Source organism: Polyodon spathula, chromosome 12 (assembly GCF_017654505.1).
Source record: "Polyodon spathula isolate WHYD16114869_AA chromosome 12, ASM1765450v1, whole genome shotgun sequence".
NCBI lineage: Eukaryota > Metazoa > Chordata > Actinopteri > Acipenseriformes > Polyodontidae > Polyodon > Polyodon spathula.
The window spans coordinates 39183181-39254158 of NC_054545.1; the positions used below are offsets into that span (position 1 = coordinate 39183181).

General features: G+C 40.2%; 5 protein-coding genes across 10 annotated transcripts; 1 reads left to right on the top strand and 4 right to left on the bottom strand.

Annotated features, from left to right (window-relative positions):
• Positions 1 to 5654: 5654 nt before the first annotated feature.
• On the bottom strand, positions 5655 to 11854 carry LOC121324696 (dephospho-CoA kinase domain-containing protein-like). 2 transcript variants are annotated; one of them, XM_041266816.1, is made up of 5 exons: positions 11769 to 11854; positions 10086 to 10202; positions 9340 to 9543; positions 8809 to 8896; positions 5655 to 6966 (listed from the first exon to the last, which is right to left on the bottom strand). In XM_041266816.1, the coding sequence occupies exons 2-5, from the start codon at positions 10195 to 10197 to the stop codon at positions 6681 to 6683; spliced, it is 690 nt and encodes a 229-aa protein (XP_041122750.1). In that variant the 5' UTR covers positions 10198 to 10202; positions 11769 to 11854; the 3' UTR covers positions 5655 to 6680. The 2 variants fall into 2 exon arrangements, with proteins under 2 accessions (XP_041122750.1, XP_041122749.1); XM_041266815.1 differs by lacking the exon at positions 11769 to 11854 and adding an exon at positions 10447 to 10798.
• On the top strand, positions 11833 to 18366 carry LOC121324698 (coiled-coil domain-containing protein 43-like). The gene is made up of 5 exons (XM_041266817.1): positions 11833 to 12087; positions 14577 to 14670; positions 14905 to 15040; positions 15363 to 15421; positions 17050 to 18366. The coding sequence occupies exons 1-5, from the start codon at positions 11833 to 11835 to the stop codon at positions 17235 to 17237; spliced, it is 732 nt and encodes a 243-aa protein (XP_041122751.1). The 3' UTR covers positions 17238 to 18366.
• Positions 18367 to 20041: 1675 nt separating this feature from the next.
• pus3 (pseudouridylate synthase 3) lies at positions 20042 to 28789 on the bottom strand. 4 transcript variants are annotated; one of them, XM_041267340.1, is made up of 7 exons: positions 28627 to 28789; positions 27423 to 27999; positions 25815 to 26083; positions 25227 to 25410; positions 24990 to 25099; positions 23334 to 23509; positions 20042 to 20445 (listed from the first exon to the last, which is right to left on the bottom strand). In XM_041267340.1, exons 2-7 carry the CDS (start codon positions 27963 to 27965, stop codon positions 20243 to 20245), a joined length of 1485 nt encoding a protein of 494 aa, XP_041123274.1. In that variant the 5' UTR covers positions 27966 to 27999; positions 28627 to 28789; the 3' UTR covers positions 20042 to 20242. The 4 variants fall into 4 exon arrangements, with proteins under 4 accessions (XP_041123274.1, XP_041123271.1, XP_041123272.1 ...); XM_041267337.1 differs by having other exon boundaries at positions 27423 to 28028; XM_041267338.1 differs by having other exon boundaries at positions 27423 to 28028; positions 28560 to 28789.
• Positions 28790 to 37850: 9061 nt separating this feature from the next.
• On the bottom strand, positions 37851 to 46132 carry LOC121323969. Of its 2 annotated transcripts, none has more exons than XM_041265325.1 (5): positions 45977 to 46132; positions 43138 to 43479; positions 39646 to 39756; positions 39395 to 39438; positions 37851 to 38797 (listed from the first exon to the last, which is right to left on the bottom strand). In XM_041265325.1, exons 1-5 carry the CDS (start codon positions 46041 to 46043, stop codon positions 38678 to 38680), a joined length of 684 nt encoding a protein of 227 aa, XP_041121259.1. In that variant the 5' UTR covers positions 46044 to 46132; the 3' UTR covers positions 37851 to 38677. The 2 variants fall into 2 exon arrangements, with proteins under 2 accessions (XP_041121259.1, XP_041121258.1); XM_041265324.1 differs by having other exon boundaries at positions 39604 to 39756; positions 45977 to 46131.
• Positions 46133 to 50974: 4842 nt separating this feature from the next.
• Positions 50975 to 54281, bottom strand: LOC121324847 (frizzled-2). The gene has a single exon (XM_041267059.1). It carries the CDS (start codon positions 53666 to 53668, stop codon positions 51995 to 51997), a length of 1674 nt encoding a protein of 557 aa, XP_041122993.1. The 5' UTR covers positions 53669 to 54281; the 3' UTR covers positions 50975 to 51994.
• Between the last annotated feature and the right edge of the window lie 16697 nt (positions 54282 to 70978).

A 70978-nucleotide genomic window follows, 5' to 3' on the forward strand; every position in this document is an offset into this window, starting at 1 on the left:
ATTATTAAATAAACAAATACTAAACACATAAGATGCACCGCAATATCAACAGAAAATTTCAGCGGTTCTTTTGTATATTTTCCCGCAGATCTGCCATTTCCAAGGAATTCCGTCATCCAGATTGGACTCTAGTCTAGTCATGATCCACCTGCCAGCAGTGCTCCAGTGGTGGTTTCTAGCAGCAGTACTCTATATAGAGCCACCTGTATAAGCCACTGGCAAAGTAGTGTGTGTTCTCTTGATAATGAGAACACCTGTGTCAATGTTGTGGCATTATGTGGCAAAAGAGAGCCATGACCACACCACTTTATAACCTGTACCACTGTATAATGGAGAGGTTCTATAAAGAAAGCACACTCTCTATTTACAATGATTTATTTAAATATATTAATATAAATACATGTAATGCTTCTTCCAAGTTACACGGATACACTATTATAAAAACTTGAATAGCAGGCCTAAAAGATTCAGAAATAAGCACAGTACAAAGTGTACTTGAGAATTACTATAGGTTCAGAACTGTGTTTGGATACCCACATTAGCTCAGTTGCGTCGGCTCCAATTGGTTCACAACGCTGCAGCCAGACTGCTGACTTGCACACGTCATTCACAACACAGCACTCCGGTACTTTAAACACGACATTGGTTAAATTCAGGATAGGTATTAAAATCCTGCTCACTGCTTACAAGGTACACTTACAGGAAATGTTATTACCTTACACTCCTGGTCACACCCTGAGATCAGCGAAGGCTGGACTTTTCGTCATTTAAAATCAGGTGAAGGGGAGCTTTAGCTGCTCTGCTCCCTGCCTCTGGAACTCCATCCCATAATATCAGCTATACTTCTACAGCACAGCATATTTGTTTAAGTTAGCTTATTTTTGAGCTGGATTGATTATACTGTAGCTATATCTAGCCCATTCCCTATGCTCCTGGAATAAAAATAATATCATGTGCCAACCATTCAATCATTCTCTTGCTCACATATTTAAAAGATGCTTTACTAAGATGCTTCTTGTTCTGAAATGCCTGTGCTGTCAGGCATTTCTAATGAACACCAAAGCAAGAAATGTGTTAGTTGAGCTCCCAGCTTAACATACAGTGCCACCAGGTGGTGGAAATGTAAATATCAAAAGGCATCTTAAAGGTGTACCAGAGAAGGCTCTTGGGTTTATACATGTATCCTATATAATGTTAAAGTTTCATCACAGTTTAGTAAGTGGTATTCCAAATAAATGGAACAATGTAAAGTGTGGCCCATGTATGTATGAACGCCTCCACTATATCCCTGTCACATGTACAGTAAGTGGGGACAGGTCGGTTCAGGTAGGATCCTATTAGTCTTGTGCACTATATTCACTAGCACCCAATAAAGATACTAATGAATTGGTAAGTAAATAACAAGAGTATGAGTGTGAAGACCTGCCCTGTGTCCCAGCCTGTGCTTAGGAGGGGGCTGGCATTCGGAAGGCAGTTAGTGTGTGATCCCTGCTGATGGAAAGTAAACAGCAGTGGGGCAGCGAGGGGAATCGATCGTGGAGTTCAATCAGCACTGCAGGGGAAGGAGCCGCAGTTGAACAAATGAGAGGCCCGCCCGTCCACGAGCTGCGATTGAATTGTGTATTTCAGGAAAAACCACCAGGTCTGGAGAGTGCAAAACTGTGACCAGGATGGCTTCACTAATCACACTTGATTGTTTATTTAACTCTTGTCCTGTATTGTCGCTTTACTATCTCTTCATAGTTATCACACTGTCCTTTACCTCTAGGCTCTGGAGGCATTATCAGCACAGGCAATCATTAGTTGAAGATCCCGTCATTCGTTGCTTGTTTTCTATACTTTTGCTTTTTTACACACAGATTTAAAATTCAACATTGGAGACAGAGAAAAAAAAAGTTACTGCTGCTTCCTGGTATCTAGCTGCTTCCTGTCCTGCAGGTCAAACTCGTAGTCATGGTCCAGCTGCAGTCTGACCATGTGGACTACAGCACAGGAACCAGGAAGCGTTGTTTAATAAATCTGCAAAGGCTGCATTGAAGCTGAAAAGCTTTTTATCACAAGGAAAAGAGGAGCATTGGTGAGTGTGCTTACATTAATGATAAGCTGGAATATGGATTTCCATGCCTTGGTTATCACATCTCAGTATCAGCATCATGAATCAGAATTAACTCAATGAATTGTTCTTTTTTCAGTTCATATTGATTTGGGTACAGCTCTATTTGTGCTGTGTCTTTACCAAGGGGTTTGAATTTGAACAATTGCACCAATTTGATTGGTTTCCACACAGCTTTTTGTAATTGTGTTATCCCACTGAAGTGCATTGAAACTATTATATTGCTTAAGTAGTATCTTTAGTGCAGTTTAGCAGCTGTTAACCAGTTCCCTACTTAAGCCGAATGAATCTACTAGTGGTCAGTCTCGGTAACCAGAGTCAGAGGCAGATAGGTAAGTGATCCTGCTTTAAGTAATTAACATTAGCTGAATTTAAGTAACATTATAAAGGTGGTGTTGTTGTAATTAGGTGATTTACTGTTTGTGATTAGCACCAGGTGAGTGTGGTTAAATTGAATAGAGGTTGATTTGCAATTTGATTGGTTTCCAGACAGCTTTTATCGATCTAGTTAGTATAATAGACAGCTAGCCTATTTGTGCGCCAGCACGAAGCACCAGTCAACTGAACAGCCTCTCTACCAAAGAGCCAGGATTCCAGCAAGGAAAGGCTGTTGGAGAAACTCTGAACCTAGCAGCGCTTTGGAAGATACTAACTACTAGACAGGTCTGTACCTCCACCCCACCGCTCCTGCCCCCACTACTACTGTACCTATCTGTCTCATCTGTCCTGCTATGACTGACTCTCACATCCCATACTGTCCTCTCTCCACCGCTGCTCCCCTAACCACTCTAACCTCATCCTCACCTCACCCTCTGGAACAGTCACTCCTCTGCTAACATAGCTGATTTCACATCTGCCTTTACCTCCCACCTTTCTCGATTTCATTGCTCTCACTGAAACCTGGCTCTCTCTTGATAACACTAACTCCTGCTGCCCTGTTCTCTCTCTACGTCCTGTCCCATACTGTGTCTCACTGAATGGGAAGGTGGGACTGGTCTTCTCCTCTCTACCTCCTTACTCTTTTCTGTCCCCTCTCCTCACTCTGTTAACACCTGTGAATTTCGTACTGTGCAACTAACCTCTCCGTCTGCTAATTGTACTATACTGTCCCCCTTGACTGCTCGCTCACTTTCTTGATGAACTGGATTATCTCCTCTCCTCCCTCCCCTCTCTGTCTACCCCAATTGTCCTGTTAGGTGATTTCAATATCCATCTCTCCAACCTCACCCACTCTGCTGGATTCCTTCCTCTCCTTCAACTTCTCTCTCTCCATCCCCTCCTACCCACAAAGCTGGCCGTCAACTGGACCTCACCGTCTCCAGGGCCTGCTGCTCCTCCAGCCTCTCTATCACCCCTCTGATCACTACATCTATTTTTTTTGTCTCTCCCCTCTCCCGAATCCACCTACCTCCACTGTTACCTCCCGCCGTAACCTCTGCTCTCTTCCCCTCTGTCCACTCCACCACTCTCTCACCTTCCTACTATTGACTCCTTCTCCCAACTCTCTGTAAACTCTGCTACCTCCTCCCTCGACTCCCTTTGTCCCTTCCCCTCACCAACCATGGATCTCTTCTGTGCTCCGCTCAGCAAAAAAAACTGTGCTCTGCTGAAAAGAAATGGAAGTGAACCAAACACCCTGCTGCCCTAGACATCTACTGATCCCTCCTCTCCTCCACATCCTCTACTCTCTCATCTGCTAAACACTCCTATTTCCAATCTATTATCCAATCCTCCACTAACAACCCCCGGAAAATATTCTCTACCTTCTCCACCCTCCTCTATCTCCTCTGATGCCTTTCCCTCTTTCTTCTCCTCTAATATCTGATATTCACAAACTCTCCAATACCTCGTGCTCCAACATCAATACCCTCCTTCTCCTTCTCTCCCCTCCTCCAGGGTCACAAACTCATGTGCACATTGGACCCCCACCCCACTCACCTGTTTCAAGCTGCTGTTCCTGCTCTACTCCCCTTCATCTCCTCCCTTCTCAACACCTCTCTGCTCTCTGACAACACCTGTAAAACTCAACTCCTCCCTTCTGGACAATAGTGCCTTTAATGCACTTTAAATTGCACTTACCTGCTCCCTAGTTTTACTGTATTTAATCCTGACCCAATATCAAATCGTACTGTGTTTTGTATTTGCTCTTACTAGGACTAAAGTCATTGTATTTTCATGTCATTAACTGTACTGTAATTATTGATATGTATTTTGTGTATACAACTTTGTCGCCCTGGGTAAGGGCATTTACAAAAATGTTATCTCCCTGGGACCTGGCGGATCTCAAACTTGTATTCACAAGTGTAGATCAATAATTAAGTTTTCTTATATGCTCGCCCTAATAATCAAACATTATTTAAAAGTTAACTTAACTTTTCATTATACACAGATGTGGAGTTGACTGCCATCCTGTGGATAATAGGGGACAGTGCATCTAATATCAGTGTTGAAGAAGGAAAGTTTAAAAAAAAAAAAAAAAAAAAAAAAAAAAAAAAAAAAAAAAAAAATGTGTACATGGCTTGGGATCTTGAATATGGACCCTTACGGACTGAGGAAATGAAAAAATAACATGACAAGTCAAAACATTACTGTAAGAAGTGTGACGTTATGGTTGTAATTGTGTGGGCCACTGTGTGCTGGTGTTTCCTACTGTTTTAAATTGTTTCGTGTTTTCAAAAGCCAAAAACAAATACATGTTTGCTAAATTGTGTGTTTCTTTCAAAACTGCACATTAATAAGAACTCTTTAACATGCTGACACTCAATACACCCAGGATAAAGGAAACCTAAAAAAATCCATGTTCGTTATGCAGACATTGACATCGGATCAATGCCATATCAATAGTCCAGAGTTGATACTGAGAGCTAGGCACCATCACAGGGCATTCAAGGCAGCTGGCAACACAGAGAGGGTTTGAATGTAAGTGGCACACACTAAGTGCTGTGTGTCTCATTCAGTGCAGTCACTGGTGACACTGATCAGTGTCTGCACCAAGTAAGCAGGCTTAGTTTCCCTCAGTGCAGCATCTAGTGGACAATCCAAACTTACACAGTAATTTACAGTCAAACAAAATGACCTTAAAAATAATCCCAGTGGAAATACGAAACACGTCACAGTTTTTACCCTCTTGTAGCAATGCAACTCTACAACTACAGAATACTAACTATTACATCAGTAGCACCAGCACAGACTCATAGAAAACTATTACAGATGTGTTATGACACTGAGCAGCAAACCATAGCAGGCACTGGCTCCCCCTGTATTCCAAACTTTTTGGCTATGTGCTGTAACACGGCATAGGCTGGGCGTGACCCGACGACCCTGCACACTGCATGTGACGCTTGATTGCAGTTAGAGGGGGTCGCTGGTTCATGCCCAGCCTCCGCCCTGTTACAGTAACATGGGGTCCCGTTCATTACTAAAAGCTTTAAAGCCCGGCCTTTCTTGTACACTGGCAATATTATCACTGGGTCCACTTCTCTTGGGCTGGAGATAAAATGTTGAAGTTGGCCTAAGAAATGAAGGAGTAAGCGCAGTAGACTGGGGGTGACAAGCATATAATACCAAGACCTTGGTCTCCATTATCATTACATCTCACAAGACATGACAGGACACAGTTTCACCTAAAATGCACAAGTGATTCCCAAGATATAGCTTTGAATAGCCCAGTTGAGCAATGTGGCCTGGGTTCAATCACAGTACAAACTGTGGGCCTTGGCTTTACAAACGTCTGTACAGTTTCGCCATATCTGGGCAAGCGGCTCTGAAGATTAGCAGCTTTTACTTGTTCAGAGGTGAGTAGGAAACCAAAACCCAGATTGTGTTTCTGATATCCTCAATAAACCGCAATTCCTGAGGAAATTCAAGAAGCTCTTCTCAACTTATGTACAGTATAGAGATACAAATGTGGTTTACAAAACATGTATTTGCACATAGATGTACTTCCAAGGTATCCCTGCTGCAGGAGAGACTTTTCAGCCACTGGTGTGTAAAAAAAGTTTCTTGCTCTGCTAGAGTACCCTGAGATAAACCACTGCTTTGTTAGAGCATTTTACAGCACCGGGGAACCTCCCAGGATTCATCAATCACCTATCATCATGCAATCCAAGTGAATTCCCCCGGTGCTGAAAAAGAAACAATAGATTAACCCTAATACAAGCATGGTGTATTTGCATGGTAATTTTCCGGTTTTCCATGCATATAGTGGTCATTTTGGTTATGTATAACATCATAATGGAGCTTATTTTCAAAGCATTTATGGAAGTCATTAATTTTTATTAAATGCAGAACAGTTTGCCCAATTTAAATAATGTAAGGTCTCTTAAGCTCTTTCAGGTAGTTTGCATCTTATTTTGTAGTAATTTAGTCCTTTAAATTTGGCATTAACCAAAGGCGACCCAATGTATCACGTCATGGTCTCTCCCTGATTCTTTTTGTACAAGTCTGAGTGAGAATGTGGATAATGGATTTATCACAAACACTGCTGCAAACTGAGAACAGCATAGAGGAGTCTAATCCTGAAAGAACTAAAGGTGACAGTTTGCATTTCAAACCAACAGGGGGCGAGCTAAAATATCATGGGCTTCACCATCAAAAAGATGAGCCCGCCAATCCCTGTTGCCATGGCAATGACGAGGGCCCGAACCAACAGGAAGTCCAAGGAGTCCTCCAGCCGCCTGTGCAGTTTCAGGACCTGCTTGTAGGTTTCCTCCTGGCTGCCCGAGTTGTCGATCACATGGTTGGCTAGTGCCACCTTCTCTCCCAGCGGTAGCTGAGCTGCGATGCGCAGCATGGCCTGGTCCTGGGAGCGGCTGTCCCTTGCCATCAGCCTGGAGAGCTGGGTGTCAGGGTCACTGCCGACGGAGCAGGGGAGAGAGGTCAGGAAAGGAAACAGTGCAAGCAGAATAAGATAGATCCCTCCAGGGCTTCACAAACTCAATCACAGGTTCAGTAAGAGCGGTTCTTTTTAAAGTTTAAAGTTTTAAACTAACGCTTACCACAGTACATTTCCACAGTCATTTTGCAGTGAACTAAAATTATTATACTGTAAAATGTTATTTATTTATTTATTTATTAAACATTCCTGCTCGTATTCAATCTTTAAAAATACATGTACTTAGTGAAGGTGTTTGTGATTTTTCTTGGTTACTCCGTTCCCAACAAAACAAAATAAAAATAATAGCAGTATATGTTATTGCGTATTTTATTTGGGTCCTTCTTTTTTAATTCATGTTACACATTCAGTTGTTGACCATCTACGATGGCTGCATGTGCAATAAGCCCTCCTCATCCAGTAAAAAAAAAAAAAAAAAAAATACACACACACACATAGATCCATATATATTCCCATTCTGTGTTATTAGCACAGAGCTAGTTATCTATCTGGTGCTATCTGTAGCAGTTTGAACACAGCTCTGAGTTTATGAAGAATTTGAACTATCAAGTGTTTTTATATCTATGGTCACGTACATTGTAGACAAGAGAAAGAATGGGATTAGTTTTGTGTTTTGGATCATTGTACTAGCCTTTGTCATTTGAAAATGTTGCATCCGATTTTAATTGAAACAACGTATTTCAGCCACAGTATGTCTAATTATGATCAGCGACACAATGTTAAAATTTAAAAACAAAACGGGTATTGAAGAATCTGGCTGGAAAAGAGCCTGTTAATGGCATTTAAATTAAAAGCCACAGCGAAATGAGAGAAGCAGCTGCGTAGTATACTTTATAAAGCAATACAGAAAGTTTGTGCAAATTGGCATCCACATTTACAGTATTTAGCTTCCCAAAACACGTCTACAATGTATGTAATCCCATTCTTTCTCTTGTCTACAATACCATCAAGGGCAAACGCGAAACTTCGATATATAATGAGATTCATACATTTGCATACGAAAGCAGTTTGAAGTGAACAGTCGTAACTAAACTACCGCAGCAGGGATGAATCTAAGTTACTGCAGTGAAAATGAGTTTAACACATCACAGGTACAGAAAAACCTACGAAAAGTCAAACTATAAAAGAAAAATCAATGCTGCATAGAGCTCATTGTGCATCGTGTACCAATGCAGTACTTTTTAACAACCATCATTTGTATTCATGTATACAAGCCTGTTCCAGATAAAAGAAAGTGAAACCTCCCCAAGCTTGCTTTGAAGACAGGTGTTACAGGACTAATTGATATTCCAGGGTCAGAGGTAGGTGTACTGGGGCCGGAAAGTAGAGAACCCCCCTCCCGCCCCCACCGGGATTGCAGAGGAGAGCAGCGCATCATCTTTGGCACAAGTGTCATTCCCAACCACATGTGTCTTTATTCCAAAGTGCAATGATTTATTAAAGGAAAATAAAATTCTTCATTAACTAAACAACTCTAAACTACTTTTGTGTTTGTGAACTATTTTATAACATTAACAGTTTATGATGCATTTAACATAACACACCTGTATTTAGATACAACGGCACTAAACAAAGATGTAAGAATAAAATAATGTGTATTTATATATTTTGCTTTTAGTCATATTTGAAATAAATAGATTGGGAAACTAATGATGACAGGGATTAATAATAATTTCCACATTAATATTATTATTATTATTATTAGTAGTAGTAGTAGTATACTAACTTTGTGTTTGTGTAGTCCTGGCTGACTTGCCCAAGGTGTGATGCTAGGCCTGTAAGCATATGAAGGGAGACTCACCAGTACACCACCACAGTGTGCTTGAGGAAGCGAGTCAGTCTCCTAGTTTCAAACAGCAGCGGCACGTCCAGAATCACATAGCGGTGTCCTGCAGGGGAGGGGCACAGGGGACAGTCAGGGCTGTGCTTCTCCACAGTCCAGCTGTGTCATGAGTGCAATAAGCTGTTATTTACTGGAACATTTGTTCCTTGTTTCTCTTAGAAGGAGTTGCATGTTAAAATAATTATAGCTGCCAAAATAGTTCCATAAATTATCTCTGCCATGCACATCCTTTAACCTAAAGTAGTAGCAGATCTCATGTTTATGAAATAAAAACATGTGTGCTTTTACATGTCTTTCTTTAAAAACTGCACATTTGAGACCTATCTAGTTGACGGAAGGACAAAACAAGGCAAGATTTAAGACATGGTTTGGTTAGCTACAATTACATGAAGGGTAAGTAATTGAGCTGTGCTCCCTAGGCTTTAGGATACAAGATGGCTGATGGCCAGTAAAGTTCCCTTCTCGTCAGGCAGGGGGCGCTCTCCTCACCCAGCAGGAAGTGGTGCAGGACCTGCTTGATCATGGCTCTCTGGATCTCTGGGTGGGTGATGGTGTTGAGCAGCCGGTTCTTCTCTGGGTTTGTGAAGATGATGGCCCCCAGCTTCTCCCGATCGATCTCCCCGCTCTCCAGCAGGATGTCCCGGCCGAAGTGCTTCACAATGAGCCGGTACGCGGGGCAGTGAGGCTGCACAACTGGCAAAGGAAATGAGATCAGATACACAGTGTTAGAAATTAATGGCATAGCCTACTAGTTGAAGCAGTATGCAACCCATACTGATAACAGCTGCAGACACCCAACTTCAAGAATTCTATGATTTGTAAAACATTTACATCAGTCTATGTATTTTTTATTCAAATGGTCACTGCTTATTTTTTGATGTCTTTTAAAATGGTACAGATTATGCCCAGAATAAATCACTAATCCAAACAGAGTCTAATAGCAATTGATTAGGATTAGCGGTAAGTCTGCTGTGGCCTAGTAATTTACAGGCTGGAAGTCTACGCTTGATAGAGTAGGCATTAAACAGTCAAAGAGGCGGCTTACTCTCAGTCTATTCCAATAATTATTGAATTGGTCATCAGTACCTGCAACAGCCAGTGTGACCTACCCCCCTGGAATGACTGCAATCCTAGTGGTGACCCTTATACTGGCCTTATTTCAGAAACCCCACCTTGCTCATGCTCGCTCACAGACACTGGTGACTTTATTAAACATAACTGAGTGCAGAAGGTACCTTGTCTGGCGATGAGGTCCGCATCGATGATGGGGCAGCCCAGCTCTCTCAGCATGGCAGAGACGGTGCTCTTCCCCGAGGCTATTCCTCCCGTCAGCCCCACCAGATACATCTTTACTATGGACACAAACACACCAGAGACATCTTTACTGTGGACACAAACACACCAGAGACACCTTTACTGTGGACACAAACACAGCAGAGACACCTTTACTGTGGACACAAACACACCAGAGACACCTTTACTGTGGATACAAACACACCAACACACCAGAGACATCTTTACTGTGGACACCAACACACCAGAGACATCTTTACTGTGGACACAAACAAATCAGACAGGCAGCCCACCAAATCTCACCTCTTGTTGGTACTGGAGAGAGTAGCTTCAAATTCATTTCATCGATTCTTTTCCTGTAGTATTATTTTTGAACTGTCTCCTTGACTGTTTGTGGTGTTTTCAATCGTGCAGTGTGGTGCACATGGCAGCTACTCAGATAGCACACCCTCTAAACAGTTTGATAAGTGTGTGTTCAGGTGATCTGGCAATGAGTCCAGGAGTTCAGTTCTTGTTGCCTGCAACGCTGGCTAGATCGGCCAATGTCATTAGTTCACAGCACTGCATTGCCAGAAAAACTAAAGGATCACTTGATGGTGATTGCTTTTTACAGCGATAACTGTAGAGCAGCTCTTAATTAAAAATAAAAACATTATTTGAGCTATTGCAATAAGAATCACAGCAAACCTCATAAAAAACATTGCCCCTCCTTTATTGTGCTGAAACAGTTCCTTTTTTCTACATTAATTCTGGACATGACACTGTTTTAAATACAACACTAGACAGCTGCATCCTGGTAACTTTGATGCAGAACACACGGTGTTTGACTATAGTTAGACCACTGGGGTGTTGAACTTCAATACAAGGAAGTGATCACAAGCACAGCAAGTTTGAATCCATACACATTGTCGCTGATAATCTGACTAGGTCAACAAGAAGTCTAAAATACAACAAGAAAACCCAAAAACCCCACAAAAGAAAAGATAAAGAGCGCAATTTTGCTAGTCCTAACAAGAGAAGGTTATGAAAGGGTTGACTATCCAGTTGCATGCAATGTTGTTGACAGACTCGGTCACGTGTGTTTACATTCCCAACAAGTAGTTTTAGTTTGAGGATTGATACAGCCGCCCCCCGGTTGAAACATGTAAATTTCCTTCAGCAGTCGGGGGTTATTATAGATATAGACATATTGCAGTTGTATCTCAGTATTCAAAACGTTAAAAAAATTAGAAAGTGTTGTTTTTTTTTTCTTATAATGTATTGTACTCTGTTTTATCCTCTATCACTCAGCCACGTCATAAGACACACACAAAATAATTTCAAAACAATACTACAATTTGCAGGATGTTTTAAAAGAAACAGACAGGCATTAAAAATGAATTGCGTGTGCTTAGCTGCCTTGCTGAGGTTCTCATCACGTACACGTAGTACTGTCCAGTTATGTATGTTTGAGCAAATGATCGGTACATTACACATTTCTTCCAGATTTGAAATCAATTTGATTTTACAGTAGCGTACAGCAAACGTTGTAATATTATAAATAGAACAAAATATTATGCACTGGCATATAAAAAAAATAAATAAAAAAAAGAATGAGTAATAACTAGAAACTGTCTCCTACTTACTGTACTGTGGTCCTATCAGATGACAGTGGCCTGTCTCTAACTAAACAGCTAGCAGTCCCTCCCGATGCAAGCTCCGTGTCTGGAAATCCTTCAGGCGTTTAGTGCAGACAGCTGCGCATTGAAACAGAACCCCCCCCCCCCACCACCAAGAGGCAACATGGCTGCGGCCGGAGAGTTTGAGAGCTGGTTGAACAGTCGCCTCGATTCGCTTGAAGTAGACAGAGATGTGTACGGATCCTACATCCTAGGGGTGCTGCAGGAGGAGGACAGCGAAGAGGAGGAGATGGACGCCATCCAAAGCATTCTGTCGGCGTTTCTGGTGAGGTTTTTCCCCGGCTACACCGCCCCGCTGTGGTCCGGCATGCCGATGTTGATACACTTGCATGCTTATAGCTTTGCAGTCCTGGCGCCGGTGTTCATTAGTGCTGTATAATAATATAACAGGATTCTCATTACTCGAAAATTTACATGGCTAGTACAGCCAGAACAACACCAATAAGATCACGAATACTTTTACAAAGTGTATTTAGTGTTAATGCCTCGGGTATATTCTTGTTGCTGTAGACTGAAGCTAAATGTTATGGTGGGTGTGATTTATAGAGCATTAACTGTTCTCCATAACGCACTGAACCCACTGCTGCTGCACACCTCGATAGGAATACCACCCCTCAATGGCCAATGACTACGCTCTACTGCTGGTGTCCCCAGTTCTATAGTGTACATTAATGCATGCAGCGACACCGATGCTGGTAGTTTCAGTCAGGCTCATATGTTTGCCCAGCTGTCATTATCTCCCAACTGCGCTCATGTTTCCAAGTTTGATCCTCACCTATCAATCTGAGACCTGCTTCTCCAAAATCAGCGGTCATCAGGGACAACACGTTTTGACGTTACACTTTGGCCTTTGGACAACTTGTGTTTTATTTTGTTTTATTTGTTGTCCCATGTTCGTTCTGTTTCTACAAAAGCACTCTGGGTATATTTCTAGACAGCCACGCTAGTTTATAAAAACTGAATTGCAGAAGTCTAGCACATACACACATTTTAAAAAGTGTTTACCTCCCACTCCTATCAATTCTGATTGACTAGCTGTGGAAAAAGCTGTTGGTTACAACAAAACCAAGAACAGTCTGCCATGAGAGCCTTTGGCAAGGCACAGACTAATCTTTTAAATGTAAGGAATTATTTACATTTTTTGTAAATTAACAAATAAGGGATGCTGCTTTCTTAATACACAAACCTGACGTTTAAATGCAATAAACTAATGAAAGTTGTATTATTTATAAAATTATTTCTCAGTCTACTTTGTGGTCAAGCGTGTACTTGTGGGGTTTAAAAAATTTAAAGTTTAGAAGCATTTCAAGACAAACATTCTCTGGCAAAAAAAAAAAATTGGATTTTTGTGTTGGCAACTGAGCCCCTTTCGTGCTGGCGTGCTCTACCTGGGTCGGAACCGGGTGTCAAGCAGGTTGGCTACGCGATTTCACACTGCTTTTGATAACACACTACTCGGGATTGTGACCTGGGTAGCCAGAACGCGGGTCGGGACTAGGGTAGTGGTGCCAGTGTGAAAGGGGCTCTTGATAGCCTTTTACCATCCTTACATATTTTTTAGATTTTAAGTGCTATATTAAATTTATTTATTTATTTTTAAAACTAGATTTGAACAAAAGCAATATTAGTTATTTGCTGGACAATCCATCGATTTGTGAAACTAATAAAACATGAAGATTGGCAAATACGTTTATAATGATAGAAATAAAAAATATATTTTAAAACAAAATAGATTAAATCTTATGGCAGTGTGTTAATGTGAGTATTTGTTTTTCAGTGAGAGTAGTGCAGGGAAAGAATGCTGCCCTCCAATACAAAAACCCATCAGGGTATGAAACCAGGATCACCCTGCTGCAGCAGTGTTCCAGTTAGCCATTGTGGGACAGGATTTTGGATGAGGAAAAAAATCTGTGAAATGTTGTGCACTATTGTGCACATTCAAAAAGTGTATAATAGAAATAAACAAAAGAAAAACATCTTTGCAGAATTTGATGGAGCCTACTGTAAATGTTGACAGCATTTTGGTAGAAAAACTTTTTAAAGATGCAGAGAAACTTGACAGGTTATACACAAGTCCTGGGGTTCAGCAGTTACAAAACTGAAAGAACATCAAGACAAAGCAAAAATAATTGGCAATGATTTTGTGTCTGTGATGCAACAAATTAAAACACCTGTACATCAGGAGTTGAAATCAGCTTATAGAGAAAGCCGGAAAAAACAGACAGAAGCTATTTTTTATATTTGCATAATACCAGGTACTGCTTGTTATAGTTGTACTCTTAGTGTTACTTAAATTTACTAGCAAATGTGTTCTGAACTGCACTGAAAGGAACATTTCCTTAAAGTATGTTATAAATTTGTTGAGGTGAGGTGGGGTCACAGGGAACCTTTTGTTTCTCTTGGAAGAATTTAGTGAACCAGTTAAGCTATAAGGCTAGATCCACCCCTGTTAATCACTAACTAAATTGAAGTGTTCACTGTTAAGTAAAAAAAACAAATCCAACAAGTTATATTCTACTTTTATGTGTGTGTTTTGTGCGACAGGGAGGAGATTTTCACGTGTTCCTTTTGCATATGGTTTAACTGCAAGGTGATCAGTCCCATGTATTCTTACTGGGTCTGTGAGATGTTTCAGATACACCCCTGCCCTGTCCTCGTCCTACCTGTGCTCACCTGTGTGTGTTTAGCAGCAACATCCCTGCTTACTACCTTTTATTCCTTCCTGTTGTAAATGCCCCTTCTCTATCCCTCCAGGAAGAAGATGCATTAGAAGATGTCTGCAAAGAAATTATTAAACAGTGGTCAGACAGCAGTTCTGGGTCCAAAGCCAAGAATAATCATGGAGATGGTATTTATCGCCCTTATTTATAGTAATACAGTGGGAAATTCACTAGCAGTGTTAATGTCAAATGTATCTTATTGCAAGTTTAGTAAATCTAGCCTAGAATGCTTTGTGATCTGATACTTTCATGTTCTACCGTGTGCCTAATTGGAAGGGTCCTTTGCCAATCATTTGTCTAAGATCCAGTAATATGTTTGTTTAATTAAGTTGTAATGGCTTAAACTCAATGCCTGTCTGCAGTGGAGGTGCAGGCTATCGCCAGCCTTATTGAGAAGCAAGCCCAGATTGTGGTGAAGCAGAAAGAGGTGTCCGAGGGGGAAAAGAAGAGCAAGGCAGCACTCCTCGCCCAGTATGCCAGCATTACAGATGATGAGGCATATCCTTTATCTGTCTTTGTTTCTTTTAGCAAAACATCAGTCCAGGTTTTTATTCACACCACTTCATAGTATTTTTGGATTGCAATTATAGTCTGAAGTACACAGACCAATCGCTATATGTACAGATTATTTAAAGGTGCATAGGTTTTTATTGTTTCCCAGATCTGTAAAAGCAAAACAAAAAAATCAATAACAAATCAACACTGTGATCCTAGAAACTGCTCTCAGTTGCAGCGTTTAGGCTGACTTATGCCAGTACTGTACTTGTATAGACCCTGCATATAAATCCATGAATTCTGCTAGTTTCTTTAACACAAGCACTGAAGATGCAGGACCAGAGGAGAGTGGAGCAGCAGCCTGTACATTTGATACCAGCAAGTGTATCCTTTGTTTGTTTTTTCTTAATGTTGGACTCACATATATGACAGTAAGGTTTTATGGTTGTGTCAGACACTTTAAAGAGTATTAAAAAGGAACACACGATTCACATCTTTCTAAGGGTTTTACCCCATTTACACAGACAGTGTGGAACCCAGCATGGAATTTTTTGGGGAGGGGTGGACTAATCAAGTCTGTCTGAAACGTAACTGTCTTGTTTGAACAAACAATCTGAAAACAACATTTGGGGGCGGGATTGCGATGCCTCATTTGCTCATAAAACCGCGCAGTCTTTCATTGCATGAATTGATCTGGTGATAATAATACAGAATTTTTTAGAGCGGTCCGCCGAAAATATTTATTACCAATTACTTAATTGCCCAAAGTAAAGAAAGGAAAGAAATGACACCGTTTACGCCACCACCCCTTGCCTCCCTTTTTTTCTCCTTTGTTGTGATTTTTTTCGCCTTTGTATTTGTTTCTCAGTTAAAACTGAGACATGTTAATTGTCAGATTAATAACTGGTGTGTGTCTTATTATGCATTGTAATTTTAGATGTGATTCCAATGTGATTGGAGTCAGACTGCAGTTGTCTGATCAGGAAAAGGGGTGTTTTTAAAACTAGACAAGTCAGCTATTAAAAAGGAGCATTACAACTTTTCACAGGATATAAACAGCAAAACTGGGACAGCTGAAGGATAATTTAGCAAAAAACTGTACGGTAAACAAAATATACAAGTAAAACCTTTTTGAATTAATAAGAGACACTAACTCAGTGGAATGTGCTGAATCAGGGCTGTAGTGGGAAATAAAAGTGGGCAAACTCCTGTTTGAGGGACTTGAGCAGATAGATTGAGCAGAGAAACATGAACAGTTATATTGTTATTGGCCCTCAAGCAAATGCAAAGCCGTTTTTCTGAATAAAACTATTTCAACAGTAAATATTTAATAGTGTAAACTCAGCTGCAGGAAGGACGAGTCGAGAGTTGTTTCTTGTTTTATACCACTAAAATGGTCATTTCTCTAAGAAATGGTATCTTTCCCTTTTGTGCTTGCTTCTAAATATGGTCCATTGAGTTAGAGGGCAAAGTGCTGATAATAAAATAACTTAAAACGGTAATGTAACTGCCGCTAGTCATCTCATTGTAGTTTTAAAATATTTATAGTTCTTTAAGTTTTGGGTCAGGTTCTTCAGTTACTTTGGATTGGGTACATGTCTGAGTGTGCAGAACGGCAGGGAGAGTAATATAAGCAAAAGTATTTTTATAACCTTATGATTTCCGGTGCCTTTTAAAGTAAGATGACACTGGCTGCAAAAAGGACTGCGACTCATTTTTTTTCTTTTTTTTTTTTTAAATACACAAGCTTACTGAAAACTAAAAATAGTATGGTGTCTACATTACCCATTTTTTAAAATTTTCAAACAGGTTAGTAACATATAATTTCAAGTATAGAAGTGCAGCTAGCATACAGCATACAGTACCTGAATTATTGGAAGTAAGTGTGTAATAGCCTGTTGAAGACTGCAGCCTCCTTCAAGTCTAGTAGCAAAGCATTCAAGCACAATAGACCAGGTGTGGACATGTTTGTTTATTGCTTTCTGTGACTCATTCCTTTAACTCTGAATCAGCTCTGTTTAAAAACACAAACCTAGAAGACGTGATAAATGCCAAGAAGGTGGACAGGGAAAAGGCTCGAGAGGACTCGCACAAGAAGAAAGAACAGGACAAGATGCAGAGGGAAAAGGACAAACTAGTCAAACAAGAGAGGAAAGACAAGGAAAAGAAACGGACTCAGAAAGGGGAGCGCAAGAGATAAAAGGATGTTTCTGGGTTTAAAAAAATTTGCATTAAGTAATATGCTTTCTGGATAATGGATTTAGATATCTACTGAACAACCCGTGGCGTGTTCACTAAGGAACATTCAGAACTTGTACACTAGCCTATATAAAATCAGAGGTCCAGGTGGCCACTAGCATTGTTTAGTTTGGCTCATATTTTGGCTTATATTTGAACCCTTTGCCCCCTGGCATTTGCAGAAATGGTATGTATTTTGCAGATCTTAGAAGTTGACATTATGGATTGAGATATAAGTTACTTTTATTTAAGTGCCCATGCTAACCACAAAGAGTGGGGTGTGTGTGTGTGTAAGTCTAGAATCTCAACAAAATATATTCAGATCAGCAATAATTCAGAATAAACGTTAAAGGGGTTGAGGCAAGGTAACGTTAGTAATGTTATTTGATTATTTTCATGAAAATGTGGGTTACCACTATTTTACCCCAACACTGCTGTTCTTATGGTCTGATTGTACTAGGGTTTTTCAGTAGAGATTATGCAGTATGTGCCAAATTAGGTGGTATGTTTTTTTTTTTTTTTTTTAATACAATCCTTCACAATATTGATTATAATATTTCATTATCAGATACTTTAACTCAACAATCTTCTCTTTATGATACAACCAGTGTGTCTTGTTAGATACTTAAGCTTTACAAAATGATTACATTTTTCTTGTTTGTTTCATGGTTCTGGAGAGATCAAAAATGATTTGCTTTTCGGTGCCCCTGTCACATTGAAATGGCAGCTGATTTTTTCTGCTCGATGAAACTGTCGCTATTGCTGCTGAGTATTGATATAACAGTGTGACCATAGATAATGGTGATTTAGTGTCTGCTATACAGAACAACTTGCACCATGCTGTTGGAGTGTGTTTGTATGCTGCTTCTGGAATACATTTCTCAAAGACTTGTGTATAAGGTGTAGGACATTGACATAGAAAAAACTGCTGTTTTAAAGCTGCTTTACAAAAAAAAAAAAAAAAAAAAAAAAAAAAACCCTTTCAAAAGGTATTTTTAAAAGATTAAGTTGTGGTGCAGATACTGTACATTACTATGCAACATTACTGTTTTTTTTTAGTTTTTTAGTTTTCCAATAAAATGTGTTTGGTATTTGAGTCATTTTTATTTTTGTGTGGTCCACTTTTACAGCAGCAGATTTAGCCGTCTGCATGCACGGTATTGAGTTGGTCTTTCACTGTCGCCATTGTTTTGAATATAATCAATGTGCAGGAGATAGTAATACAACTTCTACAGACAGCATTCAGGTACTGTAAGACGAATTGACTTTAGATACACCTGAAGGAATTATGCTCCTGTGTAATTTTACGCATACAATGTATCGTCACGCATAGGCGCGTAATATATTAAATAATATTGCTGTTAACAGAGAAGGACAGGGAGAAATGTTGGATCACATTGAGGATCAAGGGAACATTGATCGGTTTTGCCAGAAAATGCCACGGCAAAGGTCCAAACATTGCAAATACGTTAGCAAAAGAGAAAGTAAAAGATTTGCTTTGCACACTGAAGGTGTCACTGAGGCGATCCAGAGCGCTCTACCGCCGTGGCGATTGACATCGATAGCTGACCGTCATCCTAATTTGAAAACGTTCACCTTCACATACGTCAATGCAGTAACAAATACAGTTGATGCTGAGCGCTGCAACTTGCAAATGTATGCCTTTCCATTTTGGCTTGTACTTTGTGACCATTAGCCTAACTGCATTATTAATGCAGTGTTCAAGCAGCCACTATGAAATTTACCTTAAAAATGTTGTATTGGAGTTTAATGAGGTTCAGGATTACACTTAGTGACTGGGTTGGTTGAGTGTAATTCCATAAATATCTGACAAGGCGCAAGAGACCACTACAAGGTGTTACAGACACCAAGCATTACAATGTCACATCAGGAGTTTTGTAGACTCAGTAATTAAAGTTCAAAGTACGCCCTGGGAACTGTTAATTCAATGACGTACTGGTAGGTTCGTACTACTCAAACGGTTAAAAATATATATTTTAAGAATTATTTAAGAATGCATGACAATGCATGGTTTCAGATCTTCACCGTTGCACAATAATGTAAAAAATGACAATTGCATTAATTATACAACTGTTCTGTTCGGAGGAGTTTTATTGCAAATAAAGTGATATTTTTTTTTCTTTTTAAATCAAATATAATCAATTTGACTTTCATAGGACTGAAAATCAACAGGCAACCTCTGTTCCTGTGGTCGCTAAACCTAGCAGCAGATCAGGTTATTGAAGCCTGCAAGCAGTCCAGCCTTAGAAGTCTCTGCCAGGACTCGTCACCCACCCGACCAGTAGGATTCGCTGAAGTGCAGTTCGGCAAACTTTGATTTTACTTTTATAGGTACTCACATTTTTTGTAATTGCTCTTATCTGAAATCATTTTCATCCATGTATCATACTTACTACGTGTTCTTACTGGACTTTACTCATATAAGCACATAGCTACTGTAAGTTTTAACTGCTCTTAGTCAAACTAGCTCTTACTTGGAATTCACTGTATTCTTTATTTTGCTCTTACTTGACTCTGCTATCGGAAAAAGAAGGCAGTCTTGACAACAGAGCATGGTTCAGAGTCTGAGCACCCTGCCGCATGGTGCAGCAATCAAGACCCGCAAGTTGAGATAAGCCACACACACAGTGCGTGGGATACATTCTTATAACAAATGACATTACAAAAAGTTGGAGGAAGGTAGTTATGAAGACATAAATGAAACTACAAACCAAAATAAATAACACAAATGACCAAAACACTTCCTTAAAACAAACAGCTTCTTTATTATACATGACTTTAGGAAACATCATCAATTGTACTGGACAGTTCTGTTAAATAAAATTAAACACTAAATAAATCACTTCTAACAGCCCTGAAGCTTTTTAGAACTACTTTTGTTACCAGTCTTTCTCAGCTCCCTTGGCTGTGTTGGGGTTTTTTCCCCAGTTGTGTCTCTCTCCTATCCTAGCTGTCTGTGTGTTTTGCCTTCTTGCCCCGGTGTATCACAGCCCCTCCCTCCTCACTCTCCCCTCTCTCCAGTCTCCCTCTTTTCACAAAGTGGTCTATCCTGGATTCCAGACTCTCACAGCACGGTCTCTCCAGCAGGGGGCGGTACTGGCGGGGCCTGGATCCTTCGAGGAGAGAGCACAGCGGGGTTGAGGAGTGGCCTGGGAGGGAGAGTCAGTCAGTAAACACTACTGTACATCAGTCAATTAAAAGGGCCCTAGCCACAAAGCTTTAATCAGGAATCATCTAAACATGTTTGTAAGCCTGTTCTGACATATTCAGTAAAATGTTCTACATTGTGGTTGGTTTCATGCATACAGAACTATACTTGACTAATAAAAATAGATTTAAAAAAATAGTAATAATGAGTTAAAGTTTTGTGCCATAAAATTGATTTAGAAAAACCAACTACTGGAGAACTTCAGGACTTCTCTGCCTCTCACTGCCTCCTCAAGACCCCCCTGTTAGACTGCACTTGTAGATATCTTGATCTGCCCCTCTACTATGCATTGGACTTCCCTGATCTAGGCACCACGTTACTGGATCCCAAGCTAATGCACTGTCCTTGCACTATTATATGGTGATATAACTTGTGTCCTAACTTGCTGCATCCTAGATCATATTGCATTTTAGTAGTTGTGGCAGAGTAGGGGGAGAAGGTGTGACAGGGCAGAGGCCCTGCACACTAAGAAATGTGTGTTTGTGGCTGCTTATGCACAGCCACAGGTGATGGTAACTGTTTAAAAAAAGAAGTGTTGAATGTGGCAAGGTGGTAATTGAATGATTGATTGGCTATTAGCCCAGATCACAGCTATAAAGAGAACAAAGAAATGAATGTTTAGAGGGGTTGTGTAGGAGAGTGTGGAGCAGAGAAGGACAGTAAGAGAGAAGACTGTGAGGGGTACCGAGATAGCTGTGCTTGGGTGCTGTTTTGTTTCGATTCATTTTGTGTGTAGTGTTTTATTCAGACTTATTTTGTTCCTGTGTTTTGTGTTTTATTAAAAGTGCACTGAAATACATGTCCTGTGTTTGCCATTTTCCTCCATTGTCTGCCTTGGCTACAAGCTACTCTACCACATTGTATTATCAGCACTTACTGTAAACTATATTGTATTATATATTAACCACCCAGCTGCTTACCCCGCGATTTCCATGTGGAGCACAAGCTAGTCCAAACTTGTCACTCCTGTGAGAATAGCGTGCAGGGGGTTATATGTGCACCTGCAAAGTTGAACTCGCCTTTTTGACGTGCTCCAGTAAATAAATAAGATTATATTGTATAATCGTCCGTAGTTTTGTTTTTCGCTGGCAGATGGCAACAGTCCCTAAGAAATGTGCTTGACAGACATGCCCATCCATATACACAGCACGGCTGTGAATAATGGACTCCAGCTAGCTACAAAGAATGAGATGAGGGTCCAGTATTTATTTTTTGTTGATGTTACAGTAAGGAACCGATTTATTCTGCTGATGAAGTACTCTTCACAGATAATAATGCACACAACAGCAACACACACCCGTTGTAATTGCAATTGTTAAAAAAAAAAAAATGTTATTTACACTTATAGAATGCTGCCATTGGAATAAGTACGGTATTTTGTTATTTATATTGTTATAATGCTACAATTGTAAACCCATTGTTATTTTGTTATTTAAGTTCTATTGAAATAATATATATTTCTGTTTTTCATAATAACACCAAAAAATGGTGTATTTCTAAAAATAAGGCAAAAATTGTTTTGAAAATTGTCCAACTTGCTTATTTGAGACGAAATCTGCAAAAATAAATAAATGAATAAATAAAAATAATAATTGCCATAGATATTGACCAAATAAAAGGGCAGCTGGGAGGTTAGGCTTCCATTGCAACTCTGTACTGCCCTGTAACACCTGTAGATCACCTTGGACACAGGTGATTGATGATTATGCACATTTATAAAACAGTAACAGATTGACAAGCCATCCCATCCATGACTATGAAACACTCAACAGTGCTGAATTAAGAAATGATAAAAGAAAGTCAAATTCAATTAAGGGTTTTGACGAGGAAAACGGAAAAACATTTGTCATTGAATCTAAAGCTATGGGCAAAAGTTTTGCATCACCCTATAGAATTAAATAATTGTTTCATAAAGTCGAATAAAACCTGATGAACAATATTGAATTACACACCGCTTTGCAGTTTTCCATATGAAAAAACTGACAAAAAAGTTGAAAAATATGACATTTTGAAACCTGAAATGAAATACTATAGTACTATTATGGCTTCCAGTAGACTTTTGTGACATCACTTTATAGTTTCTTTGATTACATGATGTTCAAAAAAAGATCAAATAAATATTTAACCCTTTGCAGTCGATTTATTCAGTGTTTGTCGGGTCCAATTTATTTTCACACGGGCTGTTTAAGTTTTTTTTTTTTTTTTTTGTGTAAAACAGGTTTAAAACGCATTGCATGGCAAAATATCAGTACTGCATCTCCATCTTTATAGATGTGCATACTGGTAAATTCTCTCCTGATCACTCGTTTTAATCACCAAGCTCCTCAATAATGCGATCCAAGTCATTATTTTACTACTATAACATCTCAAAAAGCTCTGCAAATGTCTGTGATATTCTTTGAGCGCTGGATGCGGAAGCAGCTACCTCCTTTGTTTGTGTTCACCTTATCTCTGCGGTGGAGCTGCTAGCTCTATTGCTCACACTTCCCCTTTTTTCGGCTTCATTTGGCTCCTATCGGTCTCACTCGGCCATTGAGAAAAAACAACTATAGACCTGTGCTTTATGTCTTTTTTATGTCAGACAGGATCCTTTACAGTCCGACAAGGGAAAATCATAATGTCAGACCTGGTCCGACATAGGACTGCAAAGGGTTATTATGTTTAATATTTTTTAATTGATGTCTCAATACTATAATTCTAAGTTATGCACAACTTTTAGTCATAGCTGTATGTATCAAATCCAGCTACTAAAAGACAGACATACGAGAGACAGCCCTGTGTATAAAAAAGTTTTTAAGTCGGCAGACAGATAGACGCAGCTTCCCTCACCTGCGCTATGCAGGCCCCGGATCATGTCCCTGACCAGCTCAGTCTTGACGGTCAGCTCTGTCCATTGCTGATGCAGTCTGGACAGGACGGAGTGAGAGACCTCGCTGTCCCCTCCCTGCCAGGACACGCCCTCGAAGCAGCAGTCGTACAGTACTAGGGGGAAGTCCACTGCCATGCTGGCAACACAAACGAGAAACAAGTCAGAAAACACAGTGCCTTATGTATCAATACAGCAATGACCGTGACTCAGGGTGTGGCTGTGTCTCGTGTATCAATACAGCAATGATCGTGACTCGGGGTGTGGCTGTGTCTCATGTATCAATACAGCAATGATCGTGACTCGGGGTGTGGCTGTGTCTCGTGTATCAATACAGCAATGATCGTGACTCGGGGTGTGGCTGTGTCTCGTGTATCAATACAGCAATGATCGTGACTCGGGGTGTGGCTGTGTCTCATGTATCAATACAGCAATGATCGTGACTCGGGGTGTGGCTGTGTCTCATCTATCAATAGAGCAATGATCGTGACTCGGGGTGTGGCTGTGTCTCATGTATCAATACAGCAATGATCGTGACTCGGGGTGTGGCTGTGTCTCATGTATCAATACAGCAATGATCGTGACTCGGGGTGTGGCTGTGTCTCATGTATCAATACAGCAATGATCGTGACTCGGGGTGTGGCTGTGTCTCATGTATCAATACAGCAATGATCGTGACTCGGGGTGTGGCTGTGTCTCGTGTATCAATACAGCAATGATCGTGACTCGGGGTGTGGCTGTGTCTCATGTATCAATACAGCAATGATCGTGACTCGGGGTGTGGCTGTGTCTCATGTATCAATAGTGCAGTGATCGTGACTCGGGCTGTGGCTGTGTCTCATGTATCAATAGTGCAGTGATCGTGACTCGGGGTGTGGCTGTGTCTCATGTATCAATAGTGCAGTGATCGTGACTCGGGGTGTGGCTATGTCTCATGTATCAACAGAGCAATGATCGTGACTTGGGGTGTGGAGATACTCAGAATCTCTGCCCAATTCTCTTTAAGATGTTTTTTTTGTCGGAAAGTATTAAATGAAAACTAAACAAACCTGCTACAAAAGAATGGATTGGTTACCAGTGCTTTGCTTTGTGTAATTTACATGCTTTTAATAGGTTTTAATCCCTTATTATATTTTAATAATCAATACCTAACAACCTAATATCCGTTAAAGGAACTTGTTGGGAATATGTGAGTATCCGCACACCCTCCCTCTGTAATGGGTATGTGTGTTCCGTTTATTTTCCTTTAAGACATCTAGTATCCTGTGCAACCCTTTTGGCCCTAAGCTATGTGTCATTGCAATAGGAGAGCTGCATGGTGTTTATCATGGAGGGGATGAAGAGGTATACAGAAGCGTGCTGCCTGAAGTTTAAGAATAGATTTCCATGTTTTCTAAAGGTTAATAATTCAGAGGTCATTCTGTCTGCTTTCTGTATTTTAATCTTTTGAAAACATTTTGTATTATCTATTTACTATTAAACTTAGACATTCTAAATTAAACAGAATCTAATTCCACCAGTAAACATGTCTAACGTGTGTCTACAGTGAACACTACTCCTCTCTGTTGGGAGAGGGGTTAGGGCACAGTGTTGGGAGTGAGGTACAGGCTCTCCATCACCTGTACTGGGGTTTTCTGGGATTGTTCTCCACATCCATTAGCTGGTCTATGATGTCTGGAGTTTCCAGCTTCTGTCCAATCAGGAGCAGGACAGCCATCATGCATCGTACCTGTGGGGGACATTTCATCCAATCAGGGCTGGACTCTGTTGGAATGGATGGGCCAGGGTAGGGTATAAAGCACCCCTTTCAATTTGAAAAAACGTGAAAATATAAACAGCTGTACGGTAATTGTCACCTGGTGATACAGGAAGGCCAGGCCTGTGACCTCGAAGACAAAAAGGTCGTAGGGGTCATCACCGGGGTCACAGGAACAGCGGACAGGTGTGATGTCAGCGGAGAGGATGGTTCTCTGGAACTGCAGGACTCCGTTCCCCACATCCATCTTACACAAGTTCCGGAAGTCATGCGTTCCTTCATAGCTAGTGAGAGAGAAACAGGTACCTCAACTTCAACCACACACTGATAGGGAGAGGGGGGGATCATGCAAACATGGCATTAAAGCTTTTAATTCCTTGTAAGGTTTATGTGATCCGTAAAAAATGTAATATGTTGCTGGATCCCTCGGGTTAAGCTTTTACTGTCTAGCTTAATTTTAATTTCTTTAAGAAGCAGCAGCAAGATGTATTTCTATACACTCCAAACTGAAGTATAAAATGCAAGCAAAGAACCAACAGATCTTCAATGGAAGAGGGACCAGTGGTAACAAGGTAATAAAACCTTTTTTAAAAGCACAATTGTGCACTCCTATAATAATAATAATAAGATAATAAATAATAATAATAATAATAATAATAATAATAATAATAATATACAGTCCGGTCACCGTTTGGCGGCAGTTTTCATGAGCGGCACATCCAGGGCTCCTCTTGGAAAGTAGTACCGGTAAGTCCGGGACTGGCAGTCGAAGCGCGCGCTGAATCCTGTGTGTACCGGAGCCCAGTCCAGTACGCGGATGTCTTCTGGAAGAACGCGGTTCAGGATTTTGACGTATGGGAGCTCTGCTGAATTCGAGACATTCTTACTGCTGCAGGATGGGGGGGTCACCCCCAGACCCCCATCAAACTGGGTGGAGCGCAGGTCGATAGAGACCACCTGTAACACAGATAGAGAAACAGAGGTCAACACAGACAGACAGAGGAACAGAGGTCAACACAGACAGACAGAGGTCAACACAGACAGACAGTGGAACAGAGGTCAACACAGACACACAGAGGAATAGAGATCAACACAGACAGACAGAGGTCAACACAGCCAGACACGAATAGAGATCAACACAGACAGACAGAGGAACAGAGGTCAACACAGACACACAGAGGAACAGAGGTCAACACAGAAAGAGAGAGGAACAGAGGTCAACACAGACAGACAGAGGTCAACACAGCCAGACATGAATAGAGATCAACACAGACAGACAGTGGAACAGAGGTCAACACAGACACACAGAGGAACAGAGATCAACACAGACAGACAGAGGTCAACACAGACAGACACGAATAGAGATCAACACAGACAGACAGTGGAACAGAGGTCAACACAGACACACAGAGGAACAGAGATCAACACAGACAGACAGAGGTCAACACAGACAGAGAAAGGAACAGAGGTCAACACAGACAGACAGAGGAATAGAGATCAACACAGACAGAGAGAGGAACAGAGGTCAACACAGACAGACAGAGGAATAGAGATCAACACAGACAGAGAGAGGAACAGAGGTCAACACAGACAGACACATGAATAGAAATCTACTTTTTTATCACAAGTTAATCAGTATCAGAATCTGAATTATTTTTTCATCTGCCTGTATGTCAAACTATGTCAAACATATTTTTGGTTTTATACAGCGATATACAGCTATGGCCAAAAGTTAAGCATCACCTAGAATTGTAGGACTGTGGCACAATTTAAAAAAAATACAATTTAGATCTATTACTTAACAGTTTACAGTATTCATGTTAGATTTCATAAGGTCACATTTTTCAATTTCTGTCAGTTTTTCATTAAGTACTATGGAAAACTACAAAGCTGTCTGCAATTCAATATATTAACATAACATTATTCAGCAGGTTTCATTCGACTTTATGAGGCAAAATCAGCTAATTCTACTGGGTGATGCAAAACTTGTGGCCATTGTTGTAGGTAAAGTTAACCAACAACCACTATATCCATGTACGAAAGTGCAGACATAAGAATGGGTTAAGAAAGAACAAGGCTGAGACAGCCAGGCTCCATCTACTCCTGACCTAAAGAATCCCTTACCAAGTGTCATTACAGCTGGATAAGCACATCTCTAGATATATGTGAAATGGATGTATACATGTGCAAGGATATGCAACCCAAGCAGGGAACAACACCAACAGACATGTCCTGTATATACTGGTGTCTTCAGTGCAGAAGAAGCCTCCCTGCTGTGTGTCGGCTGCCTCTCTACCTGTGAGAAGGCGCTGACCCCCTTGTCAGTGCGGCCGCAGCGGTGGTAGTTGGAGCTCTGTCTGTCTGCGATCAGCCTGGTTTTCAGCAGGGCCTCAAACAGCCTGGCCTCCACAGTATTGCCCGTGTTCTCCTGGCACGCAAAGCCTTGGTACGCCCAGCCGTGGTAGGACAGCCGCAGGGCCACGTGGCGCCGAGGGTGCGCCCCGAAATCAAACTCCCGAGCCTGGGACGACTTCTTTCTACTCCTCGGTGTGTGCCCCCCACAGTCCTGCGCTCCATTCTGCACTCCTCCTGTCTCACTGCCTGCTCCCTCCTCCACAGCCTGCTGTCCTCCTCCCTCTCTCTTTCCATCTGGTTCCTCTTTCCCTCCGTCACTCTTTGGAGTTCTCGGTTTCACTCCTCCCTCCCTGTCTCTCTTCTTCCCTCCTCCCTCCCTCCTGCTAAGCTCGGCTGTCAGTCTCTCCACCTCCCTCTCCAGTCCTCTCACTCTCTCCAGCAGGGTCTCTTGGGAGGGGGGCTGGGGCTCACACCCCTCAGACATTTTGGAAAGGGGTTGGTGGGGCAGGTATGCAGTCCTACAGGGAAGAGATGCCAAACTGTAATTCTGAAAGAGGAAAAGAAAAACTGTTGAATGAACGTCACTGTTTGCTTCCACTTAGAAAGCAATCTTTCAAAATAATGACATACAGATTTGCAGGAACCCCCGGAGTCTGTAATAAGTGTAAATGGGGCTGACCATTCAGATTTGACACCGCTTCTGTCCCTATAGTAACAATTTGACATTTTAAAGCGTTAAAAATAAATAAAACATTACAGCCCCACAACAGAGTTAGTGTAATGTACTACTGGCGTTATTTGTCAATATACACGGTGTACAAACACAGACAGTGAGGGACACCAAGATGGATATTTTATTTATTTATTTTACAGGCAAGTGAATGCATCGCTTAACTTACAGTATCTTCATCCCATGAAAAAAAAAACAACAAAAAAACGTAAAAGCTGCTGACTGACCAAAACCAAAAAAACAATCATCACCAACATACTACTACGACTACTACTACTATTAATAATAATAATAATAATAATAATAATAATAGTTACTCTGTTTTCAGTGTGCACTAAAGCAGTTCACCTTTGCAAGTGTAGTGTTACTGTGTTGTTATGCTATCTTCAAACGCAGATCAATTTTACTTGCTTACTGTAAGCGCTACGTGACAGGGTACCGTCTCCTGGATTTTGACTCGGTTCGGGTAGAAAAAAAAAAAAACTGTTGAATTCTACAATGAAACCAATAGCGTCTACTTCTCACTGGATCTCCTTGCTGGCCATGCTGCTTCCGCCCGAAGAATTGATGACGATGCAAGCGTGATGACACAGCTATGCGCTGTACATGTGCCGCGGTGTTTTGTGGGAACTGTAGTTTTTTTCATATTTTTGCAGCTGTAGTATAAAGCACATTAGTTTTAGAAAAGCGTGAAAATATATAATAATAATAATAATAATAATAATAATAATAATAATAATAATAATAATAATAATAATAATAATAATAACAGTGCGATGTTGAATCAGGTGATCGATCCAACACCAGCTGTTCAATTCCCCTTTCTCAAGATGAACACGAAGCCACTATCTCAGGACCAGTGGCTTGAAACCTAGTTCCAGGAGACCGGGAGACTTAGCTTGAGGCAAATTTGCTTTATCAAACCCCAAGTCTCCTGGTGTGCCATGTAGTGGCGTGAAACCAAGTTCCATAGCACAAAGTTGCTTCCTGTACCCTGGGCTTTACTCATGATTCTGTTACATCAGAGCACTGGCGGCTCTGCGAGAGCAGGTGGAGCTGTTTACCCTGATTCCACAGACACCAGTAAAGGCTGCCTCAGTCACAGGTCCCGAAAACACCGGTATGGCTGGATTGTGATCTGTTAAACTAATGGCAAAAATCATGTTATATTAGTAATGCTATATTATTCCCACTGCTCTGGTGTTTTCTCCTGGTCGGGGTGATTTATAATAAACCCCTTTTCAATGTCACTCAATGATAATGCACAGTGAAACAATGTGATAAAACAGGTATTCTAGTTGTATGGTTGTGGTACTAAATCTGCCACCACTTAGATCATTTACTCTGAACAAAAATAAACGCAACATGCAACAATTTCAAAGATTTTACTGAGTTACAGTTCATATAAGGAAATCAGTCAATTGAAATAAATTCATTAGGCCCTAATCTATGGATTTCACATGACTGGGAATACAGATATGCAATTGTTGGTCACAGATACCTAAATAAAAAAAAAAAAAGGTAGGGGAGTGGATCAGAAAACCATTCAGTATCAGGTGTGATCACCATTTGCCTCATGCAGCGCGACACATCTCCTTCGCATAGAGTTGATCAGGCTGTTGATTGTAACCTGTGGAATGTTGTCCCACTCCTCTTCAATGGCTGTGCAAAGTTGCTGGATATTGGCGGGAACTGTAACACGCTGTCGTGCATATCGATCCAGAGCATCCCAACATGCTCAGTAGGTTACATATCTGATGAATATGCAGGCCATGGAAGAACTGGGACATTTTCAGCTTCCAGGAATTGTGTACAGATCCTTGCGACATGGGGCCGTGCATTATCATGCTGAAACATGAGGTGATGGCGGCGGATGAATGGCACGACAATGGGCCTCAGGATCTCGTCACGGTATCTCTGTGCATTCAAATTGCCATCGATAAAATGCAATTGTGTTCGTTATCTGTAGCTTATGCCTGCCCATACTATAACCCCACCGCCACCATGGGGCACTCTGTTCACAACGTTGACATCGGCAAACCGCTCGCCCACACGACGCCATACGCACTGTCTACCATCTGCCTGGTACAGTTGAAACCGGGATTCATCCATGAAGAGCACACTTCCCCAACATGCCAGTGGCCATCAAAGGTGAGCATTTGCCCACTGAAGTCGGTTACGAGGCCGAACTGTAGTCAGGTCAAGACCTTGGTGAGGACGACGAGCACGGAGGTGAGCATCCCTGAGACGGTTTCTGACAGTTTGTGCAGAAATTCTTTGGTTGTGCAAACCCACAGTTTCATCAGCTGTCCGAGTGGCTGGTCTCAGACGATCCCGCAGGTGAAGAAGCCGGATGTGGAGGTCCTGGGCTGGTGTGGTTACACGTTGTCTGCGGTTGTGAGGCTGGTTGGACGTACTGCCAAATTCTCTAAAACGACATTGGAGGCGGCTTATGGTAGAGAAATGAACATTCAATTCTCTGGTAACAGCTCTGGTGGACATTCCTGCAGTCAGCATGTCAATTGCACGATCCCGGAAAACTTGAGACATCTGTGGCATTGTGTTGTGAGACAAAACTGCACATTTTAGAGTGGCCTTTTATTTCCCCCAGCACAAGGCGCACCTGTGTAATAATCATGCTGTTTAATCAGCTTCTTGATATGCCACTGCTGTCAGGTGGATAGATTATCTTGGCAAAGGAGAAATGCTCACTAACAGGGATGTAAACAAATTTGTTCACAAAAATTGAGAGAAATAAGCTTTTTGTGCATATGGAAAATGTCTGCAATCTTTTATTTCAGCTCATGAAACATGGGACCAACACTTTACATGTTGCATTTATATTTTTCTTCAGTGTTGAGGCCCCTTAAATCGAAAAAACGATATGGCAGCATTTTTGGAAATTGAAGAGGACAGAGCCACACTTAGCAGAAGGATATGCAGAGAAAATCCTTTGGATGATGAGCAATTAATAACACTATTGATCTGATTGAAATACTGTCTTTTAAATGTCTGTATAATGCTGGAAGCAGATTAACAATCCCTAACAAGAAGAAATCACGCATTGCTCCCTGTTCTTCAGATACAGCCGTGGCACTTCTTTTTTCGCAGCTAGTGGCTTTTTATTACTATAAAAATGTATACTTAAAAAAAAAAAAAAACACATTTGGCTGGTTGCATAACATCTTAAGTGAGGTTAATGGTTAATTCTGCTAAATACAAGATACTGTGCTCTCACTTTTGCTGCGAACACAAATTTTTATTATTATTATTATTTTTTTTAATCTCGTGAATGCTGTGATTTCCTGTTAAATTTCTTGCATTCACACATTCAGTTATTTCTGCCAGTTTCTTCATGGCGTTGTTATATTCAGACATAGTTTGGCTGTTATTATTCGCTTTCTTTTATTATATTCCTCCTTAAATATTATGTTTTTCCTCCTCTGTCCAGTTTAGTTTTTTTTTTTATCAGCCCTACTGTAGTTTTCCTTAACTGCCCAAATGTTGCCATGGAGAAAGAATTTACAGAGCATAGTAAGCTACTCGCCTATTGGTTGAAATCTTAAATAGTCCATGCATACTTAAACGTTTTCTCTTAGATAAGTGAAAACATGTTTTGAGCAACATCCTTAAGTTTTTCCCTTAGTTAAGTGAAAAATATAATTAAGTGTCACACTTAAGTGAAATACTTAATAATAAGTTTTATGCAACCGGGCACTGGCAAATAAAACACAAGAGTTTTCCATTGCGTTCAACAAAAAAAATACATTACTCTCCCACTCCAGTAAGAAGGTTTGATATTCATCTTCATATTTTCTTTTTCGCTATTTTTTTTCTGCCATTATGAACAAAACAGAAGCCGATCCTGTTCAAAGTAAAGTTAAGAGTTTCCAAGCTTCTGTAACTCGAGTCCCGAATGCACAGTAACGTAAGGATGGATATGATTTGCTAGTTAGTTGCTATGTAACAAAAAAGTGTTGCTACCATGCTGCTGATTGGCTAAGGTTGGAAATGGATTGGCTTGTGACGAAAAAAAGAAAGAACACTCTGAGACTTATTGTAAAACTAATACACATACAAAAAAAGAATAAAAAAATAAACAAAAAAAACAAGTAACTTATTCATTGTGTAATGAAATCTATGGGAAGTTCGAAGGGGCTGTGGGACAGAGTTGGACAGCACAGCTGGCTAATTTTTAGCTTGGCATTTTGTACAGACCAGGTAAAAATAATGTAAATGCTGATATGCTTCCCAGGTTGCCTGAACATTTTCCAGGGATAGAAGGTCTGGAAATGGGAGACAGATTTGCAGCAGAAGTTCCTTCCTGCCAGAGTGAGGATGAGCACCAGAGAGATGGATTAACCCACAATGAAAGGATCCATTGATCAGGTAGTTGAGGTGGTTTAAAGATGGGGGATCTTTCCCTACTCCTGCAGTGTGAGCAGTGAAAGTATGCAAAGGGGTTTGCAGTAATGGGAACAGCTAGAGTACCGGTACGGGATACTTTGTCAGCAGCGCAAAGACCCAAGTACACAAGAGGTACGTTTTCAATTTTTTCTCCAGAAAATGAACAGAGGGAGATTTGACAGAGTTACCATGATCAAACGGGGCATTTGGGATTGATGAAACCCTCTATACAATTACTAATCATTTTTATTGGCCTCAAATGGAACAAGATTTGAAGGGTTTGCACATCTCATGTTCCCGTTGTGTGCAAAAAAAAGCCAAGCCTAAGCGTAAAGTGCCCTTGGTACTTATTCAGACTACAGCACCACTAGAAGTGGTAGCTATGGCTTTCTTTTTTTACATTGAACAGAACATTTTAATAATCACAGACATGTTTACTCACTTGGAACAGGCTGCCCCATGCACTGTGGTGACATGTTATATGGCCTTTTGGTTGCCCTGGGCATTTTAATTCTTACCAGGGTCCAAACTTTGAGTCAAATTTGATTAAAGTGTTGTGTAGGTGTCATGGGATAAGGAAAAGCAGAACTATGCCATACCACCCACAAGGCAATGGGCTGTGCAAGAGATTTAACCAGACTTTAGAACAAGAGAAGCAAGGGCGCTGGCCTGATTACCTTTCAGAACTAGTTCATTCATATAATAATTCTGTGCATAGTTCTACAGGTCTTGCTCCCTTCTCCCTTCTGATGTTTGGAAGACATGCACGGCTACCAACGGATTTGGCACTGGGGAGCCCAAGGTGCCCTGAAATACAGATGATTGGGTTAATCACCATTGACAGAAGATGGCTTTTGCCTATAAAAAAGCAGGGAACCAGATGTCACAGAGCGCTGAGAGACACTGCAAGAAATATGATCAGGTGATAAAGCAAGATCCATTGGTGCCCTGTGAAAGGGTGTTGGTCAGGAATCGAAGGGCGTGGGGCAGAGTAAATTGGCAGATAGGTGGGAAACAGAACCACATGTCTTAGTAAAAATTGCATTGGCTACTTATTTAGAGAAATCTCTCCATCACGTGAGTTGAGATGCAATAGGCATAATTTGGGTAGGCCCCCCAGTACGCTTTAGAAGTTTAATGAATAAGGAGATTGAGGGCATTGATTGTATTGTTTTTAATGTGCTATTGGAAACTGAGGTAGTTGTGGGGACCACAACTGAAAAAGCGGGGAAGTGTGTCACAGGTGTGACAAGTCTAGTTATTGAAGCACTTATTTGTTGTTTGTCAAATCACTTAATGACTTTTCAAATCACTTAATCACTATTATATTATGTGCATGTGTGACTCTGATTTGTATTTTTTTAATAGAATAGTTTGTTTTGTTTTTGCACATAAATTGATAACGCTTTTCCCTAAATTAACATGAACTTATTAATAATTGAAACTATAAACACTTGCCCTAATTACCTGCACCTGAAGCTGCTTGTTTGCGAGGTGGTCTCCCTTTTAAAAAGCGCACTCTGGAACACTGGAACGACTGACAGATACAAGTGGCAACAGCAGTGAAACTTATGATGGGGGTTTTACCGCAGAGCAATCAACACCGGTTTGATATGTCAAGTTTAGGAATTGGTTTTGCTAGATTTGTTAAACGTCGCTTGTGTGAACTCTTTTAGATTACAACGCTGCTGTTTTATTGTTGCATTTTTTTTTTTAACGAGATGTCCGACTCCCTGCCTTTGCTGAGATTAGAAGCTGCCTAATTGTGGATGGCCTAAACCTGGCCCAGACTCGTATTATATTATTTTAATAGGTCTTAGTTAGAAATTTTACTGTATGTGCTAGGACTTTAATTATTAGGTTTCAATTATTTTATTATTTTTGTTTATTTTATTGAAGTGGTGTCTCTTTGAATTGTTTTACTGGCATCTGAACGAAATAAAATTGTTTTTTACTATTACTGTCTCCATGGAGTGTGAACTGGTGCTGCTCCCCCAAATATAAAATAATCTCTGTAGCTTTAAAACTATTTCTGGAGGTGAAATTCCTCCAGTGGCGTAGCAAATAGAAACTACTTAGAATAGCTGAGCCAGTGACATTATCATGAGCTTGTGCTCCGCCAGCAGACAACTTCCCAATATTTTGCTATGTTTAACATACCTTTGTCAAGGAAAAGTAAACAGTGGTTACAGTTTTGTTCAATGGCTTTGAGCACACCCACTTTAAAAAGTATCTGTGTGCCACTGTGTACATTATCTAAATATTTCTTCTAAAATTGTAGGTCATTTGTGTTATGGTCATTTGTTGTAAAGTGTTGAACTATTGTTTTTTATGTCCTATGTTTGATAGGTGATTCTGTATTTTATGTAATGGTGTCTCTTCAATAGATTTTTATTATGTTACAATGGCTTGGTTTACATGCACTTGAAAATCGAAATTATGACTGTGTGACGTTGTCACGCGAATACATCGTGAAACAAAAAAAAGGACATCCTTTTGGCAGCGAGACTTTAATAGCTGTAAAAACCCATGTAAACTGGAGCAGTAATCGTGCTTGTGGCTCACAAGGTTTCAGCAGTGAAGATCCAATTTTTCTGACTTTATCTCACGTAATCTCCAGCAGAAAAGCCGTAAAAAACAGACAACACCCCCCAGCCCCCAACACACACAAACACACACACACTGTACATTTATAGACTATTTCAACACTAGAACCGCTGTGGTTATACTCATACCTACAACCGCCGGTACATTTTCAACACCATCAATATTAAATGAAAGACAAACTAACAGATATAACTCAAAAGTTTTATTCAAGCACATCATATCAAACATCTGCACAGCCGAAAAACCTTGTATTTAAATGAACAATTAAACATAAAATGGTTTATTTTCTAACTTACCGTCTATTAAGCACTACTTCAAAAAATTAAAAGCAATAATAAAATAAACATTCCAAAAGAAACTAGTGTGTAAACAGGTATATGCACATCTAAAACTGTAAAAACAAAAGGAGTTTTTAATCTAAAATGGAGGTAGCATATGATTTATCTTGCTTGTGTGTCACTTGGAGCACAGAATCCAGGTTGAGCTGCTGCAGTCTGCAGCTTTCTGATTAAAATGTTTCTGCTGAAGAGCTGTGGCTAGCTTCAAAATGAAATCTCTCCTACCTTAATAATAATAATTGATGGCTGCATTACAGAAGAGATAACAGCAGGCTTGTATATACTAAAAAAATTAATATTGTAAATTATATTCAAAATAAAAACATGTATTGTAAAAGGCAGTTCTAGTGTTAATGAAATGTAACTTTTATATGTTCCACAAACACACACACAAATATTAATTTTAAGTAGTAAAGCTTGTAGAAATTATATTTTATATAATTTTGTGTGCGTGTGTGTGTGTTAGAAAGGTAACCAGGCAAACAAGTAGCTAATGCACGGCATAATTCAGAATCTGTGTGGCAACACATGAATTCACTTCTCTTGATAAATGTTTTTATCATCATGGCAATGCATGCATGAAGCTCTCCTCACGATATTCAGAGTTGTTCTTTTCCTACTTAGTAAGCAGACACGGACATTGAAATATCCCCTCCCCTAAATCACTATGAATTGAATAATCTGCATTGGTACGGACGATTTTTTTTTTCCTAAATCAGAACTGCATAGCAACGCATTTCCTGAAAAGTACAGCAAACAGGAAAACTGTCATGACTTGTGCGTATAAACGCCGCCATTGTTTGCCAAATATACCATAAACAAGGTATATAAATGTTATTTATTTAAATAATAAACATAATGAAAGTGTGATGTTTAAAATACAGTTTGGTATTGCATTACCCTTATCTAGTGTACTGTAAGGCAGGGGAGTGATTTGAGCATTCCCAAGATGGCAGTTCTTGGTAATGTACTCTGCTTTTTCCTTCCACAGAGATACAGGAAGAGGGCGTAACGACAGAATTTGCAATTCAGCCACAACAAAAGCAGAAGTTGGTGCTGCTCTGCCCAATACAGTTCTCACTTCAAAAAACAACAACTTGTGGGGCTGATGTAAGGACAGGCGCAGCACAAACAATTGCGCATGCAAAATCCAAATTTTCTAGCGACCAGGCAATTATTTTGCACTATGGCCTATGCAAGCATAAGAGCAATGCACATTACTCAACACGCACATGAGTTAGAAGTACGGAGAGCAATAGGTGCTGTATGAGATTTTATAGACCTTTTTAGGTGCATACATGAGGGCACTGTCACTATAGACCAGGCAGCGAAACTGACTCTTCAGGATGCCTGAACATTCTCTTGATGACACATCACGTTGCTACATGGGCCTGGCTGTAGAGAACCTGAGCTTCGGTTTCTGCATTACTCAATAGTGTCATCACCCAGGGTTGCAGGCCATAGCCACTATCCCCTAACATAGACAATTGTGTCCTATTATATTAATTAGGGACAATGCAAAAATTACATTTTTGGGGAGTCGGTCACTGAAAACGTATATTACCCTCTCAGGGGTATAGTGTTGTGACTGTCGCAATAGTTACAAAACAGTTGCAAGTCAACGGTGAAATGTACTAAACAAGCACAATGCTATTAGCGATTTTTCAGGCAGCAGTTTTTTCTTTACAGTTCAGCCTTAAGCCCCTTTCACACTGGCATGCTCTACCCAGGTCAGAACCTACTTGGGTCAGGACCTGGTGTCATGCGGCTCGGTTGTGCAATTTCACACTTCTTTTGATAAAGCAGGGTTGACCTGGGTGACAGACGCAAGTACACAATGCGTATCAATGCCCCGGAAGCAGCTTGTTATGAACGCTTCCATCCAAGCTTCTCTGGATTGAATTGTCGGCCCAAATGTTGATCAGAGCAAAGGTTTCTTCGTCCCTGCTGCAATCTGGCTCACCGTGTATCTCAAGCAACAAAAGCATGGCTAAACAGAATAAATAGAAACGTTCTTTGCAGAAGAGAAACCAATTATTTTGTTGGCTTTCGAAAGGCCGTCATGCATTTTGTCTTGCTCAACCCGGGTTAAAGCATGTCAACCCAGGTACGTGGCTTCATACTACGCAGGATTATGACCTTGGTAGCCAGAACCCGGGATGGGACCCAGGTAGGAGTGCCAGTGTGAAGGGTACTTTACATGAATATGTAATTATGGGCGTTCTGCATAAATTCGCAAAAATGTGGTAGAGATATGCAAATGAGGGTTCACAACTATTATAATGAGATGTACTAAAGCTGACGGCAATTGCAACACAAACAATTGCATCAATTTGTTGAGAACTTTTGAAAGCATGTTTTACACAGTCGCAATTAACAAAAAACTATCCCCTAACCATGGTGAACGTGATTGCAGCAAAAAGGAAACATTGTCTTCAGTAAGAACGAGTGATTTGTAGGATAAGAGAAAGGGCATTTCGTACCCACATCACCCTCTTTGATTTAAATGAAGACCAAATTAAGTACAGGGACAGGCTTGGCAGCCACACAATTCTTCAGCTGCTGTCTGATTTAAAAGATGACATGGAGCCTGTCCCCCAGAGATGCCATGCTATCCCTGCAGTGGTCAAACTATTGTCCACCCTGCATTATCTTGGCTCTGTGTCCTTTCCGGGGGCTGTGGCAGCTGTTGCTGGCATTACCTAGTCTGTTTTTTCTTGAGCGTTGCCAGTTATGCTCATTGCATTTTTTAGGCAAATACCAATTTTTTTCTAAAAGCATGGTGTACGTACAAGCCTTGATAATACATTTCTATGACATTTCTAGTTTCCCCAATGTGTTGGGAGCAATAGAATGCCCACATGTGTCGCTAACCCCTCCAGCTTATTGTGAGCATCAGTACAGGAATAGAAAGCACACCTGTTCTATTAATATGCAGGTGGTTTGTGAGTCACAGTTACTAATCGCAACAAACAGAAACAAAACTATACAGCTCCTCTTTCACGTGGACCCACTCACCTTGACAAAGCACATTTTATTTACAAAACCACAAAAGAAAACTAAACAGTCCTTGGTTCATCTTGTATCCCTGGTGGCTGTGTGAGAAGTGTCCTATCAGTGGATCAGGACAGTGGCGTACTCCGTTTTTCCCACAGCACTGAACCTTGACCAGTCTGGGGCTCCTCCTGGCTGTCTCGTGTGATCGATTATAGCGTAGGTGACCATGTCTGTGCTCTGTGTGGAAGACAAATTGCAGACACCAAATTAATAAAACCCATCATGCTCATTAATAAGACAACACATGAGTAAGACAGCATTATACAACCTGTTCAACACAGCTTGCAACAAGAGATGTGCACTACTATTGACCAGCCACAAGGGGCACTGTCGTCCATGGCGAATCCATTGCTTTGCATTTTGACAGTTGAACAGTTTCACTTTTTTTTTTTTTAAAGTTAACTAACATTGTGAAATGTCCATGTTCAATTAAAAGGGTTTGTTTTTTTTATTTCACCAAACAGTAACTCCAAACCAGTACAAAGCTTTTCTTTAATATTTTCCTTTAATAAATAATATACAATATGTTGGTTTGGTGTATCCCATTATTTTCTCATATTTTTATTACAATCAAAAACACAACCTGCACAAACAGAAAACATTATCTTTGTACCAGAAAACTGGTCAAATCAAGCTTCCTATCCTCAGGACTGTATTCCTGCAGACCAGCAAGTTTATATTTACATGGCAAACATCTCAAAGCCAATGCATTCTATAGTCCTACTCCCTACAGTAAACAGGAAGACTGTTCATGAAAGTGTGTCATATACCTACCACATTCTGATCTCTAGCATTCTGGTTATTCGAATTAGCATTCGCTGAAAATGGATAGGAAAACAAAGCCAGAGTCAATAATCTTTACAAGCAGGGTGGGGGTGTTGTGTAAATATAGTCCAGTTAGACCAGAGCTGAGATCCAGGACAGGGTTTAAACAGCTCCCATTGTAGGTTGTGGTAAAACAAATGAAAAGCTTAATCTGTTACCTGCTCTTCTTTTGTACTTTAAAATGACAAAGATTGCAGCACCTATGATGCCAATGGCAGCAGAGACGAGTACTGCGGCAAGGATAGCGGGAATACTGGACTGGAAAGCTTCAGGGGTTGATTGTGCAGTGGGTGAATCTGTCTTTGGAGGTCCTGTAAGCACAATTCAATACAAATGATGCCTTAGTGCCTGACACAGCGGCCAGTACCTTCTAGACAACAGACCACTGCCAAAGACAAGAGGAATTCAGGTACCAGAGGAATTGTAACGGCTACTTTGATTGTATTGGTTCCTAGGCAACTAGGTGTTTGTTTATGTTTTGTTAGAAGTGCTTCATTTCATGTGTCGTGTTTTTTAATTGATTGATTTATTAGTGATTGATTGCATAATTTATTTGCCTATATAAACTGCCTCTTTGTTGGAAACGGGGAGAGAGAGGAAGGACCGACAGGGATGGGGGACCCGAGATTTGGTTTGCCGCTGTAGATGAGTGTTCTGGAGACACGCTGTTTCTGTATCTGTGGTGTTGGAGACATGTGACTATATTCCAAAAGTTAAGTGTTTGCCTATTCGAGAGCTAGCCTGTTGAATAAGAGCCTTTACACACCAGACGCGACGCGATGGGCGACAAGACAAAGCGACACGAGAAAATCAATAAAACCTCTGCTTTTCAATAGCGCTCTTCACACCAAAGGCGACCCGACAAGCGACGTCGCCGTGACACAAATTCCAACGCGAGCGATGAAAATAAAACCGAGCCTGATCTTATTTTTGCGAATTCGTCGAGTGACAAATATACAGCTGCGCAATCGGAGAACCGCATCATGTCATGTGGTTTGAAATCAAGCACTTTGTGACGGGGTGCCCACCTCTTGGGTGTATTTTATTATATTATTATTATTATTATTATTATTATTATTATTATTATTATTATATAAATATATGGTGTTTATGTGCGGATGGACGAAGGCCGTCCAACATGATTATATATTATTTAAGATGATGGCAAAAAGCCGTGCGTTTCTGTTTTGTTTATTTATTTAAAAAGCTTGTGCAGAAGGTGACCAGTGACTGGAGATGGTCATCTGTATAAAAAACCTTCGGCTTTCTGCGCTCCAGGAGAGAAAGTCAGAGACGAGACGTGAGTGTAAATGAATAGATAGAAACAACTGCTATGTAAGTAATAAGGCACGTCAAGGTGTGGGATGTACTCTAACCACACGCGTCACGAGTCGAAGCTAAGTGGCTTTAACCGCCGGGGTGTGTGGATATGAAGTATATCCCACACCCTGAAGTGCCTTACTGCGCTTATAAAATTAATCAACCAACATTACAACCCCCCACCCCCCACCCCCCACAAACTGAAATATTGCTTGTTTGTTCAAGCAGGTCAGTCAGTTTTTGTCCTGTCCTCGGTGCACAAAGGTTGGTTGTTACACTTTTTTTTTTTTTTTTTTTTTTATAATTCTGCTTGGTGTGTTGTAGACACGGTACTTGTTTAAGATATTTATTTTTTATTATGTTTTTGCTAGTTTCCTTAGTGTGTTTGTGTAATGAGTTGTTGCTGATATTATTATTATTATTATTATTATTATTATTATTATTATTATTATTATTATTATTATTATTGGTTTGGTTTGTAGTTGATCGGTGTGGTTGAGAGCAATAGCCACCTGATTGACCTGCTAATTTAGTTAATGTAACTTATTGTTTTTCCTTTTGCTTAACATTAAAGTCCTGCCAGTCTTAACAACTAATTAACCCCAAATTTATGTTGGCCCTTATTTTGCTGCTAAACTGTTCTAACACAGTTAGATCTGGTATGCTGCTAATTGTCTTAAATATAACTAAACTTTGTACTTTGCTGTTAAACTGTTCAAATATAGTTAAACTTGGTATATTGCTGCTAATGTTCCCTAATATTGTTAAACCCTGTGTATTAACAATCTGGCTTTTGTTGTAGAACCCTTGCTGGGAAGAGCTGTTTCCAACCAATTGCCACTCTTAATGAGAAGTGCAATCTCTGCTGTATTCTGGTCTAATACCTCAATGCCTTCAGATATACTGTGGCTACTGGCTGGCTTTTTTTAATTTCCCCTCCACTTGTTTTTAATAACTTTAATGCATTTTATTGTATAATTATTTAAACTGATTTATATAAATCCTAGATCATTGTAATTAAAGCTTTGTGAACTTTTATTAGGCCTCTGCCATTCTGTTGTCATTCCCGGTCACTTTGCCTTTATTCTAAACCTTTTAGTTTAGTAGTGCCCCCCTCCCCCAGTGGTGGTGTTGGGACACCTATTGGGAGTCACTGGGTGGCTGCTACAGAATCCCCACTTCACCATATCCATACAAGCAGTCATGATCCTGACACTGAATCAAACTTTACTTCTTGCTTCCGCTGTAGTACACCAGCGTCCTAATGACATTTTTCAGCTGCTTTTGATTGGCTCGCATTCATAATTAATTGGTGTTAATACTACGCTTTTTACCATGATAGTGAGATTCTATTTAGTGAGATAAATGTAAACTATTTTGTTCCTTACATGATGAGGAATTCAAACAACATTCGAACAATCCCTGATTTATTTTAAGTGATTAGAATTTCACATGATAATTAATACTTTTAAGCTGTGCTATTGTACCTGTATATTAAAATGGAGTGGGTGAAAGCAGGATCAAGACAAACCTGGCTGGATGGGACGTTAAAACTATGAGAACTGTCTTAAACTACCCCACATTATTACTGCATCACTCATTCAAGCACACACACAGCTTTGTGGGTTAGATAATTTGCTGAAGAAGGATATTAGCACTGATATTACAGAAATCACAGCTCTACCAAGGCTGGTTCACTTGCAATAGTTATTGAAGAGTGATCAATGCAATGCAATCCACCCACGTGGGAAATTATTCAGTCCTAGGAGCTGCCTCTAGGGTGTCTTTGCTACTTATGTGATCATTTTTAGTACAGTTAAAAAAAAAAAAACACCAAAATAACATATCAAACCCTAACTAGCTATCTAATAACTATCTATCTGCTCAAAAATATTTTCACCCATAACTAAGTTTTCAGTTATGAACACTTTCATTTCCAGATTTCTCATAGTCCTGCATGAGTTTCCACATCTCCCCATTTCCAAACACCCACAATGTTTAAGAGCTCCACTGTATTGCGTGTTAATCCACAGTGAATACATTACACAAAATAACCAATCAAAATAAGTAAAAAGTCTAACCCTAAGCAGTGAGTAAGTTGTCAGTAAGGGTTGCAGCTGAAATCTGCCTAGTACAGGTCCAAATGCCAGTGGAGCAGAATTACATTTTGTTCAGCAAAAAAAAAAAAAAATTGTAACGTAACTGACAAGCAGGAAAATGACCCTTAAACAAAACCCATTGTCTGTATGTGCTAAAATCAAGGCAGGGTGTTCATGTAGTCACACACAGGACCTTGATTGGGTTCAGCAGCTCAGCACATATTCTTAATTTTAACATAAGTACTCACCAACCAGAACGTGTATTATATTTACCTTGAATTGTCAGTCTAACATTCTGGTAAGTGATGCATTCCTGATTGACCCACACTGAACATGTGTAATCCCGAGCATCCTCCAGTCTGAGCCCAGAGATTAGCAGAGAGGCGTTTCCAGTGGAGACTTCATCAGACAGCTTCACTCGGCCACTCCACTGCACAGGGATGTGTGCTGAGGGGGTCTTTGAGTCGATTAATAGATCTGCATTCCCCCGATCGCGATATGCATACCAATTGACTTTTACATACTGCCCAGTGATGAGGGTGTAATAACAGGGCAGCACAGTTCTTCCCCCAGCTGAGCCAGTGACATCGTCATGACCTTGTGTAGAACAATCTGCTATAAAAGATAGAAGAGACAATAAACTCAATGGAATAAACACCTACATTCTTCTGCTGATAATATTTCAGATCTTTGCTCATATTTTTTACGTTGCAGATTTTCTTTTTTTTATGCGATTAATAATTTTTTATTTTATTTGAAAGATCGGTCTAAACAACAAATAAGAAAACCTACAGTAACCCAAACCCGAGCAACCTGCCCCCCATTCCCTCCCACCCCCTCCCAAGGACCAGAATAAAAGAAAACTATTCCATGATCAACGTGGACACCTTAACATGGGCCTCCTTCCATATTTCAACCACAAAAGCAGAGGCATGACTGACTCTGGCAGTAGGTAGTTCTAACAGAATAACATCAGAGAAAGTAAGCATCCAGTGTCGCCCAGATAATGAGTGTGGAGGAAGCCAACGCTGAACCAATAGTTTTTTTAGCAGCAGTGAGACTGGCTAGCAGATTTCTCCTTTGAGAAACAGAGAGTTGAATTGTAGAGTAATCATTGAGAAATAATGAAGGCATCAGAGGAAGTTCATAATTAAGTATCCTTGATAGAGTGGAGGCAACTTGCTTCCAGAAAGATCATTGCCCTCAGGACATGTCCGAAACATATGCATAAAAGTGCCAGGAGTACCATGGTGACAAAATCCTGCATTGGACTGGGGGCAAGTCCCATTCTGAATCTCCTTTGTGGAGTCCAGTAAGCTCTATGACATAGTTTATAATGAATTAACTGATGATCTGGATTCCTCGAGGCTGTGAAAACATTAACCCACACCACATCCCAATCTCTTTGTTAAACACACGGATATCATGGTCCCAAGACGTAAGCAGGCCAAGAGGCTTGTAAGATTTTTGAAGCAAATGATTATAAATAACTGATCTCAATCCTTTTGACAGTGTTATTAGTGAGCCAGTTCCTTGTAGAATGTGTAGAGGGCACTGTGTCCCATGGTACTCCATCTGCACGTAGAGCAGATCGTAACCTAAGATACAACAATAAAGAGGAGCCTGGCAAATTAAAGGTGGATCTTAACTCCTGGAAGCTGAGTAGGTCATTAGAACCAAACATGTCTCCAAATAAGCAAATTCCTTTGTCTGACCAAGCTGAAAATATAAACAGTTTATTACCGGAAAGAAAGGAAAAATGATGCCAAATAGGAGTATGGTAGTGCTTTGTATCTTTAATACCCATATATCGCTCAACAGCCACCAGGTTGAAAATGAAATAGCTATGATAGGGATGTTGCAGATCTTTCAAAGTCAACACTATAGATTAAAAGTTATTGCTGCTCCCTGGTACTTAATCACTTCCTGTGTTGTTTTCTAACTTGCTCCAATGGTTTAGCAGCAACCTGACCATGTGACCTGCAGCAAAGGTACCAGGATGCAGTAGTAAAAGGACTAAGCACAATAAAGGGTGTAACAGTGGAGCATTGGTTAGCACTTCTATAAGAAAAAAAGAATAAAGATGCTCAGGTTGTTCATAACATATGATGTGGGTTATGATGCCAGTATGTGGAGCAGCTCTTGCAAGTCTTCTATTTATTATTATCAGCTTAATTCAGTACTGGGAAGATAAGATACACTAGTATTTGTATCTCAGTTTAAGCCTGTATTCTACCTGATGTGTTTCCTGCATTAATAATAGAAATCACAGCTCTACCCAGGCTGGTTCACTTGCAATAGTTATTGAAGAGTGATCAATGCAATGCAATCCACCCACATGGGAAATGATTCAGTCCTAGGAGCTGCCTCTAGGGTGTCTTTGCTACTTATGTGATCATTTTTAGTACAGTAAAACAAAAAACAACACCAAAATAACATATCAAACCCTAACTAGCTATCTAATAACTATCTGTCTGCTCAAAAATATTTTCACCCATAAGTAACATTAATAAGTTTTCAGTTATGAACACTTTCATTTCCAGATTTCTCATAGTCCTGCATTAGAGTTTCCACATCTCTCCATTTCCAAACACCCACAATGTTTAAGAGCTCCACTGTATTACAGGCAACACAGCACCTCAACAAACAAGCACCATGCCTTCTAATAACATCTCAGCTGCTCTTCATCCATCTCATCCACACACAATGAAATATTTCACCAGTCATTGCTAAAAGTCTATTCAATTGATCTAATCAGTGTTGTGTTTAAATCAATAAGCTCCACCCTGACATTTTACATTGTGTTTACAAGCAGTAATCAGACACACATGTGCTATCAATTAATAGGCTTGCAGAGCGTAGATACACAAAGGGCTTGATATTAATAATCTAAACTCTGGTGGTATTTGGATCCCCCGCTGTTTAGATCAGTTGGATAGACCGCTATGTTTTTTATGAGCATAACGTCTTGAAAAACAACAAGTACATTGTAAAGAATCAGCCCCTGTATAGTTTGTGGTATAAATATTTATGTTTTTGGTCCAAAGCTGTTAGTGCGCTGTGGGAAAGTAACTGAACAGAAAAGTAGCACTGCACTGAGAGAATCGCTTACCTGCTGTGAGGTGAGCACTGTTCAGGATCAGTAGCAGTGCTAGAGCTTGCTCAGTGCTCAGATCCATTCTCCTCTCTCTTTCAGTTTCAGCACAAAGTCTGGCACTCAGCTCAGTTAGTTTTGCCAGGAAAGTTAGTTGTCTCGTTTATGATTTTGGTTACTTCTGCTTCTATGCAAATGTATAATAGGATATTGTAACATTTCCTTCATTTAGCAATCACAGTTCTAAAAGACTCCCACAGTTTTCCAAACTCACATGACTTAGCATTTCGTTTTCAGTCAGTTATAAGCATCTATGGACTGACCTTCTTGCCATTTATATTTAACAGCACTTTTCACCTGGTCTCTCTTTTATCTGTTGTCAGTGTAAGAACATGTGCCAATCATAAGTAAAACCAAAATATAGCAGTTACAAAACCTCTCAGACTTTCCTACCAATAATAATAATAATAATAATAATAATAATAATAATATAATAATAATAAATGTGCATTTAACTCTTTACTCTTGTGAGTGTATCAGGAGCAAGCTGCTATAGCAAGCTATGGGAAAGGGACAATAAAAGCAGATTCAATACATCAAAAACACAAGCCAAATTAGTAGAAACAACTGGGGCAACCTTGACTCCCATCGGTTTTACAGTTGTGCTTATCTGCTTTGTGCTGTACAAGGTTGCCCCAATGGTGTCTTGACACTTGTGTTTGAGCTTGTGTTTTTGATATCTCCACTTTAAATGGTTGGGCACGCCATTTTTTTCACATTTCCAATGTGTTTTTGTTTCAGATGTACATATGCATGGATAAAAGTGCCTGGGGTCTGTGAAAATACGACAGAAGAACAAGAAAAAGAAAGAGGAGATGGACATTTTTACCTTCCTTTGGTGACTTATTTCTCTTACTGTATGACAGGTTTTGACTTTTTTTCTTTACATTTCACCTAAGAGTGTTGGGAACTACACTTTAAAAGTGGAATGGTAGTTTTGGCTGATTTAGTTTTGCCTCCCCAATACGCTTAAAACACGTAAAGTATCCGTGCTGTAAAGATAGTCACTGGCAGTTCTTGTACTTTGCTGTAACTTGGCATGAGGAACTACCATTCCTCTCGATTAGCTATAAATAAAACAGGGAAGAACAAGTTAGAAGAGGAAATTACACAGTATAGGATTTGTTTTTTACGCTAACTGGCATCTTTAAAAAACCTGACATTTCACTATTCTATATATGAGTTGCTTCATGACTCTTGCTGACTGCACTGCTGTCTGAGCCTCAGATTCAGTACTGTCAGATTTTAAAAAAAGTCTAGAAGACTGCATCTAGTATATATTCCTTTTTCCACATATATTATAAAATCAATCTGTTTGGGGGAAAAAAAAAAACACTAAAGTTTGGTGTAAGCATGCTTTACATGACCAATAATGAGTCTATGGGCAATATTTAATTTTTAATGAAGGCTTTTTTTTAATCAATAAAAGCTTCTTGACCCACCATAATTGATCATTTGTATACAACATAAACAAATATCTCTTAAACAAATGCATACAAGTTTAGAGCAATGCAAATGATTTATATCTATCAAGTATTATAATGACGTCACCAAAGGTGTCATTCCTATTCCTATATGAGGGCGGTATTGCCCTGAGGTAATTTCAATTTTCTATATGTTCATGGGTATTGCAGATAGGTGCATTGGGGGGGGGGGGATTCCACTGGAATTTGAATTTCCAAAATAAAAATAATAATAATAATTGTCGGCCTACAGTGTTTTTTAGGAAAATTAATAGAATGATCTTTAGATCATTGTTCCATAAAAAAAAGTATGTTCAGTTATTAATTTTTTTAAAATAAACAAATAAAAACAGACTACCTCTAATTTTCTCCGAGACATCCTCTCTCTTTTACGTTACGTGTCGAGACGAGTCTCACACACACACACACACACACACACACACACACACACACACACTAGGTCTTCTGACTTTCGGTGTTTTTTTTCTGACTTTTCACCTCTACTTTACGAAGTAATTTTACAACAGTTTCTCTGTTTTCAGTAACCAAAACACATTAAACAGTGCTAAGGGTCATTTTAAAAGGGAAGTTACAGTCACACGATGAAAACACAGATGCTGGTGAGTAAATAACTCGTGAGGTGAATATTATGTTAATTTAAGGTAGGGCTAAGGAAAGGTCACGTGTGCGTGACAAGCCGTTACCATTTTGCTAATTTGCATACATTTTGCGTAATGATTTGTATTTACAGCTGTTCTGACATTCAAACATTCTTTTTCTTTTTTTATTATTATTATTTTTAATAATAATAATATGATTCAACTACAACACATTACTTTGTCAAAATAATATACTAAAGCTATTTGTGTTTAATCCACTGTGCTTTGAAACGTTACTAACGCTCTGCATTGAGGAGAGGTAAATACAGGAGCCTGTTGTGTAATAAGTATTTTTGATATTTTAGCCTACTGATAAAACTAAAAAAAAAAACCCAAAACAAACAAAAAAAAAAACAGCACTTGTTTGAAACGGTGTCTATTTTTTATGTTTTTCCACATTATGTTCAATGCCACCCAACCCAGTTCACTTGATAGGTATTAAATGTGCAGTTTTGTAAGAACAACATGTTGCAGCATGCGTTTTCATTTTAAAACATGATGTCTGGTACAACAATAAGTTAAAGAAATCTCTATATGCAAGACAAGCTTTCAGATGGTCTTGTACTTCCTGCATCATTTCACCTGGAAAGTAAAATTGTCCCCACCCCTTCACTGGCTTCACAGGTATGAATTGTTAACTAATAAGAAGGCATATACGTTTAAATGAACACTGTATGATACACATTAAACTTGTATTTATGTTAAAGGTGAAATTGGGGTTTATAAATGTGAATTCCTTTTTCGTATCCATGTCATTCACGTTATTTGATTTCCGATTCAGTATTGATTCTGTTTTTTCTAAAGGTTTAGGCTCACAGGTGATCTTGAAGACCAATGCAACATGTCTTTTCAGTTGATTTTCTGACACTTACTTTAAAGCATTGCTGGCTTTGCAGTCGCACATTACAAAGATACTTTGTCCAGAATGTTCACAAGTTTCGTCCCGGCTGGAAAAGCAGTTTTCCAGATGGATGCCACTCTGCCACACTCCACTACACATTGGTGCTGCTTGATGCTGGGTGTGTGAAGTCTGAGTGCTGTGCAAATGCAAAGGTTTGGCTGCAGGCACAGGAGCATGTGCGTGCCAAGCAGAGGACCACTGCCAAAATCAACACAAGAGATAAGAAACAATGGCATGGATTACACAGCTCTGATGAAAGAGATGCGGAAAAGGAGGTCTGGCTTATGATGCAAGTGATTTGTCTTTTTATACCTACCATTTAAAAAAAAAAAAAATCCTTCCAAGTTTTAAAAGTGACAGATAGTGGGGAAATAAAGCAAACATTTGCTGTTTTTTTTTTAAAGTACAAATAATTGTACACTAATCTTTTATGATATGGAGAAATCATGAAATCCATGATAGCTGTAAAAATAATACAGCCTGATAGTTATGACTGTGACTCAAAGTGAATTTTAAAAATAAGAAAAATAAATTAGTAAGTAGCTTGCTTTCATTATGTTTCAGTGATTCTCAATGGTTCTTATAGCATTTTTTCTTCTGACAAGCATGTGTTAAGATGCTGTCCCCTGAGCTGTTGTAGCTGTCTGCCGTACAGACATGCAATGAAGCCGAGATAAGCTACAGTGTCTTTAATTTGAAGCACCCACCCCATCTAGTGCACAGCTGTGTTTTGCCAGGACTATCCAGCAAAATGAAAGGAAACTTCACCAAAAGTGGCAGATCACTGGCACGGGCATTCACTTCTAGAAAGACACTATGGCCGATCCAGCCTGTTACATGTAACTGCAATAAGAACCCCTCAGAATGACTGCCAGCATCAGAAAAACAGGAAAGTTAAAAAACAAAGACAGTTTAACCTTGTAGGGATACAAGGTATATATACATATTTAAGATACAAAGTAATATTGTGGGAGAAGGTTTTTAAGGGGTATGCAGAATGTAAACTAAGTGGACTGTCAGCAAGGCTTCCCGTAAAGTACAAACCCATTCATTTGTAATGTAGGCAAAGTTGAGTGTATTGCCGGCAAACAAAAGAAAAGATTTATAGTGGCAGATCGCTAGATGGCGCTAGCGCCTTAAATAAATACCCCGGGTTACATACAGTGTGACACTTTTCAGTTATGCAATGATGTTTCCAAACTCGTTTGTTACTAGTTTGCTTTTACACGAAACAAAACTGTGTTTGATAAAAATCCAAGATGCCTTTTCGGGAGCCAACTTAAAAAAAAAAAAAGGATAAGCTGTTGCTTAGACATGGTATATGTTGATCAAATCGACCACCAATGCTTTCACCAAAATATTATTATTATTATTATTTATTATTATTATTATTATTATTATTAAATAATAATAATAAATAAATGTAATCTTCTGTCTGATGGCCAATAGCTTGGTACACAAACACACGTCATCTTTACAATGGGATATACTGTAACACCAAATGTGGAAGAATGAATCATTCAGAATTTAAACAAATCTGTGTGTGTAGGTTAACTGTTTAAGAATATAATTTAAGACACACACACAAAAAAAAAAAAAAAAAAAAAAAAACACTTTGGGTAAAAATCATGAAATGTTAAAAATTCATTACGTGGCATTGAAGTAGCATCTGGATAACAAATGTTTTGTTGTTGTGCTGTAATGTTTTTAAAAATGGCTTTACTGAAATTCCTGTTTTCTTCAGATGATGTACAATATAATCCCATCCGGTGACACAGTCAAATTCAGAACCCCCACGCTGTAAATGGAATCCAATACCATTTTTCTCAGTGTGTGAAACTGCACATTCCAAGTACTCACGTTTAAAAATGAAAGACCGTTTAAAATAAAATGTAATAAAACAACAAAAGCATGAAAAAGAGGATACCCTGTATCTTTACAAAAAATAAGCATATATTTTTGCATACAGTTACAAACACATCAGTACAACGCTGCATATTTGAACAGTCTTTGTGTATTTAGTTCCTTGGTTTTTCTTTCACACATGTTTAAAAACGCATTCAAATTTTATCATCGTATGCCTCCAGTTTTGTTATTGTGCTCTCTATTTTATTTCTTTATTTAGTTGAGAAATAATAATAATAATAATAAAAAAAATCGTAGAGTTTTGGGTTTTTTTTTGAGTCTCCAGATAGGGCAACTGTTATATCGGCTTACGCAGTATGCGTTTTTTAGTTGGACCATACACTATGTGAAGAAACGGCCAAGAAAACAAGAAAAAAAATGTATCCAGGGCTATCTTTAATATAAAACAGTTCCTTAATCTCATAAATCAGAGGGCATTAGTACAGATCTGTCTTTCAGGGCAAGTTCGACTGACTGTTGTGTCACCGTAGCCAAGAAAAACAGTTTTCAAATAGTCTAAGGCTCCATTTATGGTTTTACCAAGAAAAAAACAACAACAAAAAACAAAACTACTCTCTTTAAATACAAATATATAATGGACACGTTTCTTTTTTTTCTTTTTCTTTCTTTTTTTTTTTTACAAATGGTATTTACAGTTAATTTTCTTAAATACACCTTAAAATGTTTATAACCCTCCAAATTATGTCTGAAATCAAAATAAAATAAAATAAAATGAACACGTCCACTCTGTTGACCGTGTCCCCACACCCCTTTTTTCACAGATGGCCTCTTAACATTGGTTAGCGCAGTGGTTCTGGGCTATTCCAAATGAACAACCTCTGCTTTTTAAACAGTGTATTAAAAAGAGCTCTGGTAATATTTGCAACATTGCTGTAATATTTGTTTACCAGCTACCTCCGTTTCCACCCTACAGTCACTGCGTTGCAGCTAAAGCACCACTACAGAGCGCTCCGATATATCACCAATCCAATCCAGTGGGGATTCAACGGGGGGAGCTAAGGGCTGTGTAACTGTGTACCTGGTTACATTAAACCATTGTCTCGCCTTGTTTGCTGTTGGTTAGTCTGGTGTAAAACTTGCGCCACGACTGCAAGGTCTTCCCGGACCAGATCCAAAACCCAGAGGTGATACCCACAATCAGAGTCATCAGGTATTTAATCATATACACGGTGAAATCCGGGCTCATCCTTGGGGTGTACTGACTCGGGCACGGGATGGCCAGGCTCTTGCAGTTTTGGCTGATCCAGCTTTTCTCCCAGTGGTCTCGGAAAGCCTGCTCGTAGAAGTAACAGGCGATGACGATGGTGGCCGGCACGGTGTACAGGACGCTGAACACCCCGATTCGCACCATTAGCCTTTCCAGCTTCTCGGTCTTGGTACCGTCGTGCTTCATGATCGTCCGGATTCGGAACAGGGAGACAAACCCAGCCAGCAGGAACGAGGTCCCGATGAACAAGTAGACAAAAAGCGGCGCCAGGACGAATCCCCGCAGCGGGTCGACGGTGTTGAGACCCACGAAGCACACGCCGCTCAGCATGTCTCCGTCTATTTGGCCCAGGGCGAGGATGGTGATAGTCTTGACAGCTGGTACAGCCCAGGCCGCTAGATGGAAGTATTGAGAGTTGGATTCAATCGCTTCGTGACCCCATTTCATCCCTGCGGCCAAGAACCAGGTGAGCGAAAGAATGACCCACCAAATGGAGCTGGCCATGCTGAAAAAGTACAGCATCATGAAGAGAATGGTGCAGCCCTCCCTTTTCGTGCCCTGAACCACTGTTTTAAAGCTGCTCGCTGAAAATCGCTCATTACACACAACCTTGTCATCCAGGATGAACCCGGCGATGTAGGCAATAGAAACCATAGTGTAGCAGCCCGACAGGAAGATAATTGGCCTCTCTGGATATCGGAACCTCTGCATGTCGACCAGGTAAGTTGTCACGGTAAATAAAGTGGACGCGCAACACAGGGAGGACCAGATGAGAATCCAAATGCGGGCGAACTTGATTTCTTCCTCGCTGAAAAACATGTAACCGTTACTTTTGGATGGCTCGCAGGGCGCCGCGCAGTCCTTCTCCCCCATAAACCTGTAGTTTAAGTAGGGGGGTACCTGTAACACAATGGGGCAGTGGAAAGGGTGATCCGGAGTGGCGAATTTGTGTATCGGTGTCCCGGCGGTGATCACTGCGGGGTTGCGATTGGGCGGGGCTGGGGGAGTACTGGCCCCGCTGCCCTCAGATTGATTCTGCCCCACGCAGATCTGCTCCGCTCCGTGAACAGGGAAATTCTCGCACCGCAGTCTTTCGGGCCACTGGAAGCCGAATTTGTTCATCAGGGCCTCGCATCCTTGTTTGGCCCGCTCGCAGATCGATCTGCACGGGGGGATTGCCTGCTCCAGCACCGTGCAAACCGGGGCATACATGGAGCAAAGAAAAAACTTGAGCTCAGGCGAGCACTGCACTTTGACGAGCGGATAAAACTGGTGCACTTCCAAGCCGGCGTCCTCTTGGTTGGTGTGTCCGACCAGGTTCGGCATGATGGTCTGATTGTAAGCGATATCCGTACATAACGGTATGGAAATTGGCTGGCAAAAACCGTGATCCGGGACCGACACTCCTCTGTCACCGAACTGCGCGGAGACAGGAATACAGTGCAGGAGCAGCGTCACACAAGCGAATCCCAACAGACTTCTTTGCAAAGTCATTTCTCCTAAACTTTTTTTTTTATGTTTTATTTTAATATATATGTGATACAGAATAGATACAAAATAAGATACAACGCACCGTTTTAATCCAAGCACATGTGGCTCCAGGTGTATAAAAGTATTTTCGTACAAAGAAAAAAGTTAGATCGATGGCAGCTATAAATGCACGCCTTGTACTCCGATTGCTTTCCTTCACGAGATTGCATGACTTTTTTCCTTTGTGCAACTCACACCATCCAAATTAGACCGTTTCAAGCTCCCCGGCGCCGTTGCGGTCCAGCTGCGCTGAGGGAATTGGGTGCCTTAAAACAGACTTCCCTCCCCAAACCCCTTCCCAAAATTTCTTCCCAGCCAATCCAATATGAGGCAGCGGGACCAGCCCTTGGGCAGGATCGGTCAACCACAACGTAATGAGATCAGTTACCAGATGCTGAAACTTTTCTTACATTTAAAGAGACAGCGCAGCGCTCTCTCTTCGGCGCAGCAATCACAAACAAGCATTCACACTCTGGCAAACACACTCACTGGTAGAGCTACAGCGTTCAATTCCATTTAAAAACAACCCCTTCTCGCTGTCTTCTAATACCCAGCTTCTATTCACTGCCTTATCCAGATAGTGTTCGGGCCATCCAGTGGTAGTTCTAACCAATCTGCACTCTCACTTTGAGCCGCCCTTCTACTAAATTTTAAAGTTGTAACTTTTTTTAATCCTTAGGGTACCAAAGTGTTTTCCAAATGCAAAACGACAGGGGGAGTCACATTTATTGCCATCTTTTTTTTACCCCTTTCAAACTTATTGCCGATTTAATCAACACCATTTTTCTTAAAAAAAAAAAAAAGCATATCTCCTTTTAATTTTTTTTTCTTTTTTCTGTGCTATAACCAATATAATTTATGAGGCAGTTTGGCTCCTGTAGGCATAATCAGGCTTCAAAGGGGAAATGAGATATGCAGCTTTGTGGAGGGTTACAATGGGAATGTAAAGAAAGTGTGAGAAGAAGTCCAACTCGCAGTTTCTAAGACTAGTAGTAAACAACACCATTCTTTTTAGTGTACAAAAACGTAACATTATTGAGGGACAAAGGTATAAATGAGTGGCACACAGGCTTGAAATCAGTTTTATAATTGCTTTTCCACACAAGCAACTTTATCACTTCCCCCATTTTATTGATTTGGGGTTTATTTTATTTTATTTTTAATTTGTTTAAAAATGCAACTGCTTGTTCCTGTAACATAATCCCTTCTTGTGCTTAAGGTCACAATTAGCTAGTTTCACAGACTCCTATTAGCGCTAATCTTGGACTACCTGACCTAACAAAAGCATTGCATTGAAAATATGAATTAAAATAAGCTTTTTAGTACTTCTGTGAGGTCTGATTGAAGCTTGACCATTGGAGGGAAGTGATTAGATATCAGAGAGTAGCAGAAATGTTTCATTCTATATTTAGCATATCTACATATGCATTGAGAAATATATTACGTGGTTCACTGATGATGTTGTTGTTCAACCTTTTCTTGTGTGCATGTAAATAAGCTTCAAAATGTTGCAGACAATAGTAGGATTTTTTAACTTGGTAGGTGAAATACAGTGTTGTAATATGATATGATTCAGTTCAACATTATAAAGGTGTTCAATGACAGTAAGTGGTGGTTGTGAGAATGCTGGAATGTTGGTAACAGTTTAGCTGTTACTAGTTCTAATGAATATAATTATTCATTACAATCAGGAACAATTGAATTCCGTGCCGGTACATGAAACATGAACTAATGTACCTCATGATCATTAAATTAAAATATTTTTAAAAACTCTTGTTGTTTTATTTATTCTTCACATTGCAGCATGCAGTTGGTGAGTGGATGAGCTGGAACTACCTTTAGGAATCTGAACAAACTGGAATGCCCACTTGGCCCAGTAAAGATTTCACAGAATGGTTAACAGGTGCAATCTGCAACCAATTCCTATTTGAATATCGGACTGGTAATAATGAACAGTAATCGATGCATTGAGAAAACTAGTATTCAAACACAAGAAGCACAAATTATAATAAAACATGTAGACTTCACAAAACATAAATGAAAACATTCATATTGAAGCGCTTGGCGCTTGTAGCTACAGCAATTATGGATTATTGAAAATGTATTGCAGTCATCCCCCTACAGATCATTCATAGACAGGTGTATCTAGTCATTGTTTTAAACTCGACAGTTCAAAAAAACTGCTGCTTCCTGGTATTTAATCACTTCCTGTGCTTCAGGTTTTTATATATGTCTGTTTTCAGAGACCCGATAATCTTCCACTATCTAACCTTACCTGTTTTGATGAAAAGTTTTATCATATCACATGAAGACATTGATAAAAGTAAGTTTGCTTGTAGTCTGACGGATATAGACCCTTAAAGTGAAATTGACCTAAAACACAGGAAATGGTTGGAAACCAGGAAGCCGGAGAAAAACATTATAGCTTAGTATTGATATTATTGTTATAGTTTAAAAAGCCTCTCTGATAATGTTAGTTAACGTTCTAAACTTGAGTACATTTTCAAAAGCAAAACACACACACACACACACACACACACACACACACACACACACACAAAATGTTTTGGGATTGTGAATTCCGTTTCAAATTGTTCATCAGACGCTAATTAAACATTTCCTGCACGCTTGATTCATTGGTGGATACTCATTATCATGTCATTAAATACTCACTCACACTTCTAGCTATACCTCATTAGAATCAAAGCCCCCAGTTACACCTTAAAGGGGAGGACCGTACTGTGCTTGTGTTCCCAGCCTGGGGCAAGTCTTGACCCTTTTGTTTCGAACGACTTGATTTTCACATTTCAGCTTGCTCATGCAATTGGAGCCGAGCAAGTCAAGAAGGCAAAACCTTCTCATAATGCCTTCATTAGTGTAATGAGGGTAAACTGACAGGTTTCATTCTGCGTTTGTGTTTTTTTTTTTAAGATATTCTCTAATAAGGTCATAAACAATTAAATATGCATAGAAATATCTGCCTTTTAACCTCTGTTTATGGTTTTACTACACATTTTGATATTATGTGCCATTCATTAATTATGATGCGTCAAACGAAATGTTATTCTTTTTTTTTTTAAATGTGCGCAATTATTGGATTGTTCAACAATCGTCTTCAATGACTGTTTTGTGACTGTGTGTTATAATTGTGTGATATATTAGTGAAGCTGTTCTCTATTGAAGTAGGACTGAGGAAGGTTACATGAGTGACTGCAGTGCTACTGATACACTTATCCTGTTCATCTGACAATACGTGTACAGCTATGACCAAACTTTTGCATCACCTAGAATTTTAGGTTTGAGACATAAATTTAAAAAAACAAAAAACCTATATGAATATAATTTAGATCTTTTATTTAACATCATGTAATCAAAGACACTACAAAATTATATGGCCAAAGTCTACCGGAAGCCATAATAATAGTACAGTATTTCATGTTAGATTTTGAAATGTCACTTTCAATGTTTGTCAGTATATGGAAAAATACAAAAGCAGTATGTAATTCAATATGTTAACGTAACATTATTCAGCACGTTTCATTCAACTTTGTGAAGCATAATTAGTTAATTCTGGGGGGTGATGCAGAACTGTTGGCCATAGCTCTGTATGAAAGGTTATGCTGACAAGTTAGGGGTCCGAGTGGGGTAAAGCAGGAAACACCCCCCCCCCCCCCCCCCCCCCATCACCTTGGCATGCGTTCATCTGTCTGTTCATGTTGGAAGGTGATTTGGAGTGTGGTTACTTTTCCATTCTGATAGAAAACTTTTAGAAAAGGAAAAAATGCAGTGGAACGAAATCTGAGTAAATCCAGCCCTTTGTGTGCAGAGATCCAGGGGTTCATTAATGGTCCACAGTTTCAAAATGCTGCAGGAGAAACCAGAGCCAAAGTCTGTCTTCAATCAGCAAGCCTCCCCCTCTGCCCCTCTCCTCTCTCCCAGGTTGGGTGCCCCTCCTTAGGCTTTTGGAAAGCAGTCTGGCTGCCCGAGTCAAAGAGGCCCCACTTTTCAACTCGGCAAGGTAATTGAAACCACTGAGCCTTTCTTGTCTGGAAATGGGTGTGTGTGGGAGTGAGTGAGTGAGTGTTTGTGTGTATGTCTCTGTGAGTTTGTGTTTCAGTGTGTGTGTGTCTCAGTGTGTGTATGTGTGTTTCAGTGTGCGTGTCTCAGTGTGCGTGTCTGTGTTTCAGTGTGTGTTTCAATGTGTGTGTGTGTGTCTCAGTGTGCCTGTGTGTTTCAGTGTGTATGTGTGTCTTAGTGTGTGTGTGTCTCAGTGTGTATGTGTGTTTCAGTGTATGTGTCTCAGTGTGTGTGTGTTTCAGTGTGTGTGTGTCTCAGTGTGTGTGTGTCAGTGTCAGTGTATGTGTGTCTCAGTGTGAGTGTGCAGTGTGTGTGTGTGTTTCATACACACAGTCACACTCCACACAGGTCACACATGTGTGTGTGTTTTCAGTGTCACACACACAACACAGGTTGGTTCACACACCCACAGAGTCACACACATACATGTACACCACAAGTGTGTTTGTGTGTGTGTGTCTCAGGTGAATGTATGAGTACACATACAACCAAAGTTCACACACACATACACAGCGTGTGTGTGTGTGTGTCTCAGTGTGTGTGTGTGTGTGTGTGTGTGTGTGTGTGTGTGTATGTGTGTCTCAGTGTGTGTGTGTGTGTGTGTTTCAGTGTGTATGCGTGTCTCAGTGTGTGTGTGTCTCAGTGTGTGTGTGTGTGTGTGTTCAGTGTGTATGCGTGTCAGTGTGTGTGTCTCAGTGTGTGGTGTGTCTCAGTGTGTGTGTGTATGTTTCAGTGTGTGTGTGTTTCAGTGTGTATGTGTGTCTCAGTGTGTGTGTGTGTCTCAGTGTGTGTGTGTTTCACTGTGTGTGTGTGTATGGAGGGAGGGGGAGAGCCTGGTTAGGAATTTGATACTCCTGTAAGACTCCTTTGACTCACAGTAATGAAAGGATGTTTTTTTCTGATATTTGCCAGTGATACAAAGAACTATTTCCCCTTGTTCTTAGTGTCTTGAGACATCAGGATCCCCTCAGCTAGCACACAGGAATGAGGCTCCATTCCCAAGGATGGATTGTGAAACACGGGTTCTGATAGCTTTTGTTCCAATATGAAAACAATATCTTTCTACATTTCCTGAATATTTTACATCCTATGATATGCGTTTTGTTTTTATTACTGTTTCTCATTGTTATTTAACAGGACTACTGACTCATGTCCCTTTTCGTCCAGGGCGGCTGCTTCTGAAAAGACTCCCAAAACTTTCAAAGTGAGGCACATTTTAGAAAGTAAACAACTGTTATCACCCCTCTGCAACTGTGAGTTGGTTAATGGAAAATCTCAAAATACTGTTTCAGAGTGAACAGGAATCACAGTTCAACCCCAACTCACTCTAGAAATCCAGCGATCATATAAAAAAAAACAAAAAAAAACAGTATTAACAAAAACAGTAAAACAGCACTGAAGCTCTACAAGCATTGGCTTGCTGTTATTATTAAGGGCATACAGTTTGACAGGTAGACTCTGCACTGTTACAGCAACTCAATATCACTCTAATGGCACAGTTACAGAGTACAACAGCATTGTCGTGCTACACCCTACTGTGACACTGCACTTAAACTGCAACCCATCCACTTTCCATTGTATCTTGTACCAGTTTATTACACTTTCACTGAAGTCTATCTTAAGGCATTGCGTAATTACGACATCTGCTTTGTACTAGGCTGAGTTTCAACTACAGTGCTCATCCATAAATAAAAACATGTGTATCAGAGGTTAGGAGTGTATGATACAAGTCTGGTTGATATTGTGCTCACCATGGAAAGAATGACTGACTGACAGACAGACAGACGGATGGACACAATCAGTGCATAAGGCTGCCCATTACTTGAATGAGGACCCTATTCATACAAGATGAACACAAGAGGATGGGTACAGTAGGATATTCTAGGCTAGCTGCTACTTTATATCTTCACCTAGGATCACATTGCTGAGAGATGCAATCCAAAAACATCTTCATTTACACAATCTTAAAATGTCATGGCATTTTTTCCCATGGAATTTACCTTTTTTGTGTATTTAGAGTATTTTTTGCACTTTCCCATGGTTATGCTTTGCATTTCATATAGTTTACCCTAGTTTTACTTGTTTATTAATATGCTTTACCATTCTGTGCTGTTCTTTTCAATGGCTGCCTATGATTTACCATGCTTTCACTATTCTTTACTAATCTTTGTTGTGCTATTACTATGGGACATGTTTTTTAAGGTGCACTGTATTGTAGCATTTCGGATTGTGTCACAGTTACTGGGTCTGCATCTCTTCCTGGCATACTGCACAGGCAGGCTGTGAATGGAGGATCCTTGTTATGAGGACAGACAGACCCTACAGGAAACAGTTCAGCAAGAACTGGGCTTCAGCTCTGTGGTAGTAGGCACGTGCGCTGTGTGTGTGTGTGTGTGTGTGTGTGTGTGTGTGTGTGTGTGTGTGTGTGTGTGTGTGTGTGTGTGCGTGTGTGTGTGCGTGTGTGCGTGTGTGTGCATTTGTGCATGTGTGTGTGTGCTGGGTGTGTCTCTGTGCGTGTCTGTGTGTGTGTGCGTGCGTGTGTCTCTGTGTGTTTGTGTGTGTGTGTGTGTGTGTGTGTGTGTGTGTGTGTGTGTGTGTGTGTGTGTGTGTGGCTGAGTGTCTGTGTGTGCGTGTGTCTCTGTGGGTGTCTGTGTGTGTGTAGCTGAGTGCCTGTGTGTGTATGCGTGTGTGTAAGTCTGTGCATGTCTTAGTGTGTGTGTGTGTGCGTGCGTGTGTCTGTGTGTGTGTAGCTGTGTGTGTGTTTGTGTGTGGGAAGCTGTTTGACTTCCAGTCATAGCCAGACCCGAAAAGACCTCCCTGTAAGTCTGTAAACACCAGGATTGAGTGTCTGTCTCTCTAAATACCCATCCAGGAATCCTGTTGCCACTATAAACACAGTGAATAAGAACCATTTTCTACACTGTTTGTGAAAACATAAAGGCAAGTATAGTCAAGCCTTCTTCTGCCATTTAGAATTACACCTACCCTGGGTTAGATCAACTGAGTTTTGTTCGAGATACTAATTATGAATTTCTCATCCATTTGTGTCTCTTTCTAAACATTAGCCTTGTATTGCCTTACACCACGCTCTATTGAAACTTCAGTTAAACTATTGTACAATTAGTATCTCGAACAAAACTCAGTTGATCTAACCCAGGGTAGGTGTAATTCTAAATGATTGTAACTTTTAATATGTTACTTTGTATTTGAATCTTAAAGTATATAGTGAAGAACTAATGCTTGGTCATTCACAAGATTCTATCACCTGTGCTGATGAATGTCCTTTTCAAAAGTGATCATAGTAGCACAAGTGGTACTCTAGATATATGACAGTGACTCACAAACAGAGCGCCAGACTCAATCACTTGTGCTAAAGAAGGTCCTTAGCAAGTTTCATGACAACTGGATAAGTGCTTCTCCAGATGTCTGCAAAACTCTAGTGTGTGTATGTCTGCCTCCACTATATTGCCGTGGATTTTATATTAAAATATATCAAAGCCATCTAGGATAACAATACTCCCTGTTAAATTCTTGTTTCTTATGGAGTAGCCCCTGTAGCCCCAGAAAGATAGACAGCCACCACACACCCCAGTGTCTGAAACACTCAATAACTTGTAAAGAATGCCCTTAACAAGTTTCACCATGATTGGACTTGTAGTCTGGATTTGAACAGGGCTGTTTCTTAAACCATAGAGGCAACACAGAAAAAAAAACCCTGGATACCCCCTCTCAATGTTGTAGGTTTAAATCCAAGATATTTTAACAGAATGATGTCAAGTTGCTATGTTTACTGTGGCCCATCTGGGAGCCTGACATGTTAATTTACAGCCAGAGCTAAACAGTTTAAACTGTAGCAGTGCTGGAATTCAAGCTGAATCCCCCCAGTGTAAGATGAGGATTGTTTAAGGGCTTGGCGCCTGCATTTGGGTGTCTCTGTGTGGGTGTGGGTGGGGGGGAGTGGGGGGGCTACTGGCCAGAGAGACGCAATCAGAGAGAGGGCCAGCTGTGTAGTCCATCACCAGGCCCCAATCGTGTTGAGCTGGGGTGCTCTGTTGGGGGTGCAGTGGGAAGAGGGGCAGGAGAGGGGTTACACTGCCTACTTCTCCAGTCTCTTTACCCCTTCAGTTCAGGAGCTCAGTGCCCAAGTGAGCCGCGGCGAACTCAATACTGGGCCAGGCAGCTGGCTGCTATGATGAGGAGCCCTACACAGACCAGGCCTTGTCATTTCTGGAGTGTAATTGACATGATGGAGTCCATTCCTGGTGAGATGCCCACTCTTTGTTTTTGAAGGTAGTCACTAGTTTTACTGCCATGGTGGGCCCCCATGCATTTAGTGTTAGTCAATGTGCATCTAAGTAAACTCTATGTGTCAGGAAGCGTTGCCTTGCTCTCTTAGTTTCACTTGCTAGACCGCAGTGCTGTCTTCACAGTCATTCAGCTCTAACCTCTCGGCCACACTGCTTCCGTTAATGTCTTTCAGCTCTAACCACTTGGTCACACTGTTTCCTTTAAAGGGTTTCACCACTAACAACCAGGCTACACTGCTTCACTCCTTCATCTCTAATATTTAGGCGACATTGCTTCTTTTAGTCTTGCAGTGCTAACCACTAGGCAACACTGCCTCTCAGTTCCTTAGTTCAACACTGCCATCCCTCAGCTCCAGCCTGGGCTGTTTCCAGCAATGCCTGTCTAGGTTAAGCGGACTAAACAGAGCCTCAGGGCTCCGCAGTGACCGAGTCAGCCTCCTTTTGTGGGAGAGTGAATACTGATTTCACGCCTCTGCTCTGGGGCATTGCAGTGAGCCACCACATGCAGAGTGAAGCCAGTGCCCCCGTGGGCTTAGTGATTTGGGACTGAAAGGCTCTGGCATGTAGCAGTCTGCCCCAGCTGGCAGGACGGCTGTGTCAGGCTGTCTGGGCAGTGGGAGTTCGGGACACCACTGGGGCCTGTGACAGTCCTGGGAAACAGCTTCATTAGCAACCCCCCTCCCTCCTGTAACAGAGATTTGGCAAGACAGCAACAGAGGAAAAAGAAACAGAGGGGGAATGGAACCCAGAGAGACAGAGAGAGGGAATGGAACCCAGAGAGACAGAGATAGGGAATGGAACACAGAGAGACAGAGAGGGTGAATGGAACCCAGAGAGACAGAGAGAGGGAATGGAACACAGTGAGACGGGGAGAAGGGAACATAGAGAGACAGAGAGAGGGGGAATGGAACAAAGAGAGAGGGGTTATAAAACAGAGAGATAGAGGGGGAGAATGGAACACAGAAAGACGGGGAATTGAACACAGAGACAGGGAATTGAACACAGACAGGAGGAATTGAACACAGAGGGACGGGGAATTGAACACAGAGAGACGGGGAATGAGAGACAGAGAGGGGGACTGGAACACAGTCAGTCATTCATCTGCAACTGCAGATCAATTGGAGCTGTAAACTGCAACTCAAAATGATCTTAACATTTGCAAATGTATTTTCTATTCCTTTCATCTTGATTTTGGCACTAAAATCTAGGAAAATAAACACAACAGACTTAAAAGCAAGTATATTCCCTCACCTTTTTATGATTACCATTGCAATAGTATTTCAGTTTTGTTTTTGTACCCAGGACGGTATTTTGAAGTGTTTTGAAAAGCCCAGTCACTTATTGAAGCTGCCAGGACTTTAAATTCCTCTTGCATTTCCTCATTCCGTCTGGTGAATTTCCACGGCTCCCAGTCTGACACTCACTGAGTGGAGCTTCTATGTTTATTCCAGTGAGACTCGTTTAGTTTGCCCAGTCTGACACTCACTGAGGGGTAGTCATGGAAACCCACTACCCAGGCTGGGCTTTTCAAAGCACTGTCCCAGGTTATACAAAAAAAAAAAAAAAAGAGAAGAAAGAAAACTTCTGAGCAGCAACAGCCCGAACTTAGAACAGCTGCAAATATCATAACAAGGTAAGGGGAAGTAATACAAGAGAGAATACCATTGGAAGCAAGTTGCTCTTTAATTCTAATATTTGAAACAGTATCAATACTGTATTTCCTTATCAGAAAAAGAAAAATGCTTCCCAGTGTTCATCTGGCTTGCTTGAAGTTGCAGCAGTCACAAGCGAAGCTGTATTATTTGCTATCTACAAACCCTACTAAGCATGTTTTTTTATTTTCTTTAAACAGTGACTTAAAATAATGTTACCCAGTGCTAATTGTTTGCATTTTATGTGGTTTGGGTTAAACAATTTTGTTTAGAGATACGTGATTCCAGTTCATTAGGAAGCCAACTTTGATGTGGTCCTAGATTTGATACATTCACTAAAGGATGAGCTGCAGGCTTAAAGATCACAATACAGTGGGATATGTGAAACAGATTTAAGTTTGTAAATAGATACTGATTAATTTAACTAGAAGTCAATGAAAGCATACTCGTTAGCTCTTCATTGAAAGTGTAAAAATGATTTCTATACTATCATGTAGGCTAGATATAAAACAAACATAGTTAAAAAAATAGTTTTTTTTTTTCTTCACAATGAACTTCTCAATAAAGTTTGCAGATTAGATTAAAAAGCACCTGGTTTACCTGTTTAGTTTCAAAAAATATTTTTGTTATATCTGCAGCTTAAGATAAGTGTACCCAAAGTGGAACGGCAGCATTGTTTTGTATACAATTGAGCGTTTTGCTAGTTTAACTCAAAGACGTGATTAGCCTTCATATCTAAAATTTGTATTACTTTACCACAATCTTCTTAGGGATCAAGTAATTAGTGTTTATTGATGCAGTAAACAAGATCGTTCTTCCTTAGATTTCCTCCCATATTTTCAGTTATCAGCACATGAGTAGTCCTCTGCATCTGCGCAGTTGTCAGCAGAAGACCAGAGCTCTCCCTTCTGCGCAGTTATTAGCACAAGATTAGAGTCCTTCCGTCTGTGCAGTTCTCAGCACAAGAAGGTCTTGTTTGTAGAGTTCAGATTGCATGTACAGTACACTCCATTTATCAATGGGTTCTTAATTCAAGTTGCAAATTATATTATTTTAAATGAAACAGTGTTGCTATTTTCTTTTATTTATTCAAAATGTCATTTTATTAATTTTGGTCAAATGAATCATTGTCCAAATGTTTGTAATCCACAGCAAATAGTCAGGAGCAGCATAACAGTTGATGAAACTTGCGATCTTTGAGTCTGTATTACACCAGTCATCAAGGGGTCATCTCCAGGGTGATCCATGCAAAGCTCCATGATGATAATGTTTGGGTACGTAACCCTTGGCAACTTGTGTTTTCATATTGTGTTTTGAATCATGCAGTCATTTTGGCAAGAGAATTGGCCAATCAGGAGACAATCCTTTGAGCATGTGACTCTTTGATCATGTGGACTACACACAATGTCAGTGAATCATTTTATTGATAGGTAGGCATTAGCACTCAATGCAATATTACTCAAAATCTAAATACAGTGAAGAGTCAATTATCCAAACTAATTGGGACCAATTATAGTTCACATACTTGGTTTGTATAGCTAGCCGAACAGGTATTAATAACAATTACTGTAACTTTAATAATGTATAGAATAATGTTAACATACACAAGTACTTAGTACACATGTACCTACTGATAATATATAGCTAGTAACCTATTCTATTCATATTATCTATACTTTGATACTTGCTGGTAAGGCATTATAATAACATGCAATTGAAATGAATAAAATTCAAGTTCTTAGCTGCTCAGTAACAGACAGGATCTCCAGCCATTACTGACGAAATAGAAGAAAAATCAAGGACGAGGTTTTAATTTGCTTAGCTGAAACAATGTAAAGCACACAATGCTCCATCTAAGGTTTTGGTGGTCTGAATAATTCTGAAAGTTCCATTTGCCTCAGTCTGCTGATCCTTTTGTTTTGGCAGCTAAATCTCTTAGCCGTTTTACAGCAACAGAAGCTGTATGTGTAATACACCACACATACAGTAATTTATCACGTGATTAGTGCGTTCAGTTGATTAGATAGTATGGTTGATCAACAATCGGATAACTGTCTCTCTTGTATTGTGCTTTAATTCTGTATAACCCTAGCTAGGTTGATGTATTAACCTACTCATTAACATTACTACTGCACACAATTAAAATAGCATAAAAGGAAAAGTCGAGTGGTATTAAGAACATTAAAATAGACCGCCATTTATTCCTTAAGTTTCCTGAAAAAAGGTAAGCAAGTTTTACCCTGGTCCTGACTGTGTATATCATTGTGTACCTGAGCGCTGTTCCAGATGTCTTTGTAAAGGATTCCTGCCTGCTTGTTTAACCCCAGACCCAGCTCTGCGGCTGTGACCCTGGGAAACAAATACCTTTACCCCTTGCACAGCCATTCAGTGCCTGGGGTGGGGGAGGGTGACAGATGGGAGTGGGAAGAGGTGGAATAGCCTTGGGCTACAGTGTAGGATGTCCGCTTCAACAAGAACACACTCAAATGATAGAGTGGAAATTAAATCCCCATTAATGAATGGGACTGTTGGTAAACATGTGTTTTCCTTTAAGGCACTCATGTTGAAGCCGGTATCAAATTCTGGAAGACAGCTAGTTACTTCACACATAATTTTCAGTCTCTTTATTTACTTATTTATGTATTTATTTTACAGGAAATTATCTGGGTTTCTCAATAGTGTTGAGTTGTTTATTGCATTTTTTTTCACTCACCTAATGTGGCATTGCTCCCCGGTCCTTGAACCTTTAAAAATATCTCAAACTCAGGAAGAGGATGCTGTACCTGTTTTACATGTTTTATTGCTTTTTGTGAACAGCAGGTAACGGTTTTGATGATGTAATATTTGAACTGGCTGAGGTGTGTGTGTGTGTGTGTGTGTGTGTGTGTGTGTGTGTGTGTGTGTGTGTGTGTGTGTGTGTGTGTGTGTGTGTGTGTGTGTGTGTGTGTGTGCTGTTGACATTTTGCATCTTTTTTATGGACCCACGCATTAACATTACTACTATTTCCTGGTTTAATAAAGATCAAATAAGTAAGTAAAAATTCTCTTGGATATTTTTGCTTTTCTTTACCAAACCACCCCAGAATCCCAAGGGTTCAAACATTTTAAAAGCCCTGATTTCTAATCTGTGCCTCTTTGTAGGTATCTCATCCTATTATGAATAGCCAAAGGCTGTTTTAATTGAAGGGATCGCTTGGAATGCCTTCTGCCTAATGGAATTGCTTGCCATTTAAATGCATGAAACCTTTTCCATATTTAATGGACCAGCTTTTAAGACATCAAACAGTCTGGTCAAACATGGAAAGTGCACTACAATACAAGTAAAACAGAACACCAAGGACCAGAATGGACAGCATTGACATTGAGCAGTTGTTTGTGATCCTGACAAGCATCATGTGGCTTTTATTGATGCTCTATTGGGAAGGCATTACAACACTTTGAGCAGCTATCCCTGAAGAGCTTTAAAAAGCCTGAAAAAAAAGATAAGAAAATAACATTTTCCGGAAATAGAAAGACTAGATGGTCCACTGAACCAGAGTCCCTGGTCAAGTTGGGTAGATAATTTCACAGGCATGTGAGTCCTGACACTTTGAGTGAGACACTTGGTCCTGGGGATAAGAAGAGTAAACAAGGTCAGAGGAGTGACGCGACAGTGTGTGTATGGGGTGATTGATCAGAAATGCAGGGACAGGCCATGTGCAACTAACTGGAGCCACAGTACAGGGATATGAGTGCAGATTAAATATGTTTGAGTTTCAGAATTATTAAAGGAATTGAATGTCACAGGAAGTCTCCCAAGTGAGCCATTCAGAATCAAGTTTCAGGTTTTCAGGACTCTATTTCCAAGTCCAAGTAAATTGATAGATAAATGACATTGCACTTTGTGACATTGTGGCCAAGTGATTTGTTGTGTACAGGTGCAGGGGTGATGCAGTGCAGAAATAAACTGACAGAGATTGTAATTCGGTATGGAAAAGTGATTTCTTTATATTATTTTTATAATTCAGGTCTGGTGACCAAAACAACGAACCACGGCAATACACAGCAATGTGTAGTGCACGGGGTAAATAATAACGGGTTTGCAGTCCCAAATAATAAACACAAGTATCCGTCCCACAATGTACAAACACGATCACCAGTCCTGGGTGTGCGCTGTAGTGCTTGTGGGTGATACAGTTTAATGTGTGACAATACTGTAGTGCTGTTCTGGGTTTTATACTGGCCCTTAGTGACAGCTCCAGAACGTGTTAGCCGTCTATGAAAACAAAAGTAACAATTATAGACAAGAGAAACAAACACTCACGATATCTCACAATTACTGCAAGGGTCCTTTTGGGTTATATTTCATAACCAAAGCAAAGGAACAGATTACAATTCTCCGTCCCCCTTATATGCTGTCATTCATGACTCATTGGTAAACGAATGCAGCTGCCTTTACAATCTGCAGCTGCTACGTTGTTTCCCTTCCGGGCCAATATGTTCATGCAATGGAGTCTCGCCTTCTTCCAGACTGACAGACTTCCCAGCCCGGGGAAGAAACTGTCAGGCTAGCCTGTCCAAAGAACTCTGTCCTCGCTGCTTAGCGCCCTCACAGTTTGGGAGGGAGATTTACAACTAAGATTCATTGTATTTCTGTCACAGGCATGCAGACTGTTAGGATGGTTAAATTAGAAAGACTTCAACTCATTCAACATCTTCAGATCAGTCCAGCTTGTTTGGATTAAGAATCGAGAGATATGGATCAAGAATCTTCATTCCTCCACCTCATTATTAAACACTGAATCAAAGTGTATTGCAAGCGACTCAGTCCTAACAATGAGATCAATCAATGGAGTCAATACTGTGCTGCTTCATAAGAGGCTGCTTGTTATAAGAATAATTTATTTTAGATAAAGATGTGAGAGAGGGGGAGGGAGAAGGAGAGAGTCAGAGTGAGACAGCAAGCGAGAGGGACCAAGTGAGAGACAGTGAGAGAAGGAAAGTAAAGGAGAGAGAGAGGGAGGGGGAGTGATGCCACCCTACAGAGAGGATGCAGGCTGGCTTGTTCACACACCCCATGCTCAGAAGGCTCATTGACCTGCAGAGGGCAGGGATTACTGAAGTTACTGTGAAAGGGGGCTTAGGACCCCCTGCCTGGACAGAGGGGCCAGAGAAGGCATGGAGGCTGGGAAAGAGGCCAAGCAGGGAATGAGGGACTCCACCCAGCACAGCCACATTCCCGGAGAAGAGGTATCCATAAATCCAAACAAAAACACTTAGTGATAGATTTATTCAAATACAGCTTAATAGAATAAAAAGCTGTTTTACTTTATTCTGTCCATTGCCTATCTATCAATACACTGAAATGTTCATCAATAAAGTCTTGGGTCTGTAGTGTGCATGTCCATTGAGACTTTTGAGGGGCTTTTGCACCTCTTAAAAATGTTCTATTCGACTTTTGTGACATGAGCTGACATCAGACCATGTTACTGACAGTACAGAAATCGGTTCAGAGTCAGGGAACTACAGCAATTACCTTTTGATCCGTAGCACTAAAAAATATGAAAATGGATTTTAAAACCTTGTTGAGCACAGAGTTATTTGTATTTTCAAGTGTGGGATACATCACTGTTATATTGCACAAGGGGGAGACTTACTGTATTCTGTTTATTCTTGTTTATTACACTGACCGCAGTTTACATCAAGTTTAAATAATTTCAACAAAAATATTATCAGTCTTGAGCATGGAGGAATCCAGTATGTGGTGATTAGGGTATATTGAGCCCACAAAGTGCTAGCGGACACGGTCTAAACAGATGGTTTGAGGGACAGAAAGCCGAGAACACATCTTTGAAATGGAGCCAGCATGCTGTTGGTTTGCAGAGGTGTGAAAGCATGGCAGTTTGTTTGGGAGCAGTGGAGCTGGTCTCAGTCCCAGACAGGCAGTCTCTTCACACTCGGGCTGCAGCAGTAGGAACCCTGCCGAGCTGCCAGAGCTCATTCGTCTGTTTTCTCAGCCCCGGCTGTGACCTCTTAGACCAGAGTTACAAAGCCCTTGCCTGAGTGTGAGCCACCACATACACATATTGTTTTAAAGATGTACTCCTTTATTACATTGTATCAAGAAAACAACATACAGGACTCAATTCACTCAATTATAAGAACGTGTAAGGCTAAGGTATGTATAAAGAACACTAAAATGTGCTAAATACATAACAAAGTATCTAAATATGTAAATACTGTTTTTTACTAGCAAGTTACTTCCGAGTGACACATAATCAGTTATTGCAATTTAACTTGATATGTGTCACATTGGTGTCTGTCAACAGTAGACTGAGCTGGAAGTAAAAATACTAAGACTAAAATACAAAAATTTAAATGGACCTGCAAAGCAAAATCGTAATACAGACTGACAGTTTTGACAAACATTTCAAGATATTTAAAAAAAAAAGCAAAGTTAATTTTTGAGCAAGCCTAAATGATTGTCAGTATCCGGATATGATTAGGTAGAAGTCTTTAAGATTTTGAAATGATATAGAAAGCTATTTTGAAAGCACAGGTTGGTGTCCATTTCATTGCAATGATAGACAGGCCCTTTGACAGTTTTGTTTAGTGTCTGGAGGCTGAGCTTGCTGGGTTTGAAAAGCTTGATATTAATGCAGTGTAGAGAGGCTGTCCTTTAATACAATCTGGGTTTAATGAACACCAAACTTTTTTTTTCTTTTAATTCATGTAAACAAACTAAGCAAAACAAATATTGACTTGAAAAGCAAAAGATAAATAACAAAAAGAAAACAAAATCTTACAAAGATAATTATTGATTGATATGCTGCATGTTTTGGGATTTAACCCTTGTAAAAATATTGCTGTTTATTGCAGTATTGCTGGATAAATAAATCAAGCTGTATTATCTGCCAGTGGGACAAGATAATTATATGACTTTCATAATATTTTAACAGTGTAATAAAAACAATTTAAATGGAAGGTCTGTGAATAGGCCCCATTGTTTAAGTCTCTGCATAGAAATGTACATTTTGGCAAACCTACAGGAAACTAAGGGGACTTTGTACCAGTTTTGACACGTTTACTAAAATATATATTTTTTCCAGGGGCATAATTTAGGCAACTCTGGTATGTCGTTAGAACTGTGATACTAATTCCTATCTGCACCTGGACATCACACAAAGGATTACAGTATGTATTTATTCATAAACTTCCAATGTTTCCATGATGGTATAATATATTCTCAGCTTCTTGTG

Excerpts from the sequence above, each read along its gene's own strand:
- LOC121324696 (XM_041266815.1), bottom strand. The coding sequence starts at position 10,483 with ATGAATTTGAAGCTACTCTCTCCAGTACCAACAAGAG. Across the intron at positions 10,203-10,446 it reads CTCTCCAGTACCAACAAGAG|TAAAGATGTATCTGGTGGGG; the intron begins GTGAGATTTGGT and ends TTGTGTCCATAG. Across the intron at positions 8,897-9,339 it reads CCTGCACCACTTCCTGCTGG|GACACCGCTATGTGATTCTG; the intron begins GTGAGGAGAGCG and ends CCTCCCCTGCAG.
- pus3 (XM_041267340.1), bottom strand. The coding sequence starts at position 27,965 with ATGTCTGAGGGGTGTGAGCCCCAGCCCCCCTCCCAAGAGACCCTGCTG. Across the intron at positions 26,084-27,422 it reads GGGTCAGCGCCTTCTCACAG|GTGGTCTCTATCGACCTGCG; the intron begins GTAGAGAGGCAG and ends TCTGTGTTACAG. Across the intron at positions 25,100-25,226 it reads TGGCCTTCCTGTATCACCAG|GTACGATGCATGATGGCTGT; the intron begins GTGACAATTACC and ends TGTCCCCCACAG.
- LOC121324698 (XM_041266817.1), top strand. The coding sequence starts at position 11,833 with ATGCAAGCTCCGTGTCTGGAAATCCTTCAGGCGTTTAGTGCAGACAGC. Across the intron at positions 14,671-14,904 it reads CAAGAATAATCATGGAGATG|TGGAGGTGCAGGCTATCGCC; the intron begins GTATTTATCGCC and ends GCCTGTCTGCAG. Across the intron at positions 15,041-15,362 it reads AGCATTACAGATGATGAGGC|TGAAGATGCAGGACCAGAGG; the intron begins ATATCCTTTATC and ends TAACACAAGCAC.
- LOC121324847 (XM_041267059.1), bottom strand. The coding sequence starts at position 53,668 with ATGACTTTGCAAAGAAGTCTGTTGGGATTCGCTTGTGTGACGCTGCTC.
- LOC121323969 (XM_041265324.1), bottom strand. The coding sequence starts at position 46,043 with ATGGATCTGAGCACTGAGCAAGCTCTAGCACTGCTACTGATCCTGAAC. Across the intron at positions 39,757-43,137 it reads TGTTAGACTGACAATTCAAG|GACCTCCAAAGACAGATTCA; the intron begins GTAAATATAATA and ends TTGTGCTTACAG. Across the intron at positions 38,798-39,394 it reads ATGCTAGAGATCAGAATGTG|AGCACAGACATGGTCACCTA; the intron begins GTAGGTATATGA and ends TCTTCCACACAG.